This window comes from Nicotiana tabacum, chromosome 3 (genome assembly GCF_000715075.1).
Source record: "Nicotiana tabacum cultivar K326 chromosome 3, ASM71507v2, whole genome shotgun sequence".
Taxonomy (NCBI): domain Eukaryota; kingdom Viridiplantae; phylum Streptophyta; class Magnoliopsida; order Solanales; family Solanaceae; genus Nicotiana; species Nicotiana tabacum.
The window spans coordinates 108457270-108529358 of NC_134082.1; the positions used below are offsets into that span (position 1 = coordinate 108457270).

At 37.5% G+C, this 72089-nt stretch overlaps 2 protein-coding genes across 2 annotated transcripts; both read right to left on the reverse strand.

The window, feature by feature from the left end:
• Positions 1 to 12663: 12663 nt before the first annotated feature.
• On the reverse strand, positions 12664 to 16019 carry LOC142161597 (microtubule-associated protein RP/EB family member 1C-like). The gene is made up of 6 exons (XM_075249773.1): positions 15840 to 16019; positions 15589 to 15744; positions 15351 to 15457; positions 13527 to 13770; positions 13346 to 13459; positions 12664 to 13250 (listed from the first exon to the last, which is right to left on the reverse strand). Exons 1-6 carry the CDS (start codon positions 15945 to 15947, stop codon positions 12975 to 12977), a joined length of 1005 nt encoding a protein of 334 aa, XP_075105874.1. The 5' UTR covers positions 15948 to 16019; the 3' UTR covers positions 12664 to 12974.
• Positions 16020 to 26835: 10816 nt separating this feature from the next.
• LOC107763613 (putative LRR receptor-like serine/threonine-protein kinase At4g37250) lies at positions 26836 to 30810 on the reverse strand. The gene is made up of 2 exons (XM_016582103.2): positions 28906 to 30810; positions 26836 to 27754 (listed from the first exon to the last, which is right to left on the reverse strand). The coding sequence occupies exons 1-2, from the start codon at positions 30551 to 30553 to the stop codon at positions 27069 to 27071; spliced, it is 2334 nt and encodes a 777-aa protein (XP_016437589.1). The 5' UTR covers positions 30554 to 30810; the 3' UTR covers positions 26836 to 27068.
• Between the last annotated feature and the right edge of the window lie 41279 nt (positions 30811 to 72089).

Genomic DNA, 72089 nt, shown 5'->3' on the forward strand with positions numbered 1-72089 from the left:
ACTATCAAAGGCAAAGCCGTGTACCTGGAATTGGAATATAAATGAAGTAGAAGAGGTCAGCTACAACAATAACTCGAACAGCAACAGCAGTAATCAATGCCCAGTAATGTAGAACAACAAGCAGACCCAAGTGATAAACCAGAAATCCAGAAGTGTTTAAAACCAAACAGAATTACCAGAACTGACTCAAAACCAGCCTGAATAAACCCAAAATCACTAGAAAACCAGCCAGGAAACCTCTGAAACTCTCACAATCAGAAATCAAGCCAGAAACATGCAACTCATCAACTGGAATTCTAATTTGACTTCAGGAGCACTAATGCAACAGTAGGTTTTCTCAATGTCTATTTTTCTCTCTGTAGGTATGTCTATCTTTGGACTTTTTCTATATGTTTTTGACTTTAAACCCTTCCTGCCCGTTCCAAAAAATCCCCCAGAATTCAGTAATCAAGAGAAAACTCAAAAATACAACTCCACAGTCAAGCCGAAGCTCTTTTCAGTCTCAAATAGTACTAGTTGAACTAGACTTACTCTTAAGACTCTTCTAGTTTTTCAGAATGTTCAATACCCTCAAGAATTTTAGAATGTTCTCCTCTTAAGGTCTGCCCAAAAGTAACAGCCAGACTAGACTCAAAAAGCCTAAAGAGAACTGATTTTCTGCTCCCAAAACCAGCCCCCTTATACTCTGTCCAAAAAAAACCTCCATAATCTGTCCTCAATGTTTTTATTTATATCACCAAAAACTGACCCCCTTCACGGCCCTCTTGAAACACTTAAACTAATACCACCACCATCTTTTTGCCCATGATATTCTCTTACAGCCCATTATCAAGTGTCTTGTGTCCAAAGGCATGGGCAGCTAATAATATTCAATTAATCCCCCATGCTATTATGTTTCCCAAGCCACTACTACTAGACAAAGTATTAGTTTAATGGTCAATTAAGCACCCTTACGGTCAGACCACTAACACTAAATATTTCAAGCCTTTTAAAACCCCAAAATACCCCTGAAAACTCCAGTGATTTACTGTCATGCCCTAAGCTTCATCGATCTGTTTTCTAAGTTACAAACCTAATAAATGATTTTTAACTGATCACTAAAGTACTCCAGCTATAACCAATTCACAATCAAATTCAAACAATGATTCAATTAGAATTGAAGCAGTATGAATCAAATTATTATCAGGTTCTCAATCAGAATTGAAGCATGTAAAACTAATCGACGACACTTATTCAATCGACTACACGAATTACAATACATACAATCAATAGCAAATAAGAATCAAATAGGCACACAGGTGATTCGAATTGTATTGATAGAAACAGGGATTCATAATAAAACTTAACTAATCGACGACACTTATTCAAATTGATTATATAGTTTTATCATATTCATTGACCATGACCAGAAAAAGTTCGACCAAATAAAGGATCATTGAAGAAGGACAGAATCAATCGACAAAAGAAATGAAAAGTCGATAAAACTAAACTACACAAATAAACAGATATAAACACATACAAAATGGAACCAACAGAACAGGAAAAATACCTCAAAAACTTGGACACTAGACGATCCTGACTTGGACTCTGACTCGGACCCTTTTTTGAGGTCGAACGGACCTTAATCGAGTGTTCTCAACTGAGAACACTTCGACTAAGGTCCACTGGACACCCAAATTTCTTTTCTTCGGACAAACTTTGACCTTTGGTTTTTTAGGGTTCTTGGGGGGTTCGATTTGGGGTTCGAACGGTTCTGGTCTGATTCGAACCAAACCAACGGTGGTTTGGTGACGAGGGAGGTCAGGAAGATGTCTGGTATGAGCTTGGGACTGGTTGGGGTAGGTTTAGGTTCTGCTCGAATCTTCGATTGAAGATTCGAGAAGCTGGAGGTTGATTCAAGGCAAACGGTTAACAGATCCGTAACGAGGCTGGTCAGGGGGTGCCTTGGTGTGAGTTTGGGACTAGTTGGGGTGGTTTCAAGTTTTACTCGAATCTTCGATTGAAGATTCGAGAAGCTACATTTTGATTCGAGCAAAATGGGTAAGGGATTCGTGGAGAGGGTGGTTAGGTGCTCTAGGGGTGTTGGTTTCATGGTCATCGGCGTTGTTGCCGCCGGCTTTCAGGCGAAAGGGTTTCAGGGCGGCTAGGGTTTCGAGGGTCGTTTGGTTTGTCTCTGAAGGAGACAATGAACAGGGGTATGGCTTAGGAGGGTGTGAGGTGAGAGGTTGGGCTTATATACGAAGGGGTGGTTTAACCCTGGTCGTTGGATCAAGCACGATCAATGGCCTGGATCAATTCATTTAAAGGAAACTGTGTCGTTTGGAGTAGTACTGGGGCGGGGTCGATCCGGGTTGAAATGGACCGGGTTATGGGGAAAGCCTGGGACCGTTAGATCAAAACAAATCAATGGCTTGGATTTATTGGCCAGATACGACACTGTTTGGATATATCTGGAGACAGACTGGACCGTTTGATCGTATGAGATTGACGGTCCAGATTCACAATGCCCAAACGATGTCGTTTTGGACTGGTCGCAGGTGGACTGGATTTGGGGCGGGTATGGGCTGACTTGGGGGTGACATTTGGGCCTGAACTTTTCCCTTTTAAACTGGTCCAGTCCGAATTTTTACCCATTCTTCTCTTGTTTCTTCTTTTCCCTTTTACTTTCTTTAATTCCTAAAAACCCAAAATTTCTAAATTAAATTGTAAAACCAAGATTATTTTAAAAATATATTAATTAACCCTTAACAACAATAAACACACAAGATCAAATATTGATTAAAATAAAAATCACACAATTAAACAATAAAAATGACAAAGCTACCAAAAAATTCATATTTTTGTGATTTTTCCATTTTGTAAAACAAACTTGATTGTTTAATTAATTCCTAAATTGTAAAATTAAATCCTAAATGCACATGTAACACATATTTTTGTATTTTTCTTAATTAGAGTAGAAATAAACATGCACACACAAAATACAAATAAATCACAAACAACACAAAACCATTTTATTTTGAATTTTTGGGAGTAGTTCTCATAGGGCAAAAATCACGTGCTCACATCTGGTACTTCAAATCTATCCCTAGTCTTTAATTTTGTTTTTTATTCTCTTTTAATTTGTTAGTTCGTACTTCTTCTTCTTCCTTTTTCTTTCAATTTTTAACTTAGGGTTATATAATGTTGTTTAGATTAGGTTTAATTAGTCAAACATGGTGATTAGCTACCTAGTGGGTTGATAATGTGTTTTTAAGGCTAAAATGCACGAATCTTTGAAACCCTAGGTGCTGATCCTAGAACTATGACCGTTGCGGTCCGCTGTTGTTTTTTCGCGGTCCGCATTGAACCATCTTTTGAGAGATTTTAAGCCTTGATCACTGCGGTCCGCGATGGTATTTTTTGCGGTCCGCGGTGCCTCATTGCAGCCACGATGCAATTTTTTGCGGTCCGCGGTGACCTTATTCAGAGAGTGGGTAGTCTAAGTCCCACCCCACTACGGTCCGCGGTGGTGCTTTTGCAGCCGCAATGCTTTTTATGCGGTCCGCGGTCAACTGTTTCCATTCATATCCTTCACTGTTTCTTCTGATACTGTGATACTAACAAACATTAACTGAATTCTCCTTGCAGACAATGGTTAAATCATGAGGCGGTGGTGAAAACAAAAAGGAAAAGGAGAGTCCTCGCGGGGTAGGGGACGAGAAATGATAAGATTGACCCCACAGGTTCGGAAAGCAATTGGGGAAACAAGAAAACAAATCAAGGCTGCAGATAGAGCTACTTCCCATTCAAAGGGAAGTGAGTATTTACCTTCTTGGGAGGCATTTGAGTCTGATTTAGTGCCGGAGTAAGTACCTGATTTCCCGGAGAGGTTTAGGTTGAGAGAGGTGCCCACACCTCCGGCCTCTCCTACTGCTCAAGCTTCAGTTCAAGTTTCTTCTGAGTCGTCTGAGGGCTCAGCAAAGAGCAGTGATAGTGCAGCATCTACTTCACCCATAGCTTCAACACCCGGGGAGGATCCCATTGATGAAGAAGAAGGGGGAGAACCCCAAACAGGGGGTGGAAAGAACTAGAAACCCGGAGGTATGGCAAAAGAGATTTGTTAGTGAGATTGCATACCACAAGTTTCGAGAGTGGTATCCCCATAGGAAATTGATTCTTGAGCGAAAGTTCATTGAGATGGACCTTCTGCCTCACAACCCTAATGTGAAGAGGCAATTCAGAGAGAGACTGGGCTGGAAATATTTTACAAGCAAAGTCTAGGATGCAAACGAGCACTTAGTCAAGGAATTCTACGTTAATGCTGCCCACATCAAAAAGGGCACTAAAGTGACTAAGGTGTAGAATTTGACAGTGAAGTTCGATGGGAAGAGAATTAATGACTACCTAGGCTTTCCAAAGCAAGATGAATCATTATACTTAGAAAAGGTATTGGATGAGGCAACTCGTCCGTGGTTAGTAGAATACCTGGCACTCCCGGGCACCACCCCAGCTTGGTTGACATCAGGGGTTCAAATTCTGAGGAAAACTTTAAACTTTGAGGCCAAGGGGTGGGAGACTTTTGTATGTAGCAGGCTGGACCCCACTACCCATGAGAACTCTCTACCTGTCTCCCGGGCGATATTGGTGGCTTTTATTATGGTGGGGTTCCTGATCAACATCGGGAATGTTATGTCTAGGGTGATCATAAGGGTGGTCAATAAAGGTGATAGATCATACCCCTTCCCAAATTTCCTAACAATGTACTTTGAGGACCAGGATGTGGAGAAAAGGAAGTTTGATGTGAAGGTGAAACCAAAGATGCCTTTTTCAAGGTACAACCTCAAGGCTGATAACAACCCCAAAGCCAAAGATCCTAAAGGTAAAGCCACTACTTCTACTGGCCAGTCTGAAGAGCCAGTAGTAGTAGTCACTTCTTCTCAGCCACACCAGATATTGCCCCCAGACCATCTACTTCCACTGCTCCAATTATCCCCTCATCCTCAACCTACCCATTGACTGACCACCGTTTGAGCCAAACACTTGCCAGTATCAACAACTGGATGCAAACAACTACTTCCAAGTTGTCTGTGCTTTCTAGCTCGGTGGCAGCCCAATCTGTCCACTTCAGCCTCAGGTTTCAGCTTCAGTGGAGGAGATTCTCAAGGAGCTTCTGGACAACCAGAAGAAGCTCCTAGAGAACCAGCAGTTGATTCTGGATGCTATAGGTGCTCATGGAAAGTCACTGAAGGAGCTAACCAAGGAGACAAAGAAGTTGAGAAAGACTCGAGCCTCAAAGGAGTCTATGAAGGAGTTGAGGGTAGAAGTGGAGAAGATTAAGGTTGCTGATCATCTACCATTGGACCTACTGTTGCATGAGCAGCCTCCAACAGCTCAGACTGAGCTGGAACAAGAGCAGAAGATGAAGAGGGCACCAAAGAGGAGGAGAGTGATCCCGCAGACGGATGATGCAGTGATAGAGTTGGAGGACCCGCAGGGAGGTTCCTCTAGCTAGCTTCAGGTCTCAGAGCAGCCTCAGGTCCCAGAGTAGGCATAGGTTACAGGGATCCAGTCACAGGTTCCCGAGCATTCACAGGACACAGGGACCCTAGCTCATGATCCTATGCAGACGGAGGACCAATAGGGAGTTTTCTTTACTCCCTATCTTATTCTTGAGCTATTTTTGGCTAATTAGCATTGAGGACAATGCCAGCTTTCATTTGAGGGGGTAGACCTATTTTAATGATATTGGACTGTAATTATTATGATACTATTGTCTTTTTTGTTATGCTTTTTCACTTTTGGTATGTACATAATTTTACCAGTTTATTTTAATTTTCATATTTTTCAACTTTGGTTTGTATATAAAGTTACTTTCTTATGTATATATTCATTTCCTCTTATGTATATTCGTTTAAGCTCCCTATTGTACATATTTAGTTTACCTTCCGCATTTTCTTTCATAACTTCTTACTTCTTTTTAGTAGCTTCTTTTTCAGTTCGTAGCTTCTTATTTTGGGTTTTGCATTTAATAAGCCTTTGGTTTTCTTAATGCCACGATTCTTTCCAAAGGTGGAATTTGTGTGAACCGGGTAACTCTTCCCGATGATGGATGGTATGATAACCTTTTTAAGGGTTTGAGTTTGTTTTCTTTTCGTTTTTGTGTAAATAGTAGCTAGTGAGTAATAGTGCCTCAAGCAAAGCTTCACTTGAGCCTAACACATTTGCCTTTGATCTTATGGTCAAAAATAAATTGGTGTGTATAGGATGGTGATAGTTGTGACCTTGAGACTCTTGTGTTGGCTAATAATCATCAACTGGTTTTTTGGGACCATTTTCATTGCTCAAATCTTAGCTAAGGTTGTTGTGGGCCCCCGACTCTGTCTCAGTAGCAATCCTATAACTTGTGTGGTGAGAATTTGAATTGCAAGTCCAAGTCCCGTGCCATTGAGTCTAGAACTTGCCCTGAATGTTTGTCTAGGCAAAATCCTAAGTGTAGTTTGACTTGAGAAGTGATTATAGGCTCTCCTTGATCCAAATGGTATCTTGAAAACATCCATAGCCTACTAATAATAATATCTCTAGTAAACCCTTTTGAGCCACAGCCTTTTTTCTTTCAAAGACCATGATACGAACCTTTACCCATTCTAAAAAGACCCTCGCTTGGCACCCGATCTTTCCTTAGTACAAGGCAAAAGCATAAGTTTGGGGAGAGAGACAAGGAATGCAAAAAGTGGTAAAAGATACAAAAGGAAAGGCAAAAAGAAAAAGAAAGAAAATCAAAAAGTCAAAAAGAATGAATAATGTAGAAGAAGTAAAGGTAGTCAATAAAAGTAAAAAGATGAAAGGCGTGGAAAGATTAGAAAGGAGAAAAAGTTTGAAATGAACAAGAAAGAGTGACGGTGTGCCTATCTAACCCCTAAAAAGAAGTAAATGACTCAAAGAGTCAAGAGAATGTGTGCCAAAATGAAGCAAATGAAGTGCTTAAGGGAAGATGAAACCTACTTAGACCAAATATTTCCTACCCTGAACCAAAAACCTTCATTGTATCCCCACAAAATCCCTATATGATCTTGAGTTGAGTGAAGCTTACATTAGTGGTGACTCACATAAGGGGCAAGCTTATGGTACTTAGAGCCGGACTTGTGACCTTTCTTTGAGAGAGATGAGTGTGTTTTCCACAATCCTCATTCTGAGTGCTACAATCTAAAAGTGAAGTTTTGCTTAAGGAAGAGTGAGGAGTATGAGTTTGGGTTCCACAATGACCAAAGTAGTAGAAAGAGTTTCCTTGATGAGTTGAGTCAACTCTTGATGCTTTTGTGTCGCACTAAAATCAAGGTGCTTAAAAGTTTGAATGTTTGTTAATGATCAATTTGAATTTAGGGCAATTGTTAGTCCCAATTGACGCTAGATGAGGTCATTTTAGGTCAGCTGAATTTTCTTGGTTTTATTCTTAAGGAGGTGGGACTTACTTTATTTGCTTGAGGACAAGCAAGAGCTTAAGTTTGGGGGAGTTGATAACTAGGGATTATAGTATATTTTATACTCCTTTTTGCTTGAGTTTTGGATTAAAAATGTTTACAAGTAATCCCGAAAGCTTACATGTTGTGCTTGTTTGCAGTGTTTGGTCAAAAAAGTGACAAAGAAGTCAAAATCAGCTCAAAAAGGAGTGAAACCTGCACAAGTGCCAAGAACAAATCAAAGCACCGCGATAGCAGTAAATCCACCGCGGCTGCAATGGATCCACCGCGACTGCAGTGCATTTGTTGCGGTCCGCGGTGGCAAAGATCAGAGAGGATGCTATTTTGGAAGTTCAAGCAATGTGATCCGCGGTTGATTATTCGCGGTCGCAATAGACTCATCACGGCCACATTCCATTTGTTGCAGTCCGTGGAGAAGGGATTCATAGAATGTGAAATTTGGGAGATTCAAGACACTGCGGTCCGTGGTCCATTTGTTGTGGTCCGCGGTGAAGCCACCCCGGTTGCAGCCCATTTTCTGCGGACCGCGGTGGCCAGATTCAGAGACTTAGACGTGAAGCCAAAAAGCCTCACTGCGGCCGCGGTGCATTTTTCGCGATCCGCGGTACCTCCGTCAGGGGTATTTTCGTCCAGAAAATTCGGCCTTGTATAAATTCTTCTTTTCAGATTTTTAGGGTATCTTATCGGTATCTAACCACGTGAACGGCGTTTTTAGCTATTTTGAGCAATTGTGTAGCTAGTTTAACATTGAATCTTCAAATCTTAGCTTGTAATTATATTTTACGGGTTAGTCTTCATCTAAATATCTGATTTCTTCCATTATAATGAGTAGCTAGACCCATTAGCTAGAGTTGTGGCTCAATCCTAGTGTGGGTATTTGATGGGTCTCTTATTTTAAGGCTTAGATGTTCATGGGTGGTTGATATTTGGCCTGATTTGTATTTTTCTTATTGAATTAGTTGTTGCAAATACTAATTTGTGTCTTTTTGACTTGGGCTCTTCTTGAGAAAGAGAGTTTGAGTCTAGGAAAATCAGGTCAATAAGAAATTTGGGCGTATTCAAGAGATTGATAGCCCCAATTAAAGGGTTAAACATAAAGATAGTAATACCCGACTTGAGCCTATATTGCTTGCACAAAAATGACACCCAATTGGTCTTGAGAAAGTCAATTAGGGCAAAGTCACTCAAGCTACCGAGAGGTATAGAATGAGTAGTGTCGTGCATTGGCTATATCGCGACCCCAAACATACAACTTCGCATTAGGCTTTAGAACCCGTCAAGTATTCACCTAGGGGAAAGTCACTTCCCTAGTGCCTCGTTAATCATTTAGAAAACCTTACAAGCATTCATACTTAGCTTAATTTCGCATATCATTAGCATAAAATTAGAAGTAACAAACAAACAAATATGATTGGAAGTGTAATCAAGAGTATTATGCACTGCTAGATTAGATAGAAATCCAACTCCAAACATTGTTGTAGCTCCCTGTGGATTCGATCCCGACCTTCTCGGTAAAAGTTGCTTCGACTGCTCTCGCCACTCTGTAGTGGTGTAAGGTTGGACCCGATCAATTAGCGACCAGCTTTTGTCGCAAAAGTATACCAACGACGAAATGCATTATGAATTTAGTGACACAATTTCCTAATATAGCGACGAAAATTCTGCCGCTAATTGTAGCAACGGATAGTGTTCGTCTCTAGAACGTCGCTAATATTGCGACGGATTCCATTTTTCCGTTGTGAAGAGCTTAGCCACGAGCGAATCAGCAACAGATGGTAATCCATCGCTAATCATGCTTAGCGACAGAAAAAGGCTCTTTAGCGACGAATTTCTTCCGTCGTTAAATGCTTTTTTTGGGTAGTGCGCCGAGGAATATATTCACGATAAATAACAATAACACAGGAGAGTAATAACGATACCAAATCTTTTAACGGGGTAAAATACAATACTCGAGCAGAGTAATATAATTTCACTATAATATTACAATTTGATTACAGGAGATATTAGCCATGTCTTCTCCATATCTGACAACATAACTCGAAAATCACGCTTCTCTGGGATTGCAAAGAAGGTTTTGACTTTGTTTACGTTCCTGGAAATGATAGCTAAATACAAGATATTGTCGCTAGAATAAATATTCAGATAGCAGGCAATGAACATACTGGTTAATTAAGCTCGACAAAGCCTTGCAAATCCAGCAGACATGGCGGAAGGAAAGCCGCAACCTTTGTAACTATAAGAAAAATTATATGGGACTACATTATAGTTTACTTGGTCAAACCCCAAGCATTTTTAACTGGTGTAATAAAAAGCAATAAGTTAGGATAGAATAAGAGTCTGTTTGGATTAACTGATTTGAAGTAGCTGATAAGCATGAGTTGTTGAAAAGTACTTTTAAGTGTTGAAACTGATTTAATAAATAAGCAATTACTATACAAGTGCTAAAATTGATAATAAGTTATTGCAGTATTTGTTTAAAAAGTACTTATAAGCTCTTTTCTGTTAAAATGACTTAAATAACATTAGAACTGTTTACGCTTACAAGGGCGTAATTTCTTCAAAATTTTAGATTCTAGATCGATTCAAATACAAAATATTCTATTTGTCATTTTATTTTAAATACAATTGTGCTAGATAAGATGATTTTTATGATAAATATAATTTATTTTATGATAAGCATATAATCATAAGTTATAATAATTAATAAATTGACATAAGTTTTTCAGTAAAAATTAAACCTAAATAGGGCAAAATATTTAAAGAGAAACAAACACTATCTTCATCACCACAACACTTAGAAAGCAATACACTAAAAATTTGATATGTCCTTATTTATTACATACAGTTGAAAGATTAATTCACAATCACATAGATACAAATATGCAAAGGAATAGAGAATTTGCTTATCTTAAATAGTCAATGAGAATTGCAAACTTGAAGAGGCACGGGGGAGGGGGGAGGTTAGGTTGAAAGATTACTTGAGGCAGTGAGTATCGATGTAGGAGCTTTGTTCTAAAAAGGAATATTTTAAGAATAAAGTAAAAATCTTGGTCAAACTTAAAGTGCTTATAAGCTAAAAATTAATAAGTTGGGGTGACCAGCTTATGGGTTTTGGCTTATCTTTGATTTATAAGCACTTGGCTTATAAGCACTTTTAACTTTACCAAATGCGTAGATAAGCCGAAAAGTGTTTATAAGCCAGTTTGACCAGCTTGTAAGCTTAGTCAAACACCCTCTAACTTATATATTTTAGCTTATTTTTTATTATTTCAGCTTAAAGGCATTTGGCTTAATTAAAAAACACTGTTTTGATATATCTTCTAAATACGGAAATAAGCTATAAAAGTGCTTTTAAGTCAACCCAAATACCTTCTAAATAGCGTCTACCTTCTTTATATTTTGTACGGAGTGGTTTTCAAAAAGAAGACAAATAGACGCGTCATCTACTATTTAGATCTTGCAGGAACTGTCGCTGTATGTTTGACTATGAGAACGGGAAAGGGATAGGACCATGTATGCAAAGTAAAGGACGGGAAGAGAAAGAAGAAGATTAACGAAAATTATAAATCTGATTTAGAAATCAAGCTATATTCCTTTTATCCTATACTTTTTCGTTTCTTTTATTCTTTTAATTAATTCAACTTAACATCGCCAGTAACACCAATAATAATTATTAAGAGGAATGTTCAAAACTTAGCCAAATATTTACTACAATAGATAAAATTAACCCAAATAGTCGTCCACCTAATTTCTTAAACTAAAAATAGTCAGTGGACGTATAATATTGTATAACGGTGTATAATCTATGTATACCGGCTAAAAAAGTAAACATTGAATCTAGCCGGCTATTTGTAGACAGAAATTACACAACATTGTGGAGTTATTTCCGTGAGATAGCTCTCTTGGCAGACTCGAGGGTGGATGCCACAGACGCAGCAGCATTAGCTAATACACCACCGCTAGTGTTTGAGATAGGGGTGCTAATATGTGGCTGGTGAATTACTTCCACAGGCCTTTGTTCTTGCATTTGCCCCACCGATGATTGGTAATCCAGAGTCTCCACCCTTCTTTCCGTTTGGTTTTGTGCTTTCACATCCTGTCATTAAAGATCGTCAAATAGGAATTGTGAAACGAAATATTAATCCAGAATTTCCATTTTCTGCACTGACAAGACAAGAAAGAGTGATTTGGTCCTTCAAAACATACCTTATTGGCTGATGAATTCATATTGCAGCTCTCGCAGATTTCTTATTCAGGATAAATGGTATTAGTTAATATTCCAAATCGTAAATCTGGATTTATAAGATAGCAATGATTTTTAAGTATAATACCAAGTGACGTCCTAACTATATGCGAACTGGTGGCTAGCCTGGATTGGAAGCGAACGCTTCGTTTCAATTGCGGACAGATTTTTTTCAGTTCTATTCTATTTTTTGGTAATAAATTACTGTCACTTTTTTTTTTGTGGTACTAAAAGATTATATTAATCACCAATGCAACATTACAAATCCACAACAGACTTTAACACATGTATCTATTTATCCAAACCTGTACAAGAAACACAAAAATTATATTATATGTCACTTTTGTTTTGTGGGGTAAGGCTTCAAAGTCCCGAATACAAACAAAAGTATACTACTTCATCAACTTCAACTCTCAATTCCATTCATGCACTTTTTGTGTTTAAGATTCATGGCTTAATTAATTTGCCAAGAAGGGCTCCACCATGTTATCATTGTATTGCAACACAAGCGAACATATTATGCGCACACATAATTAGATCTTCAACACGTGTTGGTTTCATTATGTTTCCTAGGCCAAGTATATGTTTGTGAAGAAGAGAGGCAATAAGATTTTCATTAAATTGCAGATACTATCTCAACTAAAAGTTCAAGCATTTAGCTAATAACACATTTATTTAATTTATTAGGTCTTCAGAATAGCAGAATTCCAACTCGTGCTAATAAAACAAATAAGCTAGAGGAATTTACTGTCCACACTATGAAAATAAGCTAAGGCCACAGGGCCGAAAAATGAAAATTAATAGGCAAAAAGATCAATTCGATTCTAATTAAGGATTTTACTGTCCACACTAAGTTGTATGAAAGAGCTTATCAATCAATTCTTCACCTCGTGTTCAGTTTCAAGAAAAATTACAGAATCAAACCCAAAATCAACTTTAGTGTCGATTAACCCACAGCAGTCATCATAAGCAAAATAATCCAAGGTCTTGCATTACGACACAACAATTACAAAGCAACCAGTACAGTTGCAATTTGCAAATACTTGCTATAGGACAGAGATGATGATCAGGGAATGTTGTACAATCAAGCCAAACAGATAAACCAGATGTGCTCTGATATACTCTAATATCTGTACTAGTAAAATTCCTCGAACTGTATTGCTTGGAAACGAAGTATGCTTTGAGAACATATAACTAGAGTAACAAAGACGGTGGCAGGAATTATTCGACAACCCAGATAGAACAAGTCATTTATCCAGGAGACAAGAGATCGGTCAATAAGTCACAAGTGATCCACTGGAATGGACATCAGAAGCATCAGACATCCTTTGCTTGGGAGACAAAGTGTTGCTGGCAGCAATGTCAACGTCAATATTGACAATGTTTTTTCTCTTTTGAGTGTCTACCTTCAGCCTTTCTTCTGCCTCTTCTGATGTGCAACTCAACGTCTCTACTTGCTGGTGTTGCTCAGAAATCATAGCTTCAGCGTCTGTGACAAGTGATGCATCATCATCCATAGCATACAGAATCCTCTTCACTGCTTCAACCACCTATAAATGTGATATAACCAAAAATCAATATGCTTAGGTTGCTGCTATAAAAATATTTACTAATTTTTCAGATAAGAGAATAGAAAGATTGGTACGGGGAGGTTTTCAATCTCTGGACACTGGCACAGGATCTCGATATCCCTCAGCTTTGCAAAGTAGAAGTCCCTTTCCTTTTCAAGACTATCCACTGATAACTTCAATTCCGTAATCTGCATTGAATTTAGTAATTAGCCTTCAGTCATTCAAACAAAACCATCTCTGATCTTTTAGTACTACCTGTTGTTCATGTGCAGCACGATCTGTTTCAGAATAGGTTGATGCTCCTCCACTCGAAGAAGGTCTGGACACCTTGCCAGATTGATTTGTGCTGCTTACATGAGGTACATCATTTCTTCTAGCACTATGAGGGGCATGCTTTGGAGCGGTTGAGGCATTTTTGGCAGCAGTATGTGAAGTAGCAGATCTTTTGTTCACTTCTTTTGCACCCTTGCAAGCTTCCCTTCTCTCAAGAGGATTGTAGCTGGCATTGATATAAAGAAACAACAGCTCTCCATTAGGCAAATTTCTATGTCATTTTGGTAGTTGAAAATAAAGGTATAACCTCAAGTAACACATGCTTCCTTACAACTTAAGTCGGTAAAAGATGGCATCCTTAAGGTAGGCCAACATAAAGATAGACAACTTCCAAAAGTATATGATTCAATAATCCTAAACACATTGCAGGCAGATCCCATAATACGAAAGGTCATACAGTTATTTTACACAAGTAGCATCACAAGACTACCTTGCAGTTGATACAGTAAATCAACCAACTATGAACTATTCTTCAATTCAAAACTAGTTGGGGTTAGTTCACCGAATCCTCTATATCTATTCTGCCTTATTTGAGTACATTTTCAAAACCACTCGCCCATTTAAAACTATGCCTGAGTGGTGGTGTAACACATGGGAGCAGAACCCGACACATTTTATCATAAAGATTCATTATAATTTAACTATTCTTATCCTAGGTGTCAACATAACATAACCTTTCACTTTTATTCGGACTTGGCACGCACCATGGTTTGCAACCAGGGGTGAGATTGAAATTCTTGTATATGTCAAGTTAAAATCCGTGAATACTATACTATAACTCAGTCTCCAGCATAAATGTGGCCAAGGTCTGTGCGAAATAACAACAAAGTGAAATGAAGATAAAGAAAAAACAGACAATTAATTGAGAACTTCTGACTTTTAAGAGTTGAATATGGAGATTCTGGCTTCTTGTGGGAACTAGTAAAGATTCCATAGAAACAAGAATGATGGACGTGGTTAATTATAAAGATTAAAAACAATTCAGAACACTGCTGCTACAATATCTCCCAGCAACACCACGAGTAGATACTAACCAGTCCAAACTGTATATTCTTTCGTTGTAGAATTGGGGTGTCAATTCTGATCCATAGAAGATTAGAAGATGCCTAACCCTTTTGAACACTAACTGGTTCGAAGAGTGATAAAATCACTTGAGTTATGATGGATGTAGCCTAAATCCACCAATCCAAAAGATTGGGTCAGTTTGGACAACATTACTACTAGCAAAATCAGCACATTAGAGTGCTTTATCAAAATAAAATAGAAAAAATTGAAAACAAAAGAGTGAAAGATATAGCCCTAGTCAGCGGGTTAAAGCTTCTACACGGTAATTAACGATTCCAATGCAAAGCTGGAAACTGAGAAATTTGAAAAAACAGAACAAATCAAGACAAAAAACACCTGAACTTTGAGTATACGACCTGCAACACATTTCATTTTAACCCAAGCAAATATTGGAAGTTTGTTTCGTAAACTTTTCGTGGTTTCGACTCATTTTCACTCTACAAATTTGACCCAATTTACCTACTCAATACTCCTAGGAATTATATTCAACTCTCTTTGCTTAACATTTTCTTCCTTATGTCTCATTCAATGCACAATATTTGTGCCCTAACTTCCAGTTTTCCCCTTTTTCCATTATAACAGGAAATCCATGTCTCAGCACAAACATACACAGACCATAGGTAAAGGTTGCTAAAAGAATTAAATCAAATGCAAAGCACAAACAGAGGTTGAAAATGTTACTTGTGCGAATTGCCTCGATTAACAGAATCGCAGTATCTCTTCAACCATTGCATGAACTCCAGGTTGTCAAGAGGTCTTCCTTTCACTAGTTTGTTGACCTCAATGTGCTAATATCACAAACACATAATTAAACATCAATAGACTATTATAAAAATAGTAATATGGAAACTGATATTCAAAAGAGGTAAATGAGGATAAAACTGAATCTGGGAAAAGGAAACTCTAAAATAAAATAAACCTTGGTAATTTTAAGTTTGTTGAATACTTCTTGAAGAACCTTATAGTTCTGGATCATCTCATATTCATTCTTAGCGTCGAAATTGACCTTGTGCATAGGGACTAGCCCTGGGTGAGCGGCATCCATCAGCTGGCAATGAACCGCACCACCACACGCCTGTGCGCGAATTGACAGTGTATCAATTTGAAAAAAGTGAATTGGGAACTTCAACAACTAATGAAGGAGAGCAGGAAAAAGGAGAGATTGAATACCTCTTCGACTTTGGAAAGATTAAGGTGAAGTGTGGAATTGATCCAGGATAGGATCTCCGATCTGCCGACGAAGTATGCCGCATCCATCATTCCTATGTGTGCCGCCATTTCTGATTCAACTTTCTCTGTAGAAGGCTCCTTAGAGAGAGAAATAGAGAGAGTTTGAAATGAGGGTTTGGGCGGGATTTCTTGCCCTTCTATAGATTTCAATTGAAATTGGTCGGTGACATGTGGTTTCGGATCGTCACCAAATGGGCCTAATTCAGGGAGGCCCAAATTTGATGACCCAAGTACACGCTTTCCTTTTAGGAATTTTTACGGGAGAAATTCAAAAATAGCCAGATTTACAACTGGTTGTTAAAATAGCCCAGTTTTAAAAGTAATCAAAATTTAGCCACTTTTCATATAAAGATAAATCTGAGCGAAAACACTGTTCAAAACTCGAAAAATACGCCAGTATATTATGCTGGAGTTCCAGCATAAGTATACTTGAACTCCAGCATATTATACTGGAGTTCCAGAATAAGTATGTTGGAACTCCAGCATAATATGATGGAGTTCCAGCATAAGTACACTGGAACTCCAGCATAATATACTGGATTTCCAGCAAGTATATCGGTCCAGCATAATATACTAGAGTTTGGAGCACCGGTGCTCCAGTCTCCAGTATATTATACTGGAGCCAGCAAACTATACCGATCCAACATAATATGCTGGAGTCATACATAGGTGCACCGAACTCCAGTATATTATGTTGGACCGGTCTCTATTGCAGCAAAATAGTGGCTATTTTTCATTGACTTGGTAAACGCTGGCTATTTTTGAATAACCAGTCCAAAAATTGGCTATACCGTGCTATTTTACAATTTTTACCTCCTATAGCAAAGGTTAACACCTTATTTATTTTAAATAAATATCATTTTAAAAAATTATATTCTATAGATACCTTTTAATGTTTACAGCAAAATATCTAATTTTGGTTTGCTCATACCCCCTAAGCCACTAAATACGCTATTCAGTTACACTATTTTCTTTCTCTCTTTACTTTGATACATGCCATTCTTTTCCCCCATTACCTGAAAACACGATACTCAATCTCAAAATTCCTCTCACCCACATCACTTACCATTAGTCAAAAACCACACGCTCTCTCCTCTCTCTCTCTAGGGCGACAATCTGATATGCTACAACTGCGCAAACAACTGCCTTTGCAGTTTGGAACTCAAGGACGATGCCTTACTGGATGGCTTGCAAGAAGACATATTTTGATTAGATTCGACAGATATGATGGCTATGTTCTTGCAACGGCTAAATCTGTTGCCTACATATCCTTGAATAGGAAAGAAAATCAATTTAGGTTATTTCCATGGACTATTGGATTTAACCCTAAAGAAGAGACTTCAAGAGCCTTTGTTTGGATCTCGTTTCCGAATATGCCGCCTCTGCTGTTCGCGAAGAAATCACTATTGTCTATAGCCTCAGTAGCAGGTAAGCTCATTGCGATTGATAAGGCCACGCAAGAAAAGTCTAGACCTAGCACAGCTAGGGTTAAGGTTGAACTTGATCTTCAAGGATAGCTGCCGCATACGAGGATTCAATTTGTTGATGATGAAACTGGGAAGGTTATCGAGCATGTCCAGAAATTCAATTTGGGCTGAGCAACTTGGTTTTCTGTTAATATATTTCAATGTATTTTCAATGTACCACGCTATTTTTTCATGTATTTCATTTATTCATTGTCTTTTTTTTCATTGTAATTCAATGTATCTCGTTGTATTTCATATATTTCATTGTATTCACTGTCTTTTTTTCATTGCATTTCAATGTATCCCGATGTATTCTATGTATTTCATTGTATTCACTGTCTCGCTATATGTCATGAATGTATTCATATGTTTTTTTTAATTAATATAATTTATGTATTCAGATGTATTATATAATTTCTCTGAAGATTGCTATGTTTTTGGGGTATTTTTCGGTTGAGAATCTTTTTTATAACTGAAAATACAAAATTTGTGTGTTGTAATTGAGTTTGTTGAGTTATATTAGGAGTCGATTATGTTAATTGATTCACTTTCTGTTTAAAACAGTGTAATCCCCTATTTCACGTCGTGAATACAATCGAATACAATAATCTGTCCAGCTGTAATCTCATGTTTCACGCCATGAATACAGTCGAATACACCCAAATACAAAAATTTGTCTAGCTGTAATCCCATGTTTCACGCCTAGAAATGCTATTGTATTCATGAATACAGTAGCTTAAATACATCAAATACATTTTATAGCAACATAAAGGTATTTACAATCCGTAATATAGCAAATGGTATCTATAAATTGCTAATTACCACTAAAAATAGTACTTTATGAAAATTTCCCTTTAAATTTTGAATCAGGTGAGAAAAGTTTTTTTATTATCTTCTTACGAAAATTTAGTTTGTGGATAAGTTAAACCAAATTTTGGAAAGAAAAAGATAAGTTAAACTAATTGGTAATAACGGCTTGCGTGTTCACCATTTTTTACTATCACCAATATCAGATTCTTATTACAAAAAGGGAAAAAACAAATCAAAAGTAGTTACAGTTTGACAGTTTTGTTTCTTTTTTATTTGGTTAATAGATTTTCCAGAAAATAAAAAAGAAATTTCTGTCATAATACTGAATTTTATTGTGAAATATTAAATCATCCTTTTTTTCATATATCCTAAATAGTCAAATAATGACACATCCTAACAAGTGATTATCTGGATAAAAATAAACATAAGTATTTCATATACACTTATCCAAGGGTTCCACGAAATTGGTGACCTGAATCCGAGTTGAGAAGGGGCCTTAAATTTATTTAATAAAGTTTTATATATTTATTTTTTTTTTGTTTTTTTTTTTTGCTTAGTATTGATGGTTTCTGGACCACGTTGTACATATTTTGGCCCTTCACTTGACTACCTGCTAGTTCCAATCGTTAAATACATCCAGTAACTCTAATCACCAAGGCTTCAAAATTTTATTTTATAAGAAATATTCTCGGTTAAGATAACGTTTTTATAAGTTTCCATCATCTAATGATTTTAATTTTTACTATAGATGTTAAAGTAATTTTATTCATTGAAATAATTCAAGTTTATTTGAAAATAAAAAGATGAGTTGATCAACTCTTTATCTACTTTAAAAGATATTTCAAAAGACATTGTTTTATCTTTTTTACTATCAGTGTCGTCATCAAACTGTTATTTTGTCATATTGCATGTTTATACTGATATTTAAGCATTTATCTAAATAACCTCTATATATCCAAAATGAAAAGGCATAAATATAGTATCTTTTTTATAATAATAATTTTATAACATTAATTAATAATAAAAAAATTGTGCCTTCAATTTGGGTCTAAAGCAATTACTTTAGTTGCCTCCCCTTGAGCTGGCACTGCACATATCCTCAGAGAGAAATAATTATTTATCATTCATCTTTACATAACTAGTCATCTAGTACTAATATCATAGCAATTGAATTTTGTGACTCGTAGTAATTTAATTCTAATATGTAATGGGTTAGAGTGAGAAATTCTCTACCCTCTCTTTAAAAATAAGATCCCATCCATTCCCTTCTTCTTCTTCGCCAAACCCTAAGCCCATGTTACACAGTACTATCTCCAACTCTCAAAACCATGATTTTCCCCCTACCATGAACAACCCAAACCACATGAAGGTCTCAAATGCACCTTCAAGCAGTAGTGCTTCTTCCCCGCCTAATACATACTACCAAACGAACTTAGACATGGACGTCACCCAACCCTTGGAACTTAGGCAGACCCACACGAAACCAACATTCTTGTACATCCTTATCAACAACCTTCAAAATAATGACTACTCAAACAACATCTGTGTCCAAAACGACATAAATGATAGCCAAATAATCTCGGATGAAACTGAAACCCTTTTTTTGAAGAAGAGTCCGATGTCTTCATCCCTATCACCTCCGAGGACAAAGAGCGACTTTATAAGAACTGGGAAACAGCCCTTATCGTCAAAGTCTTTGGGAAAAGGGTTGGTTACCAATTCCTCCAAAAGAAATTACAAGCAATATGAAACCTAGTGAGACTATTTTACTTATTGACCTAGGTTGTGAGTACTACCTTATAAAATTCAACAAATAAGATAACTATAATAAAGCCCTTCATGAGGGACCTTGGTTCATAGGAAACCAATTCCTCACCATTAGAAAATGGGAACCTAGATTCGTGGCATCGGAAGCTTCCCTAACCTACTCGACCATTTGGGCTAGATTCCCTACGGAGTTTTACAACTACGACATTCTTCAAAAAATAGGGAATAAACTATGTGAACTCATTCGTATCGACACCTGTAGCTCCTCAGCATTTAGAGGGAAATATGCTAGGTTCTGCATCCTAGTACCAATCGAGAAGCCGCTCAAGACTCACATTGTGCTAGGAAAACACTACCAAAAGATTGCATATGGAGGTTTTAATGTCCTATGCACCAACTGTGGACGCCTAGGTCACAACCTACCATCATGTCCAAACAAGAAAATGGAACTTCTAAGCGAAAACTCTCCTAATAGCCATAACAAAAGGACCACCCAGGACATTGACTCCATTACCACAAAAGTTGAAAACTAGACCATTGTCTCTCACCAAAGAAGAAAAACAAAGCAAGAGCCGGAGAAATCTAGCTCCTGGAAATCCAATAACTCTCAACATCTCACCATTGAGAAGCACAAACAACCAGGAACGAAGGAAACAATTGACAGGTTTTGCTTAGGAGAAAGTTCAAACAAAATACCCACTGGACAAAAGGGTACCCCTGCCACAGAAAACCCATTGCACACAAAAGGTAAAGACCACTCTCTCACAAAGACCCCAAACCAGTACAAACCGAACCCTAAGACAAAAGCCCCAAACGTAAGCCCTCCAAATGGTATAAGGCACCATAATACCCTAGTCCAAAACATCGAAAAACCACTGGACAAGAAACTAAACCCTACAAAATCCCCTCAATCAATCCATGCTAAACAGACTAGTAACAAATCAAGTCAAACTAACAAACCTAGGAACACCAACACGGGAAACCCTCAACATGCCCCTCGCCATTACCCCATATCTATGGACTATGAAGTCTTGTCCATGGACCTACATATTACAAGTCAACAGCTAGAAACAAAGAACTTTAGTACTACCCAAAAAATTGGCAACATAGCCCTTGTAAATCGATTTTTCACCATAGCAACCCCCTCAACCTCACATCAATCAAACTCCCCCATGTCCCTAGATACTAACCCCAACAATACAATTGACATGGACATACCTGAGAGCATTAATGAGCTAGGCTCCTTAAACTCTCCAGTGATTACTACCCCAAATCCTAATAACCCTTTATATTCCACTCAAACACCTCTCTCATCTCTTACAAAAAACTCAAACAAACTTCTTGAATCTAACAACAACTATACCAAAGATGCCAAGACTTCCAAACAACTATCAAAGAAGGAACATAAGGACAAGGAGGAATGTGTGGGTAAGGGGCCAACACCAAAGAAGCAACCATATGATCAATCGACCACAAACAACACCACACACCATCCGTGCACCAACCTTATTTACAACACTACCACTACCCCCAAAACTGGCTGGAACAGGGTCTAATGGGTCACATCCTGAGCTTGAGCTTACAAATCAACGAGGAGGACATAATCATTCAGATCGAGGACCCATGCTATCTAGCTCAACTAGTTGCGAAAGGTTTGAGAATATCTATGGGAAATATAATGAACAATCCATGAATAACTCATTTTACAACCCTATACCAAGGGATACCATCACCATGGAGCCACCATATATGGTAGAACCAGCAGCCATGGGTACCCTCCCATCCCTACAACCTCCTAAACTCGAACTCACCTCTATTTCCAAACGTCCAACCACCCCCAAACCCAGCTCCTACTTTTCAGAGTTTGCATGGCATGATGATGAACCATGCACCAGCGATGATACCCACCCCAGGCACCCAGAATCCCCAAAACAATACTCCAGCATTGTCTCCCCCGCCCATACAGCAGAACAACCCAGCCTAAGGGCAGAAGGAAGCGGAGGAAGAATAGGAAGAATATCCAACGGAGAGGGTGGTGGAACACGGGGTATTAAGATCACCAAAAACCCTAGTGTTCAAAGCAAAAAAAAAGAAAAAAAGGTATATCTTAAGTTGCCCGCTGGATTTGATGAAATACTGAATAACTATAAAGAAGCTGAGGGCGACACGGATATACTAATATGCGATGGTGCTAGTTTCGACAATGTTTTCCAACTACTAGATGAACCAGGAAGGAACATCGAGCAGGGGGAACTCTCCTCCCAACCAGGGGATGAGGTCAAACAACAGAAACTTTAGTATGAGTCTAATATCTTGGAACTGTCGTGGAGCGAGGAATACCGATTTTGGGAGAGCTTTTAGATCAATGCTCGATTACCATAAACCTAGCATGGTTGCACTATTGGAAACAAGGCTAACTGATCATCATAATATAATTGAGGACTTTGGTTTTCAAATTTAGCTCAGGTAGCGGTACAAGGCAACTTGGGAGGAATGGCACTAATGTGGAACAGTGATGAGGTCAACGTGGATCAAATTAAGGGGACAGACCAAGAGATTCACGCAATGGTTAAGGTAAAAATTCTTCCTAAAATATGGCTCTACTCAGTTATATATGCTAGTAGTTTACTAGAGAAAAGAATAATCCTTTGGAATAACTTAAAAACTATTTGCAACTATAAAGGACCTTGGCTAGTATTAGGGGACTTTAATGAAGTTACTAGGGCTAGTGAGAAATTTGGGGGCTTACCCGTCAATAACAACAGAATAACTAGGTTTATTGATTGTCTCAACTGTTGCAAGCTACTAGACCTAGGTTTTAAAGGTCCTAGGTACACCTGGACTAACAAAAGAAAAAAAACACTTTCATCATGGAAAGACTAGATAGATTCGTAGCCAACAATGATTGGATCAATATATTTCAAGAAGCTTGCGTAAAACATCTAACAAGAACTCACTCTGACCATTGCTCCATCCATCTAGAACTTATTAAAAGACCCAGTAATAATAATAATAATAATAATAATAATAATAATAATAATAATAATAATAATAATAATAATAATAATAATAATAATATCTTGCATTGTCCTTTATAGGCTATCACACCCCACTTTTAAGAGGGTTAGTAAAGGATTGCTGGATCAACCAATAAAATATATCGGTTGTTATTGACAATTTCACTAACAAGGTCATTTCCTAGAATAAAGATACTTTTGAAAACATATTCAAAAAAAAGAATGAAATCCTTGCTAGGTTAGACGGTATTCAAAAATTCCCTAACTACACGACTAGTGTTTTTTGTCTAACCTAGAATGTGAGCTCATAGAAGAATACCAAAAAATTCTCAAGCTTGAGGAAGAATTTTGGAAACCAAAATCAAGAATTCACATGATACAGGAAGGATATGCTAACACAAAATTTTTTCACCTCACAACTATGTAAAGAAGAAGGAAGAATAGAATTTTTAGTATCATAGATGAGGCAGAAAATTGGTTCCACAACCCTAAGGAACTAAACTCCATCATAACGAACTTCTACAAAAACTTATACACCACGAAGCATACTTTCTCCCATAAGAACAACCTATATATGCCTGTACTTTCCTCAATTAGCCCTCGTAATCATGCTCTTCTCATCAGAGAACCTGCTGAGGGGGAAATCAAGGAAGCACTATTCTCCTTTAAGCCTCTAAAGGCACCGGGCCCGGATGGGCTACACCCTTTCTTTTACCAAAAATTCTGGGGAGAAACAAATAACCTTCTAATCAAACTTATGTAAATGAGTCCTTTAAGAACAAGAAAATGACTGAAGATATGAATAGCACCTTCATATGCCTATTCCAAAGAACCAGAATGTTGAGTCCTTAAAGCAATATAGGTTATCAGTCTCTGCAACACTGCCTATAAAGTTGTTACAAAAATTATAGTAAATAAAATCAAACCCTTTTCTCAATAAAATCATTCATCCAACCCAAACCAGTTTCATAAAAGGGAAAAGAGCCTCAGACAATGCCACAATAGTCCATGAAGTTCAAAATTTCTTTAATAACTCTGGGGGGGGGAGGGGAAGCGAAAATCATGGTGAAAGTTGACTTAGAAAAAACTTTCGATAAGTTAGAATGGTCTTTCATCAGATTCTCCCTAAAATCCCTAAATTTCCCAAACGACCTAATTGAACTAATAATGTCCTGTGTTTTCTCCACCTCTACCTCCATACTCATTAACAGATAAAAAATTGATTTCTTCAACCTTATTAGAGGCAGTAGGCAAGGGGATCCCCTGTCCCCCTATTTATTCATACTATGCATGAAAATGCTATCTAGACTTATCAACCACGAAGTAGACTGCTGTAGATGAAACCCTATAGTCCTGTCAAAAAATGGCCCCCAACTATCCTACATATTCTTTGCTGATGATCTCATACTTATGATGGAGGCTAATCAGAAAAGTTGTGATTCACTCATAGATACTCTCAACAAATTCTACACCTTCTCTGGCCAATCCATAAATTTCAGCAAATCCGGGGTAATTTTCTCAAAATATACACCACCTGACAAACAATTCCTATTTAGCAGTTGCCTCAACATTAAAATCCCAGATTCAGTGGGAAAATACCCGGGGTTCCCTATGACAAACTCAAGACTGTCTAAAAAAGACTTCCAATTCATCATTGATAAAAACAACAGCAGACTAAAAGGCTGGAAAACTCACTTCCTAAATCTAGCAGGAAGAATAACTCTCATTAAAGCAACTCTTGCAGCCATTCCTAATCATACTATGCAAATATTCAACCTCCCAAAAGCATCCCTAAATAAGATTGACTCCGTACAATGAAACTTCTTATGGGGAAGTACGGAGGAAAAAAAGAAATCCCATCTTCTAAATTAGAACAAAGTCACCAAGCCAAAAAGCAAAGGAGGCTTAGGGCCATATAAAACCCAATGCAAAAATGATGCTTTTAGTACTAACTTGACATGGAGATACTTTAGTAATAAGGAGGCCTTATGGGTCCAAGTGTTGCGTAGCAAATATGAAAGTAGAACCAATTCAAACAACAGGTTCAACCCCAGACCATCGGAATCCCACATTTGGAAAAATATCTGCAAAGGAAATAAGGTATGTGAGAAAGGCACCAAATGGCTCATAGAAAATGGAAAGAATATCAAACTTTGGGACAATCAGTGGATTAGTCATGGAGACACGCTAAAAAATCTTATCCAGGGGCCTCTCAAAAAAGAAAAAGTGGACAAGAATATGAAATCCATTATACAAGACGGCTACTTTAACTTCTCAAAATTATCTTTCGAACTCCCTGAAGACATAATTCAAAAAATCCACAACATCTATATACAACAATTCCAACCAAGTAGGGACAACATTACATGGAATTCCCCAGGGTACAACTCATTCTCTATCAAGGCAGCCTATGATGTACTCTCTAACCAAGACAACACTGAATTAGACAACAACTTAGACTTTAGTTGGATCTGAAAAAGCATTACCTTGAACAAACTAAAATACTTCATATGGCTGCTCGTCCTTAACAGACTTCCAACAGCCGCTCTTCTAGCAAAACGCAATATCTGTCCTTCTGACACATGTAGCATATGTGGATTGGAAAAAGAGGATATCAAACACTTGCTATTCAGATGTACTTACTCAAGGGCAATATGGGGACAATGCCACATAAAGCACAACTATCCCCAATCGGATAACGAGCTCACTACTTTCAATTGGCTGAAACAACAACTAAAATCAAATAAATGCTTTATTCACTACATCAGCTGGCCAGTTTTCCTACCCTTCCTCCTCTGGTATATATGGACCACCAGAAATGAAAAGATCTTTCAAAAAAATAACTTATATCCCAATATTAGCCTAGCAACCAATAGTGCCCAGGAATTCCTCTTCCTAAGCAAATGGAGCCCCTCCAATATACCAAAAAGACCATCCATACAAAATGGGAACCCCCCACCACGGAGCTATTTAAACTAAACATCGATGGTTCTTGCCTAGAAAACCCAGGAATAGGAGGAATATTCAGGGATAGTAATGGCAATTGGATACTAGGATTCAATATGGCTTTGCTCATGCTACAAATATCCAAATGGAAGCTATATCTTTACTACATGGTCTAAAACTAGCCATCCAAAAAAGACTAACCCCTCTAGTCATTGAAACAGATTGTCAGGAACTAATTAACTTGATAAATAATGATAATTGTCTTTATCAAAATATTATTGATGACTGCATATTCCTATTATCTGAGGCGGGTACGCCAACTTTGAAGCATGCATCCAGAGAAGCTAGTGGAGTAGCGGATACATTAGCCAAGAGTGGATGCAGCTTGGACTCTTTTGCTAATTTAATGTTGTACTATTATCCGCATGTTTTTGCTATTTCAGTTTTTGATAGAGATGGAATAGACACCTTGTGGCCTAGACAAATCTCATGTTATAATGGCTATTAAGCACTATGTTTTAATTAAATGTTTTATTTACCAAAAAAAAATCTAATATGTAAGCCCTTTTAGGTAAATGCATGATTGAAACAATATATGTTCACATATCTTTCTTGCCTCCCAGTCCCATCCCAGGATTACTAGTCTACGAATGCTAGTACTATTTATTTGAATAGTTTCATTGGCAATAATGTGGTATTTTTTGTCTTTATTTCATGCTGTCAGTCATCATCTAAATAAGTACCCTAAAGTCCAAAATGAAATCAATCAGTTTCAGGGCAGAGTATCTTGTCCAACAAACACAAAAGATATATATCAGAAATTGATTTGGTGTTTATAAAGTTCTAGGTGTGTCTTCTTCATTGCTCTAAATGTCAAAAGCGAAGTTTGACAAATTAAAAAACACACACACACACGAGAAGAGATGCATATTAGCAAACACCGAGAATTGTCAGATATAGATAATCCAAAGTCACTATCTTAAGAATAATACAGCACAAAACCTATGAAGATGACCACGATTAAAACTCAAATGGCTAATACTCCTGTATTGGAAGGGCAAACAAAAAATAAATAGGAAAAAAGAAACGTCAAGTCGTCAGTCTCATTACATACAAAGACTCTGGTTTCTACAATTAATTGTGTCCATCTTTTTTTATAATTGCTAAGGGCCATAATAGTATGGTAAAGTAGTAGAACTATTTGGAAACTTTTCCAGTGCTTGAACCACCTCTCTCATGCCTGGTCTCTTCTGAGGCGTTGGTGATATACAGTTATACCCAACTTTCAACAATGCCAACAAGGTATCTTCTTTCCCTTCCATGTCAGCACGGATCGCCACATCAGCCAACCTTAACACTTTACTCTTCTCTTCACCTGCGGAGGTGGCAGCTCCGATGGGTCCCATTTCATCCGAAACAATCACTTTTCCAGTTAGCAACTCCAGCAACACTACCCCAAACGAGAATACGTCCCATTTCGGGTTGGGTTTCAGGCTACGAAGCGACTCGGGTGCATGGTAAGGAGATATGCCCAATGCACTTGGACTTGGGCTAGGAGTAGGCCCAGATGCGAAGTCCTGGAAGCTATCTCGAGAGGCTGTGGACCTCTTGCTACCAAAATTACGAGCTGATCCATAGGTCTTATGACTGCTATCTCCTGTTACAAGCCTTTCAATTCCAAAATCTCCAATCTTGGGTTCCATATCTGCCCCGAGTAAAATGTTACTGGGTTTCAAATTGCCGTGTACGTGCTTCTTTTCATGAATGTAAGTGAGCCCACGGGCCACGCCTTTAGCAATCTTTAGCCGGATTTCCCAGGGTACGTGACACGGAGAAGAACCAGCTTTTTCTGAAATCACATGAATGCACACTGTTAGTATAAGTAAGTATTTCACACCAGCAGGTCAATGTGATCGAGCTATAAGAACATGTAATTTGCAGTAAATGTAATTCGATAACTTAGAAAATAAAGTGAATAATTTCATATAACTTGTTGAAATACATTGGTCTTTGTTGATCTTGAGTCCCCTACACAAAGGAAATGCCTGAATTGCGCACACAACCAAAAAAGCATACGCATGGCCTACAGAGCAATATGTTAAAAATGGCAGTCATTTTCCATGCAAGTGACAAGTAGAAGAGGGGCGTTTGGCGTATTATGCAATTTTGGATGTGTATATCGCAATCAGGGACAGTGGGCCATTCAGAAGTAGACACGGTTGACTTGCAGTGAACTACCGCTATTTCCACATTAAAAACAAAGCCTTTAATTAGTTACAACTACTCCACCACCTCCTTTACTTCCCCGTCCCCGCACATTTTATCAGAAATTTGTACTACTATGATTTTTCCAAGTTGCGCTAAATATTCCTTCTTTATTTTGAATATTAATTGGACCAATGTCAAAAGAACACAACAAACTATAAACTTTAATATTTCGAAATGTTAAAGGACTACAATTATTCAATTGAAAGAAATTAGGTAATAGGTAGTACTAGTCATATAAATCAATTTCAATTTTGAGAATTTTATCCTCCAAACTCTAGTCAACAACCTTTCTCTCTTACAATTGACACACAAATTTCCCCCTCTAACACGCATTGACCAGCCAATTTTCAGGCAATTGTATTAATTTAATCTCAAGTGTAAACCAACTAATTTAGGAGCATAATAATGAAGATTACTCTGTATTACCAACCAGTGGCGGAGCCCCTCATTGGCTAGAGGAGTCAATTGATACCGCATACATAGGTTAAATGTTTTATTTTGATGTATATATGTTGACCCCCTTTAATATTTTCATATGCTTTCTTATTTATATTTTGACTCCAACACTGTTACCAACTCTAACACCGTAAAATAACAACAATGAAGGCAGTTATGTTATTGAAGTGTAATTTATTGCCAACTTAAACATGGACTTCAGTTTTTTTTTTTTTTTTAAAATCTAGTATTAACGATAGCATGAAAACAGCAAAAAATGGAAAAAGGAAGACTTACTGTAACGTGCATTAGCAAGGCTGCCATTAGGAACGAAATCGTAGATGACCAGTTTCTCTTCAGCACCCCAGTAGAAGCCACGGATTTTAACCAAATTTGGATGCACCAATTTAGCAATTACCTTAACCTGATTCTCGAAATCTTTAAACCGTTCGACGCCGCTTTCTCCAATCCGCCGCACAGCCAGTGTTGTCCCATCTTCTAACACCGCCTTGTACATTATACTCGAACCACTAGCTCCCAAAATGTAAGCTGATGCTTTAAGCAATGTCTCTAACTCAAGCTCTCTTTCTCCATCAACCGTTACCAATTCCCCTGTTTTCTGCTCTGTTGTCACGTGATTTTGCTGACCTTTTAGGGATATTTCACTTTCTTGGCTCTCTGAATTGGAAGTTTCTGATAAATCGTCACCATCTCCGTGCCTTGGTTTTTTCAAACAAGTCCATGACCTTAACCAGTTGTATTCTTCTGAAGATGCTGACGATGCCCAGTCAAAATCTTTTGCAGTTTCGGCTTCTTGCTTTATCGTACTTTCTATTCTTTTCTTCTTTTTGGCTCGATATACGTACATGAAAATCAGTGCTAGAACTCCTACTGCTGCAATATCCCCAGCTATTATGCCTATAATTGTGCTAGTTTTCAGCCCACTTTTTCCTCCTTTAGAAGAGCCGTTTGGGGATGCTGCTGCTGGGTTTGAGTCAATGGTCTTGGGAATGGCTGCAATTGCTGGAGAAGAAGTTGGTTCAGAGGCATTTGGTAGAGTTGTTATGGTAGAAGGAATTGGACACAAATTTTTCAGAGGGTCACCACATAATTCGGGATTCCCAGAAAAAGCTTTTCTACTTTGGTTGACAAAAACACTAGACTCTGGAATTGCACCACTGAAATTGTTGTAGGAGAGATCTAAGGTTGCATTTTGAGGAATTTTGCTGCCAAATTCTGGTGGGATATCTCCAGAAAGTCTATTAAAAGAAACATTAAAGTAACGGAGATTATTGCCTCCAAAATTGGGAGGCAACGATCCATTAATCAAATTAGAAGACAGATCTAAAAATTGAACTGACTCAAACCCAACAGGAAGAGAACCAAAAAAGTAATTATCTTTCAACGAAACAACAGCTAGGTTACGAAGACTAGTCAGATTTGCCGGTAACCTTCCCGCCAAAGAGTTACCGGAAAGATTAAGAAACTGAAGATTCTTTAAACCTCCGACGAGCTCAGGCAAGTCGCCGGAGATTCTGTTATTAGAAAAATCAAGTTTTTTCAGCTCAGGGGCAGTAAACAGAGTAAGAGGAATAGACCCATTAATGGAATTATTAGAAAGATCAAGATTTGTAAGATATTGAATCATACCAAGACTAGAAGGAACAGAACCAATAAGCTGAGAATTGGGAAGAGACAACCCTATCACTCGTAGGTTTGGGTCTGAAACATTTGAATTTCCACAAGTTACCCCTGTCCATAAACATGGCGTCTCATTCCAAGAATACCACTTTTGCAACACACCTAAAGGGTCACTCAGAATATTATACTTGAATGTCAGTAACAAAACTCCATCAGTATTAAGCCCAGAAGCTTGAAATGCAAGTAGAAGAAAAACAATAATCCTCCTCCACCATAAATGGAGATCAAAGATTTGGAATTTCATGTTGTCTCAAAATGTTCCCACATCTCTATTTTTTCTCTAGAGAGAGAGAGGAAACTACTTGATTAATAGAGTAGAGAAAAAAAAAAGGCAAAAAAGAATAAGTGGGATTTATGATACAAATGGGACCATGTGAAGCAGTGAATAGAAGTTTTTTTTTTTTTTTTTAAAAAAAATAAATATTGAGACCAAAATGCAGAAACACACACACACAGCTCACCGAAAACCAACCTTCCTCACCAATATGCTTTGTTCAGACCATTGTAGATAGCATTAAGTATTTAAGATATAGTACTTCACCATTAATTGCTTTCAATATCTACTTCTGTAATTTCCTTTTTCCAATGCTTACATATTTGCTAACGTTTGCCAAGACATACTACTTACATTGTATATTCCTGTTCCAAAATACAATGTTTTAAAGTAATGGAAAATAAAGACTTAATTAAGTTAAATAAGGGAATAGCATCTTTAGTAGCTAGGTGACACCAAGGTAGGGTTAGATTTTGCAGAACTACTCTTATACACATGGACTTTAGAAAATGGTTCTCCTTATAATTATTAAACATTATGGCTGTCTTATTTATCATTTTCCATGTGACGAACAGAGATTTTTACTGCAGATTATTTAGATTTTTTTCCAGAAATTGTAGTGCTGGACTATGATTTGTTAAACTGGATCTGAAAGTACTACGTAGTATATATTTAGTTGCATTTAAGGATTCCTCCAGTGTTTTCACGGGACACAAGTTGTATGTTCTGCTAACGTTGGGATTTATTAAAATCAAAAGTTTCAGACAATTCACCTACTAATTAATTATAGTAGATAAGACATATATTAAAAAGGGGTGTGGGGGGGTTTTTTTTTTGGGGGGGGGGGAGGGGGGAGGGGAGGATGAAGTCATCTGGTCAAAAAATCTGTTCTTCAAAGGGAGTCTGGTATTAGTGGCTATGAATTTGTATAACATAATTTTGAATAAATTACATTAACTTGGTTTTGTTTTTCAAACAAATTTTAAGGGGTAAAAGGTTCAACATATTGAAAATCAGGCTCGCATGCTCAAATTCAAATGTTGACATTTTCATCATCGGACTATTTATTTGAGAACATTAATTTGTATCTTTTCATGAAATTAATAAGGTACATTTATGTAAGACATGTCAAACAAGGGATAAGGCGATACTAATTTTTATCTAAGAATTATTTTTGTTATAAATCATACCGAACGACCTTTAAGTGATTACAAATTCTAAGTCACATGATATAGATCTTCTGATTAAGTCTGTTTTCATGTAGTTGAGCTGGAAGAAAATTAAAAAAAGATTAGTTTATTATTTTTTTTTTTTTTTTGAAAAATCCCTAAGACTAGCGGGTTATGAGTTGGATATTGTTACTGTAAGATAGTTTGTTATTGACAAGTTGGAAGTGAGATTCTTCCCACAACGGAAGAAAGAAGTTCCGTGCCTGTCATGTGAAACACTCCCGGGACCGACCTTACTCGTACCGTGTCTGTTAGCCTCGGAACTGATCATTATGAAATAGCACATAACAGGCACGAGATTGTCTCAACAGGCACGAGACTGACTCAATAGGCACGAGATTGTCTCAACAGGCACGAGATTGACTCAACAGGCACGAGATTGACTCAACAGGCACGAGATCCTAGAGTTAATTATTTTTAATAGAAAAATCAAATTTATTTGAATTTTAAATTCAAAATTCGAATAAATAGTCGTGTCTGTTTGTGAAACAAGACATCTTTTCTGAAAGGGTCTGTTGGTTGCCTATAAATACACAAGAATTCCAACGAAGTGGATATAGAAAATCACAAGTGTTATTGCAGGCTTTGTTGTATCCTGAAGAGAATCGTTTTGTATTTTCCCTAAATTAGTATACATGCGATAACTCTTTAAGGACAGTCGATTTTCACGCCTCAAAGCCAATTTTGTTTATTATTTTCTAACAATCTTAAAGAGTTATACTGCTATGGAGAAATTGATGTCTATTGTTGAGAATCCGAAGGAGTTCATCAAACTTGATCGCTTTGATGGAACGAACTTTACCCGTTGGAGAGACAAGATGATATTCTTGTTGTCCGCTCTCAATATCTACTATGTTCTTGATTCTGCCTTGCCTCCGATGCCTGAGCCCACAGCAAAAGATTCTGACGTAGTCAAGGAAGAAAGGAAGAAACGAGAACATGATGAACTGTTGTGTCGCGGCCATATTCTGAATACTTTGACAGATCGACTCTATGATCTTTACTGCAAGCTGAAGTCGCCAAGAGAGATTTGGACTGCTCTACAAACTGCATACCAGAATGAAAAACGAGGTATTGACAAATTCCTGGCTCTACAGTACTTTGAATTTAAAATATTTGATATTAGGCCTATAATGGATCAGATTCATGAACTGCAAATCTTACTATCAAAACTAAGTGATCTTGAAGTTAAATTTCCTGATGCACTTCAAATAGGTGCTATTCTTTGGAAATTGCCTTCCTCATGGAATGACTATAGAAAGAAATCCTATATTCTATGGATAAAATGAATGTGGAACAATTTCGTACTCACATTCAAATTGAAAGTGAGACTCGTGCTCATGATGCTATTAGTCAGCCTTCGAGTTCCGCAGTCAATTTTGTCAGTCAGAATGATTCAGGAAGTGGGAACAAACATCTGAAAGTTTCCAAAAAGTCTTCTTTTAAAAAGAGAAAGAACTTTAGTTGTCAGCATTGTAGAAAGAAAGGCCATATGATTCGGGATTGCAGATATAGAAAGGCAGGAATAAATTTTAATGCAGGCAAAACCGAAAAGTCTGGAAAGATTTAAAAAATCTGGAAATTCTGAAAAGGCAAACGTAGTGGAAAATTCTACCCAAGGACTGGTTGTCATGGTTTCCGCAATGCAAATTGATATGGTCACAGAGTTGAATGTGGCTACCGCTGCTACAAATACTCAAGACTGGTGGCTAGATTCAGGTGCTACTATTCATGTCTGTTATGACAAGAAGATGTTCAAGACATATGCAGAAGTGCAGGATTCTGAACAAGTCTTGATGGGAAACCATGTTGCGGCAGATGTTGCTGGAAAAGGAAGTATTGAGATTAACTTCACATCTGGCCAGAAGTTGACATTACTGAATGTGTATCATGTTCCTGATATGAAAAAAAACTTAATGTCCGCTGCTTTGCTGTCAAAGAAAGGCTTCAAGATAGTTATTGAGTCTGATCATGTAATAGTGTCTAAAAATGGTATTTTTGTTGGAAAAGACTATAACTGTAACGACATGTTCAAATTGAGTATTAATGAAATAAATTATGTTTCTGCTTACATCGTTGAGTCTGATTCTTGTTTATGGCATGCTAAACTAGGACATTTAAATTTTGGCTCCTTGAATTATATGTCCAAAAATGGTTATATCTCATGTAAAACTCAACATATAAAATGTGAAATTTGCATACAAGCAAAGATGACAAAGAAACCATTTCGTAAAGTTGAAAGATCCACAGAACTATTAGATTTAATACATTCAGATTTGTGTGAATTAAATGGAGAATTAACTAGTGGAGGCAAAAGATATTTTATTACTTTTATAGACGACTTCTCTAGATTTACATATGTTTACCTACTTAGAACTAAGGACGAAGTTTTTCAAAAGTTTAAAGAATACAAGTCTGTTGTGGAAAATCAAAGGAGTAGGAAAGTTAAAATTATTCGAAGTGATAGAGGCGGAGAATATTTTCCTAATGAATTTAATAAGTTATGTGAAGAGCATGACCTAGTACATCAAATGAGTGCCCCTTATACTCCTCAACAAAATGGGTTAGCGGAAAGAAAAAATAGAACTTTGGTGGATATGGTTAATGCTATGTTACTTAATGCACATTTGCCACATAATTCATGGGGTGAAGCACTACTAACTGCATGTTATATTTTAAATAGAGAGCCTTCAAAGAGTATGCATATTTCGCCTTATGAGCTTTGGAATGGTAGAAAACCAAATTTAAATTATTTTAAAGTGTGGGGGTGTATATCCTATTATAGAGAACCTGACCATCAAAGAACAAAATTGGGTCCTAGAGGAATTAAAAGTGTTTTTGTAGGATATGCACAACACTCCAAAGCTTATAGACTGCTAGATCTAGAATCTAATGTCATATAGAATCTATACATGTTGAATTATTGAAAATAGATTTATAAATGACAATGTTGATGAAATGACTGAAATAAATGGAAAACGTATCGATGCTAATAAATTGTCGCTTTCTGAAATTATTAAAACTAAGGAAAGAAGTGATGATATGCAGATAGAACCAAGGAAAAGCCAAAGAATAAGAAAAGAAAAACATCTTGGTTCTGATTTTATTTCTTCACAATCTATAGTATTTCTTGTTGAAGGAGATAGGACAAACGTTTGTAATCAAATTCCTATTGTATTAAATGTTGAAGAAGACCCAAAGACGTTTCAAGAAGCAGTGTCTTCTAGAGACGCTGCCTTTTGGAAAGAGGCCATTAATGATGAAATGGACTCAATTATATCCAACAACACTTGGGTTTTGGTTGATCTTCCTCTTGGATCAAAACCTATAGGTTGTAAGTGGGTCTTTAGGAGAAAGTACAATACAGATGGTTCTGTCCAAACCTTCAAAGCAAGATTAGTTGCAAAAGGTTTCACTCAAAAGGAAGGCATAGACTATTTTGATACATATGCTCCTGTTGCAAGAATAACATCCATTAGAGTCCTTTTATCCTTGGCCTCTATCTATGATCTTTACGTACATCAAATGGATGTTAAAACAGCCTTTTTAAATGGGAACCTTAGTGAAGAAATATATATGCAACAACCTGAAGGATTTGTTCTTCCGGAAAACGAGAAGAAAGTTTGTAAATTGATAAAGTCTCTTTATGGTCTTAAACAAGCGCCTAAACAGTGACATGAAAGATTTGATAGTGTAATACTATCAACCGGATTCGTACATAATAATGCAGACAAGTGCATTTACTCTAAATTTACAAAAGAATATGGAGTAATAATTTGTTTATATGTCGATGACATGCTGATTTTTGGTACGAATCTACAAGGAATTACCGAGACCAAGAAGTATCTAACCTCAGTTTTTAAAATGAAGGATTTAAATGAAGTTGATACTATTTTGGGAATCAAGGTCAAAAGAGATAACAAGCAAGTGACTTTGTCACAAGCACATTATATAGATAAAATCCTTACTAAATTCAGTCATTTAGGAATAAAGGGGTATAATACTCCTTATGATTCTAGTGTTAAGCTAACTGCAAATACTGGAAGAGCAGTAGCACAGTTGGAGTATGCAAGTGCGATAGGTAGTATGATGTATCCAATGCATTGCACTAGATCCGACATTGCATTTGCTGTTTGTAAACTTTCAAGGTTTACCAGTAATCCAGGTAATGATCATTGGAAAGCAATAAGTAGAGTACTTGGATATTTAAAATATACAAAGCACTTAGGCATTTGCTATAATGGTTTTCCTAATGTATTAGAGGGATATTCTGATGCAAGTTGGATTACAAGTGTTAATGATAATAAATCCACATCAGGATGGATATTTACTCTAGGCGGTGGAGCCATTAGTTGGGTATCCAAGAAACAAACATGTATTTCCCATTCTACTATGGAATCTGAATTTATTACATTAGCAGCTGCTGGAAAAGAAGCAGAATGGCTGAGGAATATGTTACTTGATATAAAGTTGTGGCCACAACCTATGCTAGCCATTTCCATATTCTGTGATAGTGAGACTACAATGTGTGTTGCTCACAATAAAATATATAATGGAAAATCGAGACATATAAGCTTGAGACATGCTTATATAAGAGAATTAATTACAAATGGAGCTATAGCTATAATATATGTGAGATCAAATAAGAATTTGGCTGATCCACTTACGAAGCCATTAGGTAGAGATGTAGTACAACAAACTTGTGGAGGGATGGGGCTGAGACCCTTAAATTAAATACAAGGAATAGGAACCCCACTTTGAGTTAGTATACACTCTAACAATATAAGTTCAATGGGTAATAGCAAGTTACTTGTATTGTTTAAGCACTGATCTCCTCTTTAGGAGCCCTAATTCTATTGTACTACTTACTGTTATGTGAGGAGTTAAGGAGTTGTTAAATGCTTGTTATAACATGGGCATAAAGACAAACTCCAAAGTGCATACTGTTACATGAAGAGGTTGATTAATCTTAATGGAATTATTAATGTCTGGAGTGACAGGGACATAGTAACTAATTCCACCTATATGAATATTGAAGTGGTGCCGCTTCTAGCAAGATTTAAAGGGTTGATCTTGTAAATATTCATGAATTCAGGATGAGCACATGGCCGTAAACGTGCTAAAGCGAATACTGGATTTTCTAAGCTACTAGATAACGCTGTGTGTGTGGTATTTTCGGTTTTGGCACAAGGATTTGTGGTTCAAATCTTAAGATACCATTAACTTCGTCAAAACTTTAATATACTTACACTAAAGGAAAGTTCAAATCTGTAAAAGATACTTTCAATTATTCACAAGTGTTATAAAGTGAAATAACAAACTAGTGGGGGATTGTAAGATAGTTTGTTATTGGCAAGTTGAAAGTGAGATTCTTCCCACAACGGAAGAAAGAAGTTCCGTGCCTGTCATGTGAAATACTCCCGGGACCGACCTTATTCGTACCGTGCTTGTTAGCCTCGGAACTGATCATTATGAAATAACACATAACAGGCACGAGATTGTCTCAATAGGCACGAGACTGACTCAACAGGCGCGAGATTGTCTCAACAGGCACGAGATTGACTCAACAGGCACGAGATCCTAGAGTTAATTATTTTTAACAGCAAAAAAAAATTGTTTGAATTTTAAATTCAAAATTCGAATAAATAGTCGTGTCTGTTTGTGAAACAAGACATCTTTTCTGAAAGGGTTTGTTGGTTGCCTATAAATACACAAGAATTCCAACGAAGTGGATATAGAAAATCACAAATATTATTGCAGGCTTTGTTGTATCCTGAAGAGAATCGTTTTGTATTTTCCCTAAATTAGTATACAGACGATAACTCTTTAAGGACAGTCGATTTTCACGCCTCCAAACCAATTTTGTTTATTATTTTCTAACAGTTACTATATTCATGTATTGGGAATAACTTTGGTAGTAATAGTCGCTATCAGACCAACACATTTGATAAGAGTTGTTTTCTGATTGCTGGAATTGGAGTTATTCTTCTAAAAATGTTACAGTTATTACGCATAAGAAGAACTGCTATATAGGGGAAAAATTAGGCAAATGCAAGATCAAACTCGCAACTCCCAAGAAAGAAATTAATGAGTCTCTTACTTAAAGCTGAATGCAAAAAGAATGCGAGAATGATTATAGTCATTCCATCACTCATTTTTCTCATGGTAGAAGCATAATATGGACCACCTTAAAACCTTATGGAATTAGCACTATAGTTTATAACAATAATGTTTTCTGAGGATGTTGGCTCCATTGGAGCAACCCACACTCTTGAGTTGCTTACCAGCAAAGATTTCTTTGGTCTGCAGTCAATTTCCGAGAACCAAATCACACCCAGACATGTACATGTGTAGTTAAGGACCTTTAGTCTTTTTCCGAGATCTAATCCTCTGTTTTAATCACTGATTGGATTAGGAATCCAATAAAATGTTCATTAATCTGGAAACATTTTTGGTGTTCCTTTGCACTTTCTAAAATGGTTATGGCAGCTTTATCTACTTTTAATTTATAATTCAACCAAAAAGCGTAACCCCCTCCTCACCCAATTTAATTTAATTAGTCAGGTCTGTTAACCAAACTTTATTGGTTATGTGGTTTACCTGCATAATTGGTAGCATTAGAAAAATATTCAGCGTCCGTAACAAGAAAAAAGTAAGGGAGAAGGGAAAAGGAAAGGTTCCTTTTTTCTGGATTTGCATATATAAGTAAAAATGATTACTCCCTTCCATTTACGGATGCCTTCACATTCGACCAGATATAAATTGCATCACACCCTCTGACTTGAATTAATATTTAATTCATATTTTTTTAAATATATTAAAATATCTATCTTTTTCTATCAAAATGTTTTTTTGGTACATTGCAAAAGACTAAATACATTATTTTAAAGTTATTCATAAGTTACATGGCTTGTAACCACATTATTTCTGGTTATTCATAATTATCATATCTATCATATCTTATTCGTGGTCAATTGGTTATTTGGCTCATTACAAACTTGTTTTTAATTTTTTGACCCTATTTTTTTTTTTTTTACACATGAGAGATTTATTTTTACACGTAAGACACTACTAGAAATCCGGTAAATAACGACCAGAAAAACCGACCAACGTTGGTTGGTTATGGCTAATTACCGACCAAAACCCATCCAAATACACTTGATCGCTATTTTGATGGTCGTTTTAATATACTGACCTAGGTTGGTCGGTATGTTAAAACGACCATCTGAAGAATTTAAAACATTTACCAACCAACTTTGGTCGGAAACATATTTTAATAATTTAATTTTACCGACCAAAGTTGGTTGGTGTATTTAAATTATATTTTTTTTATTAATTATTAAATTTAAAAAATTACCGACCAAAGTTGGTCGGTAAATAAAAATATATATTTTTAAAAAAAAATTAAAATTTAACAATACCGACCAAAGTTGGTCGGTAATGTTGAATTCTCGTAATTCCTTGTTCATTAACCGACCAACTTTGGTCAGTAGTTGTAAATTTTTTATTTTTTTTAATGATTACAGACCAACTTGGTCGGTAATCTGCAGAAAAATATTTTTTTTATTAGAAACCGATCAACTTTGGTAGATTTTCTAGGTTTTAATTTTGAAATAAAATGCCTCTTTTGGCAGCTACACCACCTGCCAGCATATCAATACACCTAATAGCAACAACAACAACAACAACAAATACATTAAAACTAACAATTTAAAGTACAATTGAACATAAAAATCCAAAACCAAGTTAAAACTATTACAACTATTCAAAACGGGTTCTATTTGTCTTGTTCAAATTATATAATAGTCAAGGAATGTTTTGTACAACATTATCATCACCGTCTCATGAACTTTCATCTACAAGACAGTATAGAGAAGGGTCTTGTGGAGGACTGGAAGAACGATCATGGGGAGGATGGGAGGAACGATCACGGGGAGGACAGGAGGAACGATCACGTGTAGGTCGAGCCTCTGCAATGACTCACGAGATATGGGCAATGGAAAAGCTCCAGTAGATAGGAGAGTTCTGATCTGAGCTTGCATGCCAAGGAATTAAGCATCTCTAACCTTTTCTCTTTCTTTGGCCGCTTCTAGCTCGGATGTGAGCTTTGTCACAATCTCCCGCATAGCGGAGAGGCTCTCCCCATTAAGTTGCCCGCCTTGCGAGGAAGTACCTATTCCTTGCATTCCACACTTATAGAGATGGAACTTTTTAGTAGGAAGCTCGTATACCTTCCCCCATTTTGGACCGCCAGCACACTCCATCCATACTCTTTCAGCATCCTCGTCCGAAGGTTGGGTTGGCTCGCCCGATTCACCAGTTAGCTGGGCACGAATGAATTCCTCCACGTTAGTTTGGTAGCGACCCTATACAAAAATTTAAATTGAATTTGTATTTCCAAATTTATATAAAAGTAAATTAAAATATTTAAAGAAAAGTGAAAGCTTACATATACAGTCGAGGCCCGGTCCTCGACCCAACTTTTCTTGATCCGTCTCTTTCTTCTTCTTTACAATATGCGTCTCCTTGAATAACTCATAATGGTTCATTGGATGCCCCAACTTCTTTTACTGAAAACAAATTAATTTAGTTAATAAAAAAATAGATATACTTTAAAAATTAAAATAATTTAAGCAATTACGTACAAATCTTCTTTTTATTGTCCCTAGGCCGATCGCACTTCGAGTGTGCAAGGAGCTTCCCTTCTCAGATGCATGAGCTTTCTTTCCTTTTTCGCTCTTCTCTAAGAATTTTGAGGTAAGCCATCGCCTTTGCAAATCATCCCATAAATTTTGAAGTAACCAGTCAAGCTTCTTGTTCGTCTTTCTAGCATCGAAAAAAGCATTCGACAATCGCTTGCGAGCTTTATGACAAACATTTACAGCCACTTTCGTGCTATAGCGGTGTTCCCATACACACTTGCTTTGTATTTCAAAAGTTAATTATTATATGGAAATATCATAAATATAAATTATTAAACTGCTTAAAAGAATATTTATACCTTAAATTAATGGAAATTTGCTCATTCTGCGAGAATGGAAAATTAGTCCAAGTCGCATAAGGGCCATCATGAAGCTTTCTGATGGCTTTGGTGATTATCCTCGTAGTCCTATTACTCGGGATGAACCTGTAATTTAACAATAAAAATACATTAATATTTTAGTAAAATAGTTACAAAACAATAAACGCAAAAATAATAAATAACTCTTACCCATCACCCTCAGGGACTATGATGACCCTGCGATATTGATCATAATGCGCTTCCTCGTCACCATCATCATCATCGTCCGAAGCATGTGTATCAGAGGCATGTGTGGACGGTGTAGGGGGTCAGAGCTACTACCTCGCAGGCGAAGGCTTGAAATAGATGGAGTCGTTGATGAAGATTGTTGCTATCTCTATGATTGCGATATATCTGGATGGACCCCAAGCGGCTGTGGTACTAATGGCTGTGACCCGAGTGACTGTGACTCGAGTGGCTGTGACATGGATGGATGCGATCCACGTGGCTGTGATATGTAGGGATATGATATAGTTGGCTGCGATGCAGATGGCTGCAATCCACGTGGTCCTGAGGCAGCTAGACTGTATGTCAGACATATTGTCCTATGGCCCTGTGATGAAAGACCTGGTGTCTGGATGAAGGTGTAGGGCTCATGATGTTGTGGCAGCTCAGTATGGCCGTGGGGTGGAGGATAAGACATAGGCATTCTGTAGAGGGTGGAAAAGATGGAGTATTATTATCTACCCTCCGAGAACCAGTAGGGTCATTATTACCTTGACCCTTGCCTGCCATCTGCATAATATAATAAATATTTAGATTGAAACATATAAAAAACTAGCTATAAAATGAGAGTGCTTTAAAAAATTAACTTTTTAAAGCTCATCAACGTATTGTTCCTCGTTCGAGAATTCTTTGTCCTCACTTGTTTGAGCTTCATCAATTGATTCTTTGTCCTTATTTTCTATAATTATTACTTCATTTATAATTCAGGCCGCCTGCAATATTCTTGTAAGTCCATTCTAGCCTTCGGGTTATCCTTTGTCTTACCTTTAACATCCATCACTGTGTTTAACAAATTGTCAAAATAATTCTTCTCAATATGCATGACATCAAGGTTGTGACGGAGAATATTGTTCTTTCAATAAGGCAACTCCCAAAATATGCTCTGTTTCGTCCAATTATGAGTAACACCATATCCGGGGAATCTATAAGGTGGAGCTTCAGTAACTTTACTGAAGTTCTGGACCCTTTCCCAAATTTCCACACCTGAAAGTATCGGAGGTGGAGAATCATATTCCATCTTATTATTTTTGAATGTATTTTTCATCCTTCTAAACTCATGATCATGAGGCAATAATTGACGATGACAATCAAACCATGATTGCTTTCTGCTATGTTTCTAAGTGAACGCTTTACTATTTTCCATGCAGTAAGGACAAGCTAGCTTCCAGCAATTATCCACCCAGACAACATTCCATACGCAGAAAAATCATTTATGGTCCACATTAAATTAACACATAAATTAAAATTCTGCTTGGTTAATATGTCATATGTTTCAACATCATCATACCACAATTGTTTTAACTCATCAATCAAAAGTTGCAAATATACATCAATCAAACTTGATTCCACAAGGTCGGGTTCTTTTAGGGATTAATAAACTTGCAAAGATCCTAATTAGTATATATAATTTATCTTCAAATATATCTATTTGTAAATTGATTCATCGACTTATAACTTACTTAGATGCATCGTTGAATATTAAAAATAAAATTTTCTCTCTCTCTCTCTCTCTCTCTCTATATATATATATATATATATATATATATATATATATATATATATATATATGTATAACAAAGGCTTCGTTGTAATAATATATTATATATAGTATATGTTAGTGTATTCATTATTTGTACTACAAAAGTGTTAACGGATTACATTTATATTATTTAGATAGTAAATATAAAAGTGATTCATATTTTTGACCAATGTTGACCTAATAACCGACCAACTTTGGTCGGTTATTTTCCAGAAATTAAAATATACCGACCAAAGTTGGTCGGTAAATGCTTCCCCTGAATTAACCGACTAACTATGGTCGGTAATTTTACATAAAATTTCTTTAAATTTTATAAAATATTTTAAATAATAATATAACTATTACAATTTTAAAAATTGGGTCCATATTACAGACCAAAATTGGTCGTTAATGTGAAAGTTTCTTTGACTAAGCAAGTTTGACCAGTTCGGTCAACTTGTTGACCAAATTACCGACCAACTTTGGTCGGTATTTTTTTAAAATAAATGTAAAATATTTTTCTCCTAGTTTCCGTCCAACTTTGGTCGCTTTTATTGACCGACAATGTTGGTCGAAAAATTTTGGTCGGTATTTACCGGATTTCTGGTAGTGAGAGATCTCTCTTTTACACATAAGAGATCTAAAAAGGTCATTTTCTTAAATTCAAAATTGTAAAGGGGCATGATGCACAAATAACACTCTTTATATTCGTGATTGTAACCTTCATTTACTAGAAAATTTGTACATTTGTTCGCCTCCCGCCAAATATACATAACAGTAGTCTAAGTAGTCTTATTGATTTTCAGCAAATACTTACCGTTTTCAATAATAGCCCTAATATTATATATCACAAATTAAGCGGGATACACGATATTTTATATCAAGTAATTCTCTCCTCATACCAAAAAGATATATCATGGATGAGATGATGACTTAAGGTGATGGAAATAAATGTGGCCCAACTGCTCTTTTACTTTGTAAGGGATATGGGAGTGACCAGAGAGTGAATTAGGAATTGTCAAAACGACAAAACTACTACCAAAACTCCTTTTCGTAAGACTTTAGAAAACAAGATAATATTACTACTGACATCAGCTCACATGCACTTTCTTTAATTTGGAGGTAATTTGCTCTTTTAAAGATGACATAATTTCTTTTCGTGTATATAATTTCTGTTAAAACAGAAATCATAATTCGAGGCATGACGATTAGACAGATTTTTGGATTGACCATAATAAATATTGGTCTAGGATATTTCGAGTATATATATATCTCGTATATTTCAACAAGAATATAGTATGAGTTCCAATTTTCCGTTAAGATACTTATTAGTGACATCACAAAACATTTCAATAATATTTTCACCAAATCCTGACCAGTGAAAACTTACAAGATGGTTAAGTTAGACTGCGGTCCCTTATAGATCACGAGGCGTCAAATTGGCTGGCCAAACCCGGACAATATACGTACTTAACCGTTGTCCTCACAATTTTTTCATTTGGTAGGGTTTAAAAAAAAAATAATCTATGTCATCCTTGTGGCACGTACATAAGTCGTACCATCTCCTTCGGTGTATAAAGATTGATGTTTTAATTTCAATACCACACAAGAGGGGTGATTTGTGTGGTGTCCAATTTTTCGCTTAAACTGATTATGGAAGGACTTGGTTCTTTAAAATGTTCCTTAATTTACTATCGCAGAAATAGTAAATGCGGAAAGTAAAAAACAAAAGTATTTTACTTGGAAAAAACCTGGCTCAAAAGGTGAAAAAATCAAGACCTACTTCCCAGTAGGATTTTTCCAAACTCTCCACTAAATCACTGAGCCAAAAACTGCATTTACAAAAACCCTTTTGTAAACCTAGGACTAACTCTAATCTCATTATAGCAAACAGCCTCTTACTGTTGCGACAACTTCATGTTAATTCTAACTTGAATATTCTGAGTAACTATTATAATTGCCTCTAGATAAAGCTGAAAGATGCAATATAAAAATATCTACTACAATTGAACTAGAATAAAAGGCAGACACTTGAAATTGGTTCTTCTATTTGGTTCATGTTGCTTCAGGTTTGCACACTTGAATCTCATACGAATTGCTTGCAAAATGCCTTGCTATTTTGCTCTCAATTCCTGTTTAACTTCTGCGTTTGTGCATACCTGTAAAATAAGAACATCCTCCAATATATAGAGTTAGTAGATGAAGAAATAACTAGAGTTCTAAAGCTACTCTTCCTTGGTGGAAGAGTTCTAATTGATCTCAACTTCTAACCCCTTCCCTATCTTGGATAATGTTCTCTTTGAGTAAGGAGTCCTTCTCCTTATTAATTATGCAACCTTTTAGATCAGGAGATATATCCAATATACCAAGTTAAGTTTTATCTCCTTCACGTGCATCCCACATGCTCGAATCTACGTTTCTATGCACCTGAGAGATGGACCTGGTTCATGCATGAGCTTCCTTTGTCAATCTTCAAAACTAACCTTCACTTGGGCCAATAAATTCCCCCTTTTTAATGATGACAAACTCTGTGCTTTTCATAAGCTTAGGCCCTGTTTCAACTTAGTTCGACATCAACACAATGTTAGAAATATTTTTCCTTTTTATCAATTATCATCAAGAACCAGGTTCATTAGGTTATAAACATCACTGTTCAAATCTAAACATTACTTGTTTAAAGCACAACCTTTTCCCCCTTTTGGCATCATCGAAAAGTTGCATAAAAATGTGCAATACCTAGATTTTAAAACTTACTCATGGCTAGCGAGGCTATCCCAAATGCAATCATGGATTAATCATCATTGATCAAGCTAAGAATTTCAACAATCAAATAAATATAAACAAACAGTTAGAGCAAAAACCAGCAAATTTCATTGATTTTATTGATAGGTAATATGATTTTTCCATAAAGCATAAAAGGAAATAAAAATACTGAAAACATGAGAAACAGAAAAACATCCCAAACTGGGTCACTGAAGGAACTACACTAGGCCAGGAGGTTAAGGCTTGAAGGAACTAAGTGCTGGGTTATTGGCTTGGAGAAGTTTCGGCATGTCTTGAAGAATTCCATCATTCTTCTCCCTTTCCTTTGCAAGTTCAGTTCTAAGAGCATCTATCTCAAATTCTACCTAAGCCAACCTTGTCTTCAGCCTTGCTATCTCAGTTTCCTTTGCCTCACTCTCCTTCACCAAGGATCTGACCTTGATATTGACTGGTGCCTTCTTGGATGAACCAGGTTCATCAGGAGTGACAAGGACCTCATAGTCACAAGCAATTAGAGTTTTCGCCCCAAAGTGATCTTTGCTTGTAGCCACCTCCCACTTCTTCAGAGGCACCTTAAAATGTGCTAGCACAACTATGAGAATGAAGCCATAGGGAATGTCATGAGACTTGGTGCCATTGACAACCCTATCAAGAAGCTGGATTATGAATCCAGGCCAATTAATCTGTGTCTCACTATCCAAACACTCCATCAGTACCAAGTCTATGAAGTTTGCAATGTGCCTCTTTTCCTGCCTTGGCAGAACACATTTGATGACAAATTCAAATAACACCTTGTGAGGTGGCTTCATTGCACTCTTGTACACAACCTTGGGTTGAGTTTCCTCCTCATGATAACTGAATTTTCTGGTGATTGCAAAGGTAGTAGGAAGATTTTTTAGGCTTGACCACTTTAGCTTTTTATAGTCATTGTACCCCTCAACAGGTACACCTAGAATTTCACCCAACTCCTTCATATCAAAATAGATTTGCACCCCTTTCACCAAGCTGGTAACCCTTCCATCCTTTACTACAACATTCACTATAAACTCAACTATTTCATCCTTAGCCAACTTGCCATCCATCTAAAGGACCATGTTCTTCCAGCCTTACACTTTTAATTTTTCCAACAGCAACACCGTCCCTTTCTCCTCCAAATCTTTGAGGAGTCTACCCTTCAGAATAGTTCTTTTGCCAAACTTGGCCATCTTATCCATTTCACTATCTGATTCATCTTCCTCTTCTCCACTCCATTCCTCTTATTCAACAATTTTTACTTGTTTGGGTTTCACAACATACCTGGTCCTTTTTGCCAAAGTGGATGGTTCAACAGACTTAGAAGTAGACTTCTTAGTGGAAGTCTTGGTTTTCTTGGGCTTTGGAGTCTGAACCTTCACTTCAACAATTTCATCTTCATCTTGATGGACCAGGTCCATCTCATTCACATTAACAGCCTCAACAAGCTCTCCCACTTTCTTTTTCCCTTTGTCCATCCGTTTCTTTTTGCTTTCTACTAATGCTTTCTGCATCTCCTCCTCATTCTGCTTTAGTTTGCTTCTTGTGGCTCTTCCTCTTGTGGGAGGAATTTCAATAGGGTCAGAAGGAGTAGCCTTCCTTTTATTGTTAGCCCTAGCAGTGCTAGGTGTCTTAGCCATGGAAGTTTTCTTCTTCTTAGGGTATTAGCTGTCACCTACTTTCTTCAATAGATCTGCAAGGGTTTCTTCAACTGATGAACCAGGTTCATCTACTTTTTGTCCAAGGTTAACCAGCTCCTCAGTAGCTTTTCCAGACCCACTTCCCCCTGTTTTCTCGACACTTTCTTCTATTTTTTCCTGATTCTGCTCCAAAAATAGTGTCACACCTCCTTTTTCCGCACCCGAGGGGCGCAGGGGGAGTTTTTTCCAATTAAAGGACAATCGAAACGGGATTGGTTTAATTATTTCAGAGTCGCCACTTGGGAGATTTAGGGTGTCCCAAGTCACCAATTTTAATCCCGAATCGAGGAAAAGAATGACTCTATATTACAGTCTGCGTACCAGAAATCCGGATAAGGAATTCTGTTAACCCGGGAGAAGGTGTTAGGCATTCCCGAGTTCCGTGGTTCTAGCACGGTCGCTCAACTGTTATATTCGGCTTATTTATCTGATTTTAAATACAATTATGAACCATGTGCAAATTTTATCTTTTACCGCTTTATTATCATTATTTTTTTAGGAATGTGAACATCGCTTAAAACATATCTTTGGACTGTGTCACATGAAATGCACCCACAATCCGAAACATATTTTATTTGATGTTTTAGGATTTGGATTTGGGTCGCATGAAGTGCACACCCGAGTTTAAGAAAGTAATTTAATTAAATCGCGTCTAAAGAGGCTAATGCGTTATTATCTTTAGGGAAGGCAGTGAAATTCACTAAACGGTCCATCCCAAATTCTAAGTATTTATTATGACTAATTATTGAGGGCCCCGCAATTTGCATTTATATTTGGTGAGGCTCGTCTCATTCATTATTAAAAAAAGGAATTTGCAACGTCATGGAAATGCATCTCATACCACGTCACAGTCAATGTACCCGTGATTAGAGACACATTTTGATTTCGTTGAGATTTGGATTTGGGTCACATAAATGTGCACCCAAGTTTAGGGAGACAACATTATTAAAGGCGCGCCTAAAGCAACTAGCGCATTATTATATTGGGTAGAGCCGTGAAATTTGCTAAACGGCCCGTCCCGAAATCTAAGTATTTAATACATCATTTTGTGAGGGCTCCGCAATCTGCACATTTTTTTTATTTTTTTTTGGTGAAGCTTGTCTCGTTTTTTTTATTTTTTTATTATTTGTTTATTGATTTTTCAAAAGGAAAAAAAAAGGATAAGGCTAAAATAACTACATTCTTTGCTGCTTTGCGAGGTCATAGGTTATAGATTGAACCTATTTGATGAAGCGAGTATTTTTCCGCGGAATTAAAATTGCTACTATAATTTCAACATTACTACCGCATGTATAAACAACTATTAAGACAAACTAAATAATTAACACCTTTCATGCAAACCTCTATTACGACAAATATTTGGATAACAACAATTTAAACATGAAGAAAACAAAATGTCAAATAGCTACTTAAAATAACGAAACAAAGGAAGAGACATTCAACAAATCCGATACACACACAGTGCATAGGAAATCCACATCATTTCATTCCATTTAAGCAAATATAACAAGTTTGGAAATGTGTATGCACCTGTTTGAAGCGAGAACAACAACCAAACTGTCCCGACCACTATCGGAAACCTCTCCAATGACGGAACCTCGATGTCAAACTCAACGATATCAGACCGGAAGCCACGAGCACAACCCGACGACGACCTCAGACGGACTGCGCGACGATAGCAAAGAAACGGCGGCAACTGGGCATGCTAATGCTAATGGTGACTGGTTCGTTGCTGGGGAAGGAGGCGAGCTGGGGGGAGCTGGGCGACGGTCGTGGAGGAGCAGCTGTGGAGGGTTGTTTGAGCAGTTGACGGAGGGGGTGTTTGGACGATGCAGTAGCGGTGGCTACTGCTTGATGGGTGGTTGTCTGGGTGTTGCTGGGGTGCGTGGGATGGCTGGAACTGGTGGTGGTGTTTGGACGATGGTCGTTTGGTCGCGGTGGAAGGTGACTTGGTGGTGCAGCTTTTCCAGCGAGGAAGAAACAGCAACTGATGCGTGATAGCAGCGGACGTGGGGGTCGTTTGACTTGAAGAAGTCGGAAATGGTGGTTTCGGCGATGGTTATGGTCGTTTGAGCAGTTGACGGAGGTGGAGGGAGACGGGGTGGTGTCCGGACGGTAATCTTCTAGGTTTTGCGGGTGGTTTTACGTGAGGGTTTTGGAGTAGGGTGTTCGGATAGTAGTCGATGGAGGGAGTTTAGTGGTCGTTCATGGTGGTCTTTGGACGTGGGGATGGGTAGGTTTTTACAGTAGGTTTCGTTCCTTCTTCTTGCGAAGAAGATGATCCACAGTACCCTCCTCCAAAAAATTCCGAAAGTCCTCCCCCTTTTCAAGATGTTTCATCCGCGTTTTGTAATGGGTTTGCCCAAAAAAATGAGCCCACGCATGGTGGGGTTCGAGATTTGTGTCCCCCACGCGTGGTGGGGTTCCCCATGTGTCCTGGACTCGGTTTATTATGGGCTAGGTCCGAAATTAGGCCTAAAACCGGGTAGTTTGAACCCGAATATTATTCTTTTGCCCGGACCCGAGAAATAGGAAAACGTTGCTTAACTAGTCCTATGTAAGCAAAATAACTACCAAAAATAAGACTAGTATTTAAACAAAACTATATCTTTTTTAAATATTTTTCAAGATTTAAAATAGCTACAAAATATTAATAATTTTTTTTTTTGTAATTTTCGTTTTTTATATATATAAAGATAAAATATGAAGTAATATTTTTTTGTATTTTTCAAAATTATAATGACTGCAAACATTAATAGAACTATATATTTTTTTGTAATTTTTGAATTTATATAAATTACAAAATAAAGTGCAATTTTTGTATTTTTTCAAGTTTATGAGAAATACATAAACTAAAATTTATATATGTATTTTTGTGATTTTTCTTTTTGCAACGAAATAAAGTAAAAATAGTTAAAATGGCTATATTAGACCCAATTACATATTTATGCTAAAAAAATGTGAAAATCCTCGGGGAGGGTCAAAAATCACGTGCTTACAGCTGCCCCTCTTTGACTGGAAACACGAAGAGTTTTCCGACAAAGAACGAGAAGACGTGTTTTTGACCCGACCATTACTTGGACGGACTACACTTAAGGAAAGGGAGGGAATGTGACCGAGCCCTGGCATCTGAGCTGCCTACATATCCTTGGTTTTACAGGAATCAGGCCACGTGTAGTTCGGAAATGAGAGATATGGTAAAGTGTACCGAGGTGAAGAGCCGATCGAGGTGCCGTCCCGTTGAGGTTCCGGTCCGCGGTCCTGTCAATACAACAAAAATGAAAACTGAAAAAGACTAACTAAGCCTATCAGCTACTAGTTACAAGGATTCCTATCTTTAAGTCTTCTGAAACTTGGTCTTGAGTCTTGAATGGTGCTTCATACAGACTTTGGATTTGAACCTTGATACTTGCTAGTTGTAGGTGCTAGTTCTTGAGCAGACCACATTTGTTCTCCACTTCCGTATTTTGGGTTCTTTTTTCTTTTTTTCTCTTTTTCTCTTTTTTTTCCTTTTTTTTTCTATGCTTGCCTTTTTCTCTTCTTGTTTTTGTTTTTGTGACCAGCTTCTGTTGATCATCCCAGACTATTGACTCGTATTCTTGAGGCGAGCTTCTACTATTTCTAACTTGGATTGCATGCTGGAGATTTTTGTTGTAACCTTCCGCTTTCCAGTGGATCACTGCTTGATCCTGAAAAATGTTCCTCTGTTCTACAGGCGGACTCCTGACTTCTTCGATCTTCGACATACAACAACCTTCGTTCTACAGGCGGGTTCCTGACAACCAAAACAATCAAAACAAACAAAAATTTCCTAACCCAGTTTGTACTGGGAAGATTTGTGGGTCGTTAGCAAAATTGTAACTCACTTACCCTACTGATGTAATGATGAGAGTAAACTAAAGATTAGGCTAGGATGTGCATCTCCTACGAGTAAAACCAAAACTCTTGCTAGCAAATGTGTCTGCTAAAATAAAAACCTCAATGACTCAAACTAGAAAGTGCTTCTTCTATGGTTGAATCGGAATGAGCTAAACTAGGAAGTGCATCTCCTAAGGGTGAAAACATCAGTGACTAGAACTAGGAAGTGCGTCTCCTATGAACTTGAAAGACCTTGATTAGGAAGTGCGTCTCCTAACGAGTAAACTTCAAAAACTGGACTAGGAATTGTGTCTCCTATGGTCGAACTTAAAATGAATCAAATTAGGAAGTGCATCTCCTAAGGGTGAAATATCGATTCCGGAAGTGCGTCTCCTGAAATAAAATATATTCTAAAAGCCAAACTAGGAAGTGCGTCTCCTAAAGCAAAAGTATAACCTGAGCGAACCAGACTAGGAAGTGTGTCTCCTATGAGTAAAATAGTCTTAGGAAGTGCGTCTCCTATGGGTGAAACCTTAATGATTTTGAACTAGGAAGTGCGTCTCCTATGAATGAAAATAATTTAGGAAGTGTGTCTCCTATGGGTGAAATCTTAATTTAGGAAGTGCGTCTCCTATGGGGTAAAAGTAAACTTAGGAAATGCGTCTCCTATGGGCAAAACTAAACTTAAGGAAGTGCGTCTCCTATTGGGTACAATAAACTTAGGAAGTGTGTCTCCTGTGGGTACAATAAACTTAGGAAGTGCGTCTCCTATTGGGAAAAACTGTTCTTAGGAAGTGCGTCTCCTACTGGGTGAAACTATTCTTAGGAAGTGCGTCTCCTACTGGGTAAAACTTGCTTAGGATAAGTGTCTCCTTAGGAAGTGCGCCTCCTATGGTAAAACTGAACTTAGGAAGTGCGTCTCTTATGGTAAAACTGAACTTAGGAAGTGCGTCTCCTATGGTAAAACTGAACTTAGGAAGTGCGTCTCCTATTGGTGAACTATTCTTAGGATGTGCGTCTCCTATGGTAAAACTGAACTTAGGAAGTGCGTCTCCTATTGGGTACATTAAACTTAGGAAGTGCGTCTCCTATTGGTAGAACTGAACTTAGGAAGTGCGTCTCCTATTGGTAAACCTGAACTTAGGAAGTGCGTCTCCTATTGGGTACAATAAACTTAGGAAGTGCGTCTCCTATTGGTAGAACTGAACTTAGGAAGTGCGTCTCCTATGGTAAAACTGAACTTAGGAAGTGCGTCTCCTACGATAAACTGAACTTAGGAAGTGCGTCTCCTATGGTAAAACTGAATTTAGGAAGTGCGTCTCCTATTTGTACAAATATTCTTAGGAAGTGCGTCTCCTATTGGTGAAACTTCTTAGGAAGTGCGTCTCCTATTGTAAAACTGAACTTAGGAAGTGCGTCTCCTATGATAAACTGAACTTAGGAAGTGCGTCTCCTATGGTAAAACTGAATTTAGGAAGTGCGTCTCCTATTGGTACAACTATTCTTAGGAAGTGCGTCTCCTATTGGTGAAACTTCTTAGGAAGTGCGTCTCCTATTGGTACAATGGATCTAGGAAGTGCGTCTCCTATTGGTAAAACTTAACTTAGGAAGTGCGTCTCATATCGGTGAAACTTAACTTAGGAAGTGCGTCTCCTATTGGTGAAACTGAACTTAGGAAGTGCGTCTCCTATTGGTGAACTATTCTTAGGATGTGCGTCTCCTATGGTAAAAATAAACTTTAGGAGGAAATACATCTCCTATGGGTGAAATTAAAACAAACTTAGGAGGAAATGCATCTCCTATGGGTGAAACTAAAACAAGCTTAGGAGGAAATGCATCTCCCATGGGTGAAACTAAAACAAACTTAGGAGGAAATGCATCTCCTTTGGGTAAAGACGTGGAATGTATTCCCTTGTTAGACAGGTGAGCGCCTAATGGTAAAGACATAAAAGTATTTCCTCTCGTTATTCAGGTGGGCGCCTGGTATGAAATTTAAAGACTGAAATGTATTCCTCTCGTTATACAGGTGGGCGCCTGGTAAGAATTTTAAAGACTGAAAGTATTCCCCTCGTTATACAGGTGGGCGCCTGGTATAGACAACAACTTTAAAAATAGAATCCTATTCGAGGGCGGATGAACCCAAAATATCCTATTCGAGGGCGGATGAACCCAAAATATCCTTAAGGCTTGAAAATGTCTTACCTCAACACTTGCTGGGGATTATTTACTTACCTGCTGGGAGATAAAATGTTATCAGCTAGGGGTACCTTGACTTCCAGAAAATTTTTCTAAATGGAAGGAAAATTTTCTGCCCCAGTTTGATAATATCCCTTGTGGCATGCAGTTCTGGCATCAATGCCATTTTCGTTACCTGCGTCAAATCAAACAAAATTTTGTTAGTTTAGAACGCGGTGGTTGGTTGTGATACTCCTACTGGGATGGCTTTCCCTTTCTCTCTTCCTTGCTCTGTGCTCCACAACTTGTTGGGGATGATATTATGTGCTGGGGATAATCCCTTCCTGCTGGGGATATCATTCTTCCTTTGTGGCATAGCTCGGAAACCGGCATTTCCCTGACCTTTTAGTCTAGTATGAATTTCCCACACCATGCTCATTGCTCTCCTTGCTTTGTTCACGGGCCTTGGCCTTGAGGTTTATAACCTTGGTTTTGGCAAGGATATCCCTCTTGACACTCGTCAATCATTTTGGCACTTCCTTTTTGCATGGGGACATCTTTTTGACACTGGCCTCGCGTTTGTTCCCCGCTGACTATACCACTTGGATGTACTAGTCAGATCCCATTTTGGAAAGCTGATGGCCTATTTTGAAGTAAATTCACACTTGTTCTGACCAAAACAGACTCTATTGGGGATTTTTATGAAAGGAAAAGATAAACGAGGATAGAATAAAAAGACAAAGGAAAAATGACTCTTTAACAAAAGAAACTACAAATAAAAACCTATCAAATGCAGATACCGACTCTACTGGTCATGACATGCACATGTGGCCTATCCTCTACCGTTAATCATTCTTCAATTGGCAATTCCCACTCGATTCTCAATCTTATTCAACTTGTAGTGCCCGAAGGGTTTTCATTATCAAGTCTCTCTCATTTTTGGGTCCTTCTCTCATCTTTCATCGCCTTATGGTGCCTGTGAAGGTTTTCACCAATAAGACTCTCTCGTTTTATATCTCTCTCCAGCTGGGGGGATTTGGAGTGTTGCCGGTATGACTCTTTCTGTTGTGGGACAGAATGTTATGTTCGCCAGTAGGATTCTTCATTTGTCTGACTTTGCATCTTTTGAAGACTGATCAGAAGGTCTTTCTTTGGACCGTAATGTGGGTTTTGGACAGGGTTAGAAAGAAAGGGTATAAAAGGCTCAAAAATTCAAAATAAATTCTGGGTTAAAAATTACAACTTTCGGAACCAGATTTATTTATAACGAACGCAACCTCTGCCCCAGTTTCTTGCTTGGGGATATTTTAATCGATTTTTCCTTTTTTATTTTTTCAAAACTATGACCGAGCCGTGAAGCGCCTACGTATCCTCTTTGAGGAATCAGGTTAAACGTAGTTCCCAATTCCTCTTTTTCATTCGATTTCTCTTTTTTTTTCTTTGTTATCAATTTTCTTTTCTTTTCTTTTCTCTTTTTTTTTTCTTTTTTTTCGTTTTGTTGTTTTCTTTCTTTCTCTTTTTTTTTCCTTCTTTTTCGTTGCTACTGATTCCGAACGAGGGGTATGAAAGAAAATAAATAAGGCTCAAAAGGGGTTAACGAAGGATAAAGTGTTTGGGTAGCAGAACAAAATGCCTTCGTCATTCCAGTCTTCAAAACATGCCAAGTGCGAACAACACAATCAAACAATAGATTTATAGTCTCTTCCGATGGTGCTGGACTTGACAATTATATTCAACATATGTTTGTTCATTTGTCACTTCTAAAGCACCGTTGGGCGACACTCTCATTCTCATTATTATGAACGACCCTCATGCCAATTCGGCGAATCTTTGCCTTTTAACGGTTTTCTTTGTGTTTAACTTGCCCCAGTTCCACATGACTCGAGCTCTGTATGATCTCAACCGTTCTTATTTTTCTTTAACTGTTCTGATCACCTCTCCAGGGTTTGGATTAACTTTTAAGATTAGGCCCAAACTGGGTGCGCATGTTATGTCCCTAGAATCGGCATCGAACAAAAAATGGTAAAAGGACTAAACAAAAAGATGACTGGAAATAATAAAAGACCGGGCTTTGTATTAGACTACCGGTGAAATGGTTTAAATAACAAAACAAACAAAACAATCCAGAACAAAATCCTAAAAACAAACTGGACAAGACAACATCCGACTCATAACCCTAATAATCCGAACAACAGAAATGACAACAAAATGAGCCACCACAAGCTTCTCTCTTGCTGACCCAGGAACAAAACGTCCTCCCACTTTATCAAAATTGGCATTTTAGCCACTGAGCTTTGCATCAATACTGCCGAGACCATTACCAGCTTCAACCTCATCAACCTCCGTCGGCAAATTCTCGAGGAGGTTCGAGTGCTCCATGTCACTGTTATTAATCGCAACCCGCCCTTCTCGGATCATTTTCTCTACTTCCCTTCTCCAGCTATGACAGCTCTCAATGTTGTGCCCTATGACATTGGAGTGGTAGGCGCATCGTGCTGCCGGATCAAAGCTCCTTGCAAGCGGATTTATAGTACATGCGGGGAGTGGCTCAATCGAACCAGCATGCCTTAGCCTTTCAAACAGACTGGCATAAGATACCCCGATGGGGGTGAGAGCCTTTCCTCGTTTCAGCAACCTCTTCATTCTTGCATGTTGACAGGGCCGGAAACCTGATCCAGATGGCTTTTGATGGGCTTGTATGGGTGGGTAAGCATTTCGTGGAGTCGGGTCCCTGGGAAGTGAGGTATGACTTTTGAGGTCACGGGGAAAGAAGTGGTGTTGGGGAGCGGAGAAGCATTGAGGATTGATGGAGCTACTCGGGTAGCTGGGAAGGCTGCCATAAGTGGGTTGGGATGGAGAGTATGGGGGATCTTCCATTATGGTGTTGGGTGTTTGGGAATTGACCGAGTTCAAGAGACTTGGCGGTGGAGGGGGTGGTGCTTTTCCTGTTATCCATGCCTGATACATGTCTGCCACATGCTGTCTCAGCATTCTCACTTCTTCTACCAACCCGCTGTTCCGTTCGATCAATTGTTGTCGGTCATCAGTACCGACCCACTCGGTTCTGCGGTTCTGAGCCATTGTCCTTTGATTTTGCTTTGCAGGGAGGAGTTACCACAACCAACCACTCTCTATATATGGACACATCAAAGGGAAGTCATCACGTTAGTGTTAGGGCATTGGACAGACAATCATATATCAAAAATGTACCCAAGCAGTTAGGCAATTGTGCCCCCTGAAAATCTTCCACACTCTCTTTTATTTATTTATTATTATATATTTATTTTATTTTATTTTATTTTTTTATTTTATTTTATTATTTTTTCATTTTAGTGGTGGTCGAATCTTATGGAGATTGCCTACGTATCATGTCCCCGCATGAATCAGACCTTGCGTAGTTCGGACCAATAAAAGATAAACAATAATAAACACACATTTTTTTTTGGAATTTCCAACTTTCAAATTAAAACAAACTGGATTGCAAAAGTTTAAAAACTAACTAACAGACTTTTGACAAGAGACAACAAACGGACCCGAAAATCAAAATAATTCGCATACTCTAATCAACAATTACAAACTCAAAAACGAACGGCTAGTTCCTTTCCCCGTTTGCCAAATGCAACCGGACGGTTATTTTTTGCAAATGTGGCCCCTTCCAAATTTCATATAAATTTTGAGGCCGGGGAGGGTTATTTTATGACACTTTACAAATTTGTCCATTCTTTTACGAAAATAACCTTTCGACAACTGAAAGATACTCTAAGGCTATTTCGGCAAGAACGGTTTAAGACGCGACCGAAGCTGGCTCGGCTTATTATGACAAAATTTGAACGGTATTCACCTGACCGTTGACTAGTTGTTTTTTTTTCTTTTTTGTTTTTCTTTTCAAATTATAATAAAACCCTGGTATTGCAAACACGGCCCTTCAGCGCCTCGGGGACGAAGATTTATAAGGCTGTGTGGGTCAACTAGACCAAAAATCCTAAACATGACCCGAAGGTGGCTATTTATGCAAAGTCAGCCTTCCGGCGTCCCTTTCGGGAACATTCGGCTATTTATGGCAAAACAACATCACCTGACTTATTTATGACTCTTTTTATCATTTTTTCAAATTAGGAAACTCAATATTGCAAGCACGGCCTTTTCAAACCAAATCCAAAACATGACCCAAAAAGTGGCTGTTTATGCAAAGTTAGCCTTCCGGCGTCCCTTTCGGGAACATTCGGCTATGTCTTGATAAAACAGCGTCACCCGACTTCTTTATGACAAAATTAAAATTTGACATATATATATTTTTATTTTATTATTATTATTATTTTTTTTTTAGCAAAAGGTGGGGTTGGACCCGATGAGGGTTGCCTACGTATCTCACATCCGGTGAGAATCAAACCCGCGTAGTTCGGGCAAATAAGAATAAGTAGGCAAATAATAATAAGCAGATGAACTAACTTTTTTTTTGAATTTTCGTTTAAAAGAACTACTTTAAAAGAAGCAAGGAAATATTATTTGATTGATTTTCTTTTTAAAAGAAAGACTAATATTTTTTGAATTTTCGTTTTTTTTTATTCTAAAGAAAAGAAGAAAATATTCTTCGGAATTTTACCTTTAATATAAGAAATGCTCCTAAAATGTTTTTTTTTTGAATTTTGAATTTTCTTTTCAATTTCTGAAAGAAGAATCAAAATATTTTCGTATTTTTTTTATTATATATATATGTTTTTTTTAAAACAATTAGAAAGAATTTCTAAAGAAATCAATAATGGAAAGTATTTTTGGATTATTATAATTTCGGCATTTTCATAAACAAATAAATAAACATATTTTTAAAAACAAGACCCTTTTTTACTTTTATTTTTTATGGCAAGACAAACTATTTTTTTTGAAAAACAAAACAAAACAATGATGATCTTTTCTACTTTTCCTTTGTTGTTAATAAAACTAACTAATAAGACATAAATTTTTCTTATTTTCTCAAAAATTCGGCAGAGTTTCGACACTACTTGGACATTTGTTTTTTTTTCACATTTATAAACTGTTATTTTTTCCTCTTTTCCACTATTTCTAACTTGTGGATGATGATGAAAACATACAAAATCTTTTTTTTTTGAATTTTTCAACGTTTTTTTTATTTTTTTATTTTTTTTATATATACATATATATTTTATTTTTTTATATTTATTATATTTTCAAAAATGTGGCATGGGGGACATAGGGAATTTCAAGATTTCTTGGGTTCCGCAAATGTTCCCCATGTGCTTTTCCCAAAAATGAAGCGTGGGAGACATAGTGGATTTCCAAGGCTTCTTGGATTCCACAAATGTTCCCCATGTGCTTTCCCAAAAAGCAAGCGTGGGGGACATAGGGAATTCCAAGAATTCTTGGATTCCACAAATGTTCCCCATGCTTTGATTAAAATAACATCATGCTGGAAAAACGTGCGGCCTTCTTATTTAAATGTGATCAACCTAACAAGGTGTGTTATTTGTCCGCAACTATTATTGGTCCGCCAAACGACCCATTCACCCTTGAGTAAGTACAACATGTAGCACATAGGATGCCAAAAGATGGTCTATTATTTTCAGGTTGCTTGTCCTAGACGGACCCAACCCCTGTGTTGAGTCCCCTAAGTCAAATGCACATGATGCAAATAAACGCTCCTACTAGGGATCCGGCATGTGGCTTTGTTATACTAAGTTCATAACCTGGGTATTTGTTCTTGACCTGGCTTACCCAAACGGACAGTTTGAGCCGAAGCGGGGGCAACGTACTGGGAGCACGAAAGTCTGCCCGGCCTAGTTACTTGTCCCAACTCCGTCTTATCTGGTATGACTTTAACAGAAAGGTGGGTCACGCGCACGTGTACACCATAAATTCAGAAGACTCAGAAAGAAGGGTTTCGTAGCAGTTTTATATACACAATTCAGATAATATTAAAGCGGTAAAAGCATCATTTAGCACATTAAGCATATATCATGTAAAAATCAGATAATAAATAAAGCCAAATAACAACAATTATTCTAAGCTCGAATTCTTAACCCTGAACCAGTGGTTCTGGGTAGATTTTCCCTAGCAGAGTCGCCAGAGCTGTCACACCTCCTTTTTCCGTATCCGAGGGGCGCAAGGGGAGTTTTTTCCAATTAAAGGACAATCGAAACGGGATTGGTTTAATTATTTCAGAGTCGCCACTTGGGAGATTTAGGGTGTCCCAAGTCACCAATTTTAATCCCGAATCGAGGAAAAGAATGACTCTATATTACAGTCTGCGTACCAGAAATCCGGATAAGGAATTTTGTTAACCCGGGAGAAGGTGTTAGGCATTCCCGAGTTCCGTGGTTCTAGCACGGTCGCTCAACTGTTATATTCGGCTTATTTATCTGATTTTAAATACAATTATGAACCATGTGCAAATTTTATCTTTTACCGCTTTATTATCATTATTTTTTTAGGAATGTGAACATCGCTTAAAACATATCTTTGGACTGTGTCACATGAAATGCACCCACAATCCGAAACATATTTTATTTGATGTTTTAGTATTTGGATTTGGTTCGTATGAAATGCACACCCGAGTTTAAGAAAGTAATTTAATTAAATCGCGTCTAAAGAGGCTAACGCGTTATTATCTTTAGGGAAGGCAGTGAAATTCACTAAACGGTCCATCCCAAATTCTAAGTATTTATTATGACTAATTATTGAGGGCCCCGCAATTTGCATTTTTATTTGGCGAGGCTCGTCTCATTCATTATTAAAAAAGGGAATTCGCAACGTCATGGAAATGCATCTCATACCACGTCACAGTTAATGTACCCGTGATTAGAGACACATTTTGATTTCGTTGAGATTTGGATTTGGGTCACATAAATGTGCACCCGAGTTTAGGGAGGCAACATTATTAAAGGCGCGCCTAAAGCAACTAGCGCATTATTATATTGGGTAGAGCCGTGAAATTTGCTAAACGGCCCGTCCCGGAATCTAAGTATTTAATACATCATTTTGTGAGGGCTCCGCAATCTGCACATTTTTTTATTTTTTTTTGGTGAAGCTTGTCTCATTTTTTTTATTTATTTATTATTTGTTTATTGATTTTTCAAAAGGAAAAAAAAGGATAAGGCTAAAATAACTACATTCTTTGCTGCTTTGCGAGGTCATAGGTTATAGATTGAACCTATTTGATGAAGCGAGTATTTTTCCGCGGAATTAAAATTGCTACTATAATTTCAACATTACTACCGCATGTATAAACAACTATTAAGACAAACTAAATAATTAACACCTTTCATGCAAACCTCTATTACGACAAATATTTGGATAACAACAATTTAAACATGAAGAAAACAAAATGTCAAATAGCTACTTAAAATAACGAAACAAAGGAAGAGACATTCAACAAATCCGATACACACACAGTGCATAGGAAATCCACATCATTTCATTCCATTTAAGCAAATATAACAAGTTTGGAAATGTGTATGCACCTGTTTGAAGCGAGAACAACAACCAAACTGTCCCGACCACTATCGGAAACCTCTCCAATGACGGAACCTCGATGTCAAACTCAACGATATCAGACCGGAAGCCACGAGCACAACCCGACGACGACCTCAGACGGACTGCGCGACGATAGCGAAGAAACGGCGGCAACTGGGCATGCTAATGCTAATGGTGACTGGTTCGTTGCTGGGGAAGGAGGCGAGATGGGGGGAGCTGGGCGACGGTGGACGTGGGGGAGCAGCTGTGGAGGGTTGTTTGAGCAGTTGACGGAGGGGGTGTTTGGACGATGCAGTAGCGGTGGCTACTTCTTGATGGGTGGTTGTCTGGGTGTTGCTGGGGTGCGTGGGATGGCTGGAACTGGTGGTGGTGTTTGGACGATGGTCGTTTGGTCGCGGTGGAAGGTGACTTGGTGGTGCAGCTTTTCCGGCGAGGAAAAAACAGCAGCTGCTGCGTGATAGCAGCGGACGTGGGGGTCGTTTGACTTGAAGAAGTCGGAAATGGTGGTTTCGGCGATGGTAATGGTCGTTTGAGCAGTTGACGGAGGTGGATGAAGACGGGGTGGTGTTCGGACAGTAATCTTCTAGGTTTTGCGGGTGGTTTTACGTGAGGGTTTTGGAGTAGGGTGTTCGGACAGTAGTCGATGGAGGGAGTTTAGTGGTCGTTCATGGTGGTCTTTGGACGTGGGGATGGGTAGGTTTTTACAGTAGGTTTCGTTCCTTCTTCTTGCGAAGAAGATGATCCACAGTACCCTCCTCCAAAAAATTCCGAAAGTCCTCCCCCTTTTCAAGATGTTTCATCCGCGTTTTGTAATGGGTTTGCCCAAAAAATGAGCCCACGCGTGGTGGGGTTCGAGATTTGTGTCCCCCACGCGTGGTGGGGTTCCCCATGTGTCCTGGACTCGGTTTATTATGGGCTAGGTCCGAAATTAGGCCTAAAACCGGGTAGTTTGAACCCGAATATTATTCTTTTGCCCGGACCCGAGAAATAGGAAAACGTTGCTTAACTAGTCCTATGTAAGCAAAATAACTACCAAAAATAAGACTAGTATTTAAACAAAACTATATCTTTTTTAAATATTTTTCAAGATTTAAAATAGCTACAAAATATTAATAAACTATTTTTTTTTGTAATTTTCGTTTTTTTATATATAAAGATAAAATATGAAGTAATATTTTTTTGTATTTTTCAAAATTATAATGACTGCAAACATTAATAGAACTATATATTTTTTTGTAATTTTTGAATTTATATAAATTACAAAATAAAGTGCAATTTTTGTATTTTTTCAAGTTTATGAGAAATACATAAACTAAAATTTATATATGTATTTTTGTGATTTTTCTTTTTGCAACGAAATAAAGTAAAAATAGTTAAAATGGCTATATTAGACCCAATTACATATTTATGCTAAAAAATGTGAAAATCCTCGGGGAGGGTCAAAAATCACGTGCTTACAAATAGCCATTTTACCTTTTTCAGAAGTGGGTGAAGAATCAACCACTCTTTTCCCCATTCCCCTTTCTTTACTTCGAACACCCTCACTCTCTTTTTCTTTTCGTCTTTATTTTTACTACCTCTCTTTCTGGAATTCGAAGTTTCTACATCCACCATAGACCCAACTAAGGTAAATCTATTTTCCATATTTTCAACTACCATAGAAATAACCTCATTAGTAGTATTTGTTCCAGAATTTACCTGTTCAGTATCAGAAGACCCGGTTTCTTCCCCCTCAGTAGACGACTTGAATGAGTCATCAGAGTTCTGGGGTTGTTGGGCTTGGATAGCTTTTAATTGTGCGTTCAATTTCTTTGATAATTCCTTCCCAGCAACTTTCTTGCGAGCAAACATCTTAACTCTTCTTTTCTTAGGCTGAGGAGTGATTGAAGATGGGGAGTTCGGTGGGAGAGTACCAGGGTTATCAGAGAGGTTAGTCATTTTGTGCTTGGTTCTTGGAAGAAAGAAGAAAGGTAGATTGAATTTGGAAAGATGAGATAAGATGGAGAGAAATTTCGATGGTTTGAGAATAACGAAGAGAAGGCAGAGATGATGATGATCAATTTAAGGGAAGGGATAATTAATGGGTAACGACAGGCTTCTTCAGTCTTTTAGAAGTCTAATCGAACTGACATGTCAGTTTTGAATAGACGGTGGAGTCTTTCCTAGGATGTAGGTGATTTAATTTGGTTAGAACTCTTTTGAACGGAACTGGTTCAAATTAATTGGATAGGCTTAAGAGAAATTTGGACTTAGGTAGGACTCTGCTCAGTATTCAAAACAAAGTGTAGAAAATATACCTTGTTACCTTGATGAACCAAGTTTTTCACGGATAAGTCTCTTGTGTAAGTCTAAATTTGCCAAAATAGAGAAAATAACATTAAAGATTAATGAATCATTTTAACACATGGCACAAGAGTATACTATTGAAAGTATGAGACTGAGCAAAGATTAGTCTAATTATATACACATGTTACAAATTTCTTAACCATTTTTTTTCATTTTTTTATTTTATTTTTTTTATTTAACATTGAACTGGTCATTTTAGGTGATCTTAATCATCCCTAATTCCAACCTGTTCCTCTCAAAGTGATCTCTACTTAAAGCTTTTGTAAAGATGACAACAATTTGCTTATCAGTAGCACAAAACTCCACTGTGATCAAGCCTTTTTCATAGTTGTCCCTCAAAAAGTGGTGCCTAACATCTATGTGCTTAGTTCTCTTATGATGAACCGAGTTCTTTGTCATACTAATGGAACTAGTGTTATCACAAAATATAGGGATGTAACCAATATCAATTCCAAAGTCTAATAATTGCAGTTTTATCCACATCAATTGAGCACAACATGAAGCAGCAACAACATACTCAGCTTCAGCAGTAGATAAGGCCACTGAATTTTGTTTTTTTGGTAGCCAATGACACAAGACATGAACCAAGAAAGTGTGTCATACCTGAGGTTCTCTTCCTATCCACAAGGAAACCTGCATAATCAACGTCAACATATCCCACTAGGTTAAAATTACTACCTTTTGGATACCAAAGGCAAAGGTTAGCAGTGCCTTTCAAGTATCTCAATATTCTCTTGACAGCAGTCAAGTGGGACTCCTTTGGATTTGACTGAAATCGAGCACAAAGACCTACATAGAAAATAATGTCAGGTCTGCTAGCTGTAAGATACAAAAGAGAACCAATCATTCCCCTATACAACTTATGATAAACAGATAAATCAGGTTCATCTATATCCAATTTTGTGGCCGTTGCTATAGGAGTATCGATTTCTTTTTATTCTTCCATTTTAAACCTTTTAAATAACTCTTTCACATATTTCTGCTGATGGATCATAGTTCTATTTGAGTTTTGTTTAATTTGTAAGTTGTTTACCGTGAAATGGTAACAACAATTAAATTTGTAAAATGGGATTCTAAAAATACGTGATCTATTTTTATGTTAGTTGTTTAGAGAAGTTGATGCTAAGAGTATGAAGTTTAACGAAGAGATACAAGCCAAAATGGGGCAGTAATCAAACCAGGAGACTTGCTGCCCGAGCTTCGGACTGGTCGATGAAGGAGCCTCGGGGTCGATATCCGGCTCGATCTCGAGGTATCATGGGTAATCAGGAATGGGATAACAGTTAAGATATGATTAAACAAGGCTCTTTATGGCCAATATCAAGCAATAAATGAAGAATATATATGAAGGAAATAAATGCTAAGAATGGCCTCGAACTAGTAAGAACGAGCAAGTTAGAGAGAAGAAAAAGAGAGAGATATTATTGATCTTGTGGAGAATAGTTGGAGCAATATCAGTCCTTTACAAAGTAGTGTGGGTTCCCCTTATATAAGAGGGGGAATCCGGTTATAGTACACCATAATTTAATTTCAAAGCATGGAGATGAGATGGCTAGATGTGACGCTTCGACATAGGTCTGGATAGGCCGACTCTGTCAGACTGAGCTGCGTGCCTTGGTGGTTTCCCCCTTTGCACTAGCCTCGGTCTTCGTCTTCTTTGAGTCGGGCCTCGACAAGCCCCGTGGGAGGGGACTCCGTCACAACTCCACGTCCTCGGGTGATAGTTAGTATGGGTCTACCAAGTCTTAGAGTACTTGGTCCTCTACAAGTTTTTGTTGAGAGCACTTAGTAAAGTAGTAAGTAAATGAGGCAGAGGATTTTTACGTGGAAAAATCCCACACAAGGGGATCAAAAAAACCACGACCTACACCTGTAGGATTTTAACTTTACTAACTTGTAATATTACCTATTACAAGCCACTTTACAATACTTCCGATTGTAAAGGATTTACTCAACTAACTTGTGGTACCTTTACCACAAGCCGCTTTGTGACTATCCTAGTTAAAAAGGCTTTTTCTAACTTGTGGTGCTATCACCCCAAGCTACTTTGCAATTCTACAATTACAAAGACTTTTCTTTATGATTAAATCTAGTCACAACCTAAACTCAGCGAGTTTGAGGATTTACAAGAGGACTCCTAATCAGTATGCTTCTAAGTAAGCGATTTAGGAGATATAGTAAGTATAATAGCAAGGTTACAACTCAACTAGGACAACAATCAATCTTTTAGGAACTGGTCCGTAGTGGCGTTCAAGCTTGTTCTTCAAACTTGAGAGGATGATGAGTTTTCTATTTTTGCAAAAAGCTTGAATGAGAAACAGAAACCTTCCAGTGATGTCTTTGTATGAAGCTTCATCGAGTACATCCTGATCACATCATTTGAGGTGATGTGAATGCTTTGTTTGATTAGAGAGTGAGTGGGCTGACAGTGTATTGCAGTGCGGCAGAAGCAGTGCCGTCAGACACTTCAGTTCCAGCTGTGTCCACATGACTTTGTACTGCTACATAGGAACCACAGGAGCACCAGGTCCTTGATTGGTTCCTAGCTCCTGAATCTGTAGCAGTTCATCCTTAGCTGGAATCTGTTTAAGTTTGCAGCAATTCAAGTAGGCCAGGTTCCCTATCTGGTTCTTATCAGTAAGTTTGTTAGATCATCAAAACACAAGGCAAGAGTATTTAAGATCTATCAATTTTCCCTTTTTCGATGATGACAAACTTAAACTGTTATAGTTCAGAATTAAGGCAGTAGAGAGCAGTGTCAAAGAGTTCCCCTGAGAAAATGCCTTAATCTTTTTCAATTTATATATAAAGAACCAGTTCTCCAATTTGATTCTCCCTGAGTCCATATTAATCTTTTCCCCCCTTTTGGCATCATTAAAAAGAATAAAAGCACAAAGAAGTCCAGCCAAGCTAACTCATACCACATATGTGCACACTAGCATGAGAAAGAATAGAACGCAAAGAGAAAGTAATAGACAAAATAAAAGAGGATTTAGATTAATAATAGTTTCATATGCCCCTTCCTTTGAAAAAGGAAGAGGTAGCATTTGGACTTGATCATGGGAGCAGTAGTAGTAGCACATCCCAACCACAACGAAAAAAAATAATAAAAAACATCCAGCAATCATCAACAGAAAAAAAAAGAACACATCCAGATAACTGGTCACTAAGGGGAAACTTAGGGAGCACTAGGAGGAAAAGGCTTGGAAGCAACGGCAAGTGTCCGGAGAACAAGGTCTATTCGGGCATTTCCCGACTTTTGCTCGTTGAGCAGTTCGGCTTTCAGGTTCTCAACTTACGCCCTGAGGTCAGCATTTTCTTGAGTTAAACGGATCACCTCATCATTCAACATGGGAACTGCTCGAGCATGCTGGCCTTCTAGAATGGCATCACTAGCCTTCAATCGACGTGTCTCCTCAGCTGCGCTGTTTTGGGCATTGATGAGCTGAGACACAGTGAAGTGCTTCCTACACCCCCATACTTCTCAATACACTCGCACTCTTCCAAGGTTGTCCGTGAGAATGTCACACTCATTTTTGCCACGTAACCTTATTACGAGGTTAAGTTAGAAGAGTTTTTCCAATTAAAGTGACGTTTTGAAAAGGAATTATTTATTATTTAGAGTCGCCACTTGGAATTGAGTTTTGGTGTTCCAAGTCACCTTTTATTGAATCCTTTATCAAAAGGAAGATCTAACTCCTAATTTATTGTCTACGAAATAAAAGACTGAGTAAGGAATTCTGTTGACTAAGGGGAAGGTGTAAGGCACCCCTCGAGTCCCGTGGTTCTAGCACGGTCGCTTTTATTGACTAATGTAAGGATTAAATCAATTCTTAACTATTCTTGTATTTTATTGGTTATGGCTTGTCTTTTGCCATTTCACTTAATTATTATATTTTTATTAATTGTTTGGACCTAGATGTGATACGCACACAAGGTATTTCTTTGAAGTTAGATGTTAAACCAAGGTACGGAATATACACATGGTTAAAACATAATTATTTTAAATTTAAAGGCATCGAGACGCAAGAATGCGCACATGACCCTTTTATTACCTAAGCATATCAATCCAAGGTTCGGGTATGAACATATGGGCTACTACTTAAAGTACATCTAAAGTTTTTCTAGTGTTTTTAGAGTATTTCATTTGTTTTGTCTCTTTAAGATTCGAGACATTTATTTGTATAATTTTATTATTATTACTTATTGCAACGAGTCTTAAATTAGTTCATGATTCTATCTCGCTATCTTATAAATATTTTTTACCACTCCAATTATTTATTCATTGCAATAGCTAATTCGTAACCCTTATATGTACTTCACAAAAAATTCTTGTTAATTGCCAAACTTAATCTTGTATCTAAGCCTAAATTATTAAATATCCCTTAACCTCTTTTGCGTGAAACATATCACACGACATAAAAAAGAACCACTAAATTCATGCGACAGATGAATGAATGAATGGATAAATAAATCAAAGAAAGAGCCTTTCAAAGATCCCGTTTGCTCAAATTATATAAAATATGAAATTCGTAAATCTAGATAACTAAGTATTATATCACATGAACTTAAATGCAACAAATAACATGAACTTTATACGTACGAAAATCAAAAGCATGCTTCAAAATAAACTAAAGAATATTTCACAAAGTTAATGACATATCTATGACAATTTCTTTTTATACAAATCAGGCTATAAACTATCAACATGATATGGAAGAATTACTTTAAATATTCTTCACTTTAATCCCTCCATAAACACATATAGAACCAACAAAACCATCTTTCATGTTGACGAAGATTTGAATGTTACCTTTTTGTGAAGTTTTTACAATAAAACTATAACCACAATTTTTTGATTTCCAAGGCTAGCTATGCTAATTTTTTATAATCAGAAACTCGGAACCGCGAACGAAATCTCGAACTTCGACTTCGAACTGAATAACTTAACCAAACTTTTTTCTCCCAGTGAATTTTTCCTACAAGAGAATAGTGTCTTTTTCTCTTAGTTGCTGAATTTTTTTTTTTTTTATATTCAGATCGCCTTCTTTTTCTTTGCCAAAAGCCCCCCCCCCCCTCTTCTCTTAAAAGTGTGCTATTTGTATTGAAAATCCTAGAGTGCCTATCCGTGTGTGTGTGAGATCGTGGGATTGAGGGGATATGGGACGTGAGGAGTGGGGGTTAGTTGTGAGGGAATTGGGAACGTGAGGGATATGGGGAAAATGGGGTTATGGTTTTATTTATTTATTTATTTAAAAAGTAAAATCAGATTTTTAAATAAAATTTTATAATAAATTTCATCACTTTAACGTGATTTTAGTTCATTTTGTATTTTTGTTTTGTTTTTGGTCTTTTACTTTAAAAGATAATTAAATTATGAAGATAAGAAGAATAACCAACATTTCTTATAATATAGTAAAACTAAATATTTACATGTACTTTAAATGATTCTAAGAAAGATTCTAAAGCTTACTTATTAAAAGAAACCATATATATTTAGAAATAAAATTTGTGCTCTTAGAATGAGAGTATTTTTTTAGTTTTTTTTTTAAAAATAAAACCTATAAAGAATAAGATAAAAGTTTAAATATTAAGATTAAATCTAAAATAAATATTTACACTAAAATAGTAAAGAATTTGGGTGGGGTCAAAAATTAGTTGTTCACGGCATGCCCCTCTTTGCTTGGAAACATGAAGAGTTTTCAGGCAAAGAAAAATGAACAAGCTGACTGATTTTTGACCTCACTATTATTTAAAAAAGGAAAAGAAGATAAAAGAAAACATGTGACCGAGTCTTGGTTTTAGGCAGCCTACATATCCCGGGTTATAGGGAAATCGGGTCACGTGTAGTTCAAGTGGAAGAAGAATAATGGAGTATGCTTAGATGGAAAGTTGAGCGAAGTTTCGTCGAGAGGTTCCAATCCGCGGTTCCTACTATTACATCAAAATGAAAAGAAAATTACATACTCTTGAAATCTAAGAGTTACAAAATTCCTATCTAAATGCCATATGAAATCTTGTCTTGATTCTTGAGCTGCTTCTCCCATTGACTTTAGACTGAAACTTGATTCTCTTGACGCAACAGACTATGAAATATTTTCATAGGCTTGTTTCTTGATCAGATGAATAGAAGATGGATCTTGAGATCATATGTCTCCGCATGCATTATGTCATAGCGGGTATTGAGATCAAACGTTCCATTTTCTCCGGCAAAAGCTAAAATCTTTTTTTTTGCACATCCAATCCATGCTTTGTAGAAAAGCCTACAAGCCATCACAAACAAACAAAACGAACAAAAAAAATTCTACCCCAATTTGCACTAGGAATTTTTGTGAGTTATTGAAAACAGATTAAACTATCTTTGCTATTGCAGAATAAAGAATTGAAAAAGACAGTTTTTTTAAATAAATAAATAAATAATAGGGGATGTCGTACCCTGTTGTTGATAAGAAAGAAGGCAACCAGGGGATGTAGTACCCTGTGTTGATAATAAGATGAGGCTCGTGGCACTTTAGAATACTACTAGGGAATGTCGTACCCTATGTTGGCAGAAAGTAATGCAGCCAAGGGATGCAGTACCCTGTGTTGGCAATAAGGTGAGGCTCATGGCACTCAGGATGCTACTAGGGAATGTCGTAACCTATGTTTGCAATAAAATGAGGCTCGTGGCACTCTGAAATGCTACTAGGGGATGTTGTACCCTATGTTGGCAGAAAATAATGCAGCCAGGGGATGTAGTACCCTGTGTTGGCAATAAGACGAGGCTCGTGACACTCTAGGATGCTACTAGGGAATATTGTACCCTATGTTTGTATCCAAGGGATGCAATACCCTGTGTTGGCAATAAGGTGAGGCTTGTGGCACTCGGGATGCTACTAGGGAATGTCGTACCCTATGTTTGCAATAAAATGAGGCTTGTGACGCTCTGAGATGCTACTAGGGAATGTCGTACCCTATATTTTGCAATAAAATGAGGCTTGTGGCGCTCTGAAATGCTACTAGGGAATGTCGTACCCTATGTTGGCAGAATGTAATGTAGCCAGGGAATGTAGTACCCTGTGTTGGTGATAAGATGAGGCTGGTGGCGCTCTGAGATGCTACTAGGGAATGTCGTACCCTATGTTTTGCAATAAAATGAGGCTCGTGGCACTCTAGGATGCTACTAGGGAATATTGTACCCCATGTTTGGCAGAAAGTAATGCAGCCAGGGGATGTAGTACCCTGTGTTGGCAATAAGGTGAGGCTCGTGGCACTCGAGATACTACTAGGGAATGTTGTACCCTGTTTGCACTAAAAATGAGGCTCGTGGCACTCTGAGATGCTACTAGGGGATGTTGTACCCTATGTTGGCAATAAAATGAGGCTCGTGGCACTCTGAGATGCTACTAGGGAATGTCGCACCCTATGTTGGCAATAAAATAAGGCTCGAGGCCCTCTTAGATGCTACTAGGGAATTTCATACCCTATGTTGGCAATAAATAAGGCTCGAGGCCCTATGAGATGCTACTAGGGAATGTCATACCCTATGTTGGCAATAAATAAGGCTCGAGGCCCTATGAGATGCTACTAGGGAATGTCGTACCCTATGTTAGCAATAAGAAGTGCAACCAGAGGATGTAGTACCCTATGTTGGCATTAAGGTGAGGCTTTTGGCTCTCTAATATTCTACTAGGGAATATCGTATCCTATGTAGGCACTAAAATGAGGCTCGTGGCACTCTGAGATGCTACTAGGGAATGTCGTACCCTATATTAGCAATGACAAGTGCAACCAGGGGATGTAGTACCTTGTGTTGAAAATAGGCTTTAATTCCCTGTAGTGAAACTAAATATAACATGATTACATGTATATTAGAAGGAAATCAAGGATTTGAAAACTTCACTTGGAGATGTTCGTCCTTCCATGAACTGTTTCCTAAAATTGTTCTGTTCCTGTTCCGAACAAAGAAAGATTCGTTAGTTTTAAAATGGTGGTCAGTTTGTGGCCTTGATCTCTTGGGCGTCTTGACCTTGAGTCCACTACACTTGTTAGAAAAATTGCCTCTGTCGATGGTCGTACAAATTTCCGGGAGATTCTATCTTTACTTTCTAAAAATCTTCTTTCATAACATCAACACCTGACTATTTTGCGCCTATCACCATTTGTGTTTATGGTGCGAACAACCTTGCTTCCCAAAATAACTTTTGACTAAGTAACTTTTGGTGAACTTTGAAATATTGTTCAGTCCTTCAAGTCTTTTGCTCGTCAAAGAAAATCAAAGAAGGCTTTATGCCTTTGCCCGTACTATTTATGCCTAGAGATTCTCTTCATACAACGGGGAAACTGTAACCAATTTTGCGATCTTTTCTTTTCTTTGCTTTGACAAAATTAGACTGAAAAGGACTCAAAAAAGTAATGCGAAAGAAAACAAGGATGTGAATTAATAGGTATTACAACTGAATCAAGAAGCATCCCTTTTGAAAAAAAAAAACAAGAAAGGACTTATCTGGAGGAATATGGTGACTTCAATGAACATGACATGCACTTTAGACTGGATACTTTATCCGTCTGAAATTCTCGAAATATGTTGTAAACTTCCTTTGAAACCGAGTTCTTTGTCTTAACCATGCTTGTGCCGGGATATATGCAGACCTAAATCGATCAATGATGCCCTTTGTGGGTTTTTACCAACTGATCTCTCTCATTTATCTTTCTCTCAGCTCACCATTGCCTTATAGTGCCCGTGAGGGTTTTCACCAATAAGACTCTCTCATTTATTTTTTTCTCTTTACAATGGCTGAGGCATCACCCGTAGTATACTGACTTAGCATTCTCAAAAGTTGATCAGAAGGTCTTAGCAGGGAAAGATAAAAGTGTTATTTGATTGAATTACAACTTTTGGAACCATTTTGATGGAACAACCGTAAAAAATAAAATAAAATCATTCCCCAGTTTCTTCGTATACTAGGGAAATATGGATTTTTGTTTGGTGTGACCGAACCCCAGAGTGAGGCTGCCTACGTATCCTTTCGGAATCAGGTCGGACGTAGTTCAATTAACTTGAACTTGTTTTCATTTTTGTTTTTTTCTTCTGTTTTCTTTTCTTTTGCTTCTTTTTTCCCCTTTTTTTGTCTTCTTTTTCCTTTTTTTC

Coding starts and splice junctions, on each gene's coding strand:
- LOC142161597 (XM_075249773.1), bottom strand. CDS start 15,947: ATGGCGGCACACATAGGAATGATGGATGCGGCATACTTCGTCGGCAGA. Junction 15,745..15,839: donor ATCTTTCCAAAGTCGAAGAG/GTATTCAATCTC, acceptor ATTCGCGCACAG/GCGTGTGGTGGTGCGGTTCA. Junction 15,458..15,588: donor ACAAACTTAAAATTACCAAG/GTTTATTTTATT, acceptor TTGTGATATTAG/CACATTGAGGTCAACAAACT.
- LOC107763613 (XM_016582103.2), bottom strand. CDS start 30,553: ATGAAATTCCAAATCTTTGATCTCCATTTATGGTGGAGGAGGATTATT. Junction 27,755..28,905: donor CCTTGCTAATGCACGTTACA/GTAAGTCTTCCT, acceptor ATGTGATTTCAG/AAAAAGCTGGTTCTTCTCCG.